The following is a 70,671-nucleotide window of genomic DNA, read 5'->3' as shown; positions in this document are numbered from 1 at the left end:
GGTCTCCCCCAAGTCTGATCATGAAGATGCTCTGGTCCATGCGACACCCCCAGCCGCCTTCCTTGGAGAGGCGGTGAGAGGAGGCCAATGGAGTGTCCAAAGTCCTGAGCCCCATTCCTGTCGCACCTTGTGTGATGAGCCTAAGACCTCGGTTTCTCCTGGAGCGATGGGTCCAGGTGGACTCTATAATTGCCTCTGTTGACCTAGACTGCTCCCATGCTCAAGTTCAAAGAGAGTGGCACAGGCAGCCAGGGCTCCGTGCCCTCTGACCTGGGTCCCCTTGTGGCCTCCACATGGAACTCTGGGTTTCCCCTGACCGAGTGTCCCATTGTGTGAGCTCAGTTTCAATGGAGAAAGAAACCGGGTTGAGCAAAAAGAACATTCACTTTTCCCACCAAGCTGACGCCCAAGTAAATAGTGTGGTCCCATCGGTGGAGCCCAGGCCTTGCCCTCTTCCTTCCCTCCAAGTACAGCCTGGATTATTTAAGAAGGCACCCCGGTTGAGCACACCTCACACGAGACCATCGGACCCAGAGACAGGCCAGCGCCTCACTCACCAGCCTCCTGACCACCATGAAGCTCGCCATGACTCTTGCCCTGGTCACCCTGGCTCTCTGCTGTAGTCTTGGTGAGTGCCCAGAGCCCCTCTTCCCCAAGCCCGGCTCAGGAACCCTCGCTGCCACCCGGTTGTGCTCAGGAGAGGGGACACCTATTTCACTGGAAGGATGACTCCCAGCCAGGAGTCTTGGCCTGTGAACAAGCCCATCTTGGGAACTTGGGGAGCACCCTGAGCCTGTGGGGAAACCAGGAAAGGATCCCATCTTCTATACCCAACAACCTCAGAATTCCAGAGTCAGAACAGACTGGAGGCAGGGCTGGAGGAGATCCAGTATGGATGTGTGTTTAATGACCAACAGAATAGGAATAATGAGCTTCTCAGAGCCCAGTCTTGGAGAACCCCCAAGACGCCAAGAGACCTTGGTACAGTGAAGCCTTCAGGTTTGGGGTCTCCACACTACTCTGGGAGCCAAAGAGGCTGGAAAGAGCTATAGAGCCCCATGTCTCCAAAAGAAACCCAAGCAAAGGCAAGGTCTCCCATTCTGGGCAGAGAGGAATATTCTAGAAAGGGATCTTCCCTTTGGGAAACTGCCAACCCAGAGTGGAGTTTTCTAAACATTTTTGTCCTCCTCCAGAAGGATAAGGAGTCTCTGAATAGTTGCAGCTGTCACTAAGAGGAAAGGAATGAGAGAGAGCGAGAGAGAGGGAAGAGGGAAGCAGGAAGGGAGGGACAGAAGGAAGGGAGGAAGGGGGATCCTACTTCTCTTGAAGCCTCCTGATCTTTTGGGAATTGAGTTACCTGTTTTTTACTCTGTATCAACCTCTTCTACTCCTTTTCATAAGCAAAGAAGCAAAAAGATTTTTATTTTTTAATTTTTTTAATGTTTATTTTTGAGAGAGAGAAAGACAGAGTGTGAGGGGGGGAGAGGCAGAAAGAGGGGAAGACACAGAATCCGAAGCAGGCTCCAGGCCCTGAGCTGTCAGCACAGAGCTCGACGCGGGGCTGGAACCCATGAACCATGAGATCATGACCTGAGCTGAAGTCAGACGTTTAACCAACTGAGGTACCCAGGCGCCCCCCGCTTTTCATTCTTACAATAATCCTATGAAATAGGGGTATGATTCCCATTTTACAGATGCCACACAAAGATAAAGATACTTGCCAGATGACACAGTAAGTTGCAAAGCAGGGCTCAAAGTTCTGGAGAGGGTTTGACTTGGAGCGGCCACTTGGGGGTGCCAGGATTCCAGGCGGGGAAGCCGAATTTGCACACAGGCATAAAATTCAAGGACGGGGACTGAGACTCCAGGGGAAGAAGGGCCAAGTAGGGTGTAGGAAACGGTGACCCTCCCCCACATTCCTGGGAGCAGGAGCCTAAAGGGGGAGCACAACTGGGGAGCACTCTGGGTGAAGGGAATATAGTGGGGCCAGGAAGGGAAGCAAGAGGCTTGTGGGCAGGTGAGTGCACCCCACAGGGCCCAGCGCCTCTTCCAGGCCAAGTTCAGGGGCTTGCACTTGGCTAGAGCCTGACTCCGCCAGAGCCTGACTCTGCCACGCCCCTCCCCCTCCCAGGAGCAAGCGGCTGAGACCATCACTCACCCTTGGTAAGAGGCACGTTTCTGGTGGGACAACCGAAGCCCTCAGTAGCCTCTCCCCAGACCCCACGTTGGATAAAAGATCAGATCGGCATCTTCTCTCATCAGCCCTCTGCCTAGAACTCACAGAAAGAACACATGGCACCTCGCCCCGCCCCAGCCCAGGAGGTGCCAGGAAGGCTCAGACAAGCCGCAGAAGGCTGCAATCCGGGAAGAACCCCGGCGGCGCCAAAGAGCCAGCTCCTTGGAGCACCACCAGATCTCCCATTCAATGCATCCCTTCGACGAAAAGGCTGCTATCTCTTGCTGACAGGCCCGGCCACTTACATCTGGGGACTGGCCCGGCCAGGGGCCCTGCCAGCTTGGAAAAGGGCCAGGACACATGTGCTCTCTCTTTTCTGTGCTTCGGCTTCCGCAGAGGTCTGCCAGAGCTTTCTAAACGTCACGGAAACCCTCTTCACGGGCACGCTTTCCAGTTACGAGGCCGCCGTTGAACCCTTCTTGCCAGACGCGGACGTGAAAGACGCGGGGATCCAGCTGAAGAGGCTGGTGACACGCTTCCTCAGAAGGCCAAGGAGAGCATCTTAAAGCTCACGGTACCCAGCTTCCTTGACTCACGCAGTCTGCGAGCGGATCTCCCCCCTCGCTTGGGTGCAGCCTGGGCCCATTTTTTGGAGCCTTTTCTGACCCAGTGCAAATATCCCTGGGGAAGCAGGCTCAGTCACCTCCCCCTTTTTAAGAGGCTTCTGCGGGGGCGCCTGGGTGGCTCAGTCAGTTAAGCGTCCGGCTCTTGATTTTGGCTCAGGTCCCGATCTCACCGTCCCTCAGATCATGGGAGCACGGAGCCTGCTTGGGATTCTCTCCCTGCCTCTCTCACTCTCTCTCTGCCCCTTCCCTGCTCTCTCTCTCCCCCTCGCTTTCTCAAAATAAATAAAACAGTCAAAACGCTCACAAGCTCAGCTCTTCCCAGACCCACTGAACCTCTTCGTTGACATTGAAGTTCCTGCGTCTCGTCATCCTGGTCGACCTCTGAGGTTCATTCGCCACTGTCTTGGGGGGTTTTTTGGTGTGTGTTTTAGGACAAAATCATAAGAAGCCCACTGTGTGCTTAGGATTCAGAAGCTGAAGGTCTCCAGCCGCCGAAGTCCCTGCTGCTCCCCAGACGCTTCCCTCACTGTGTCCCCAGCCTGGCTTCCTTCAATAAAGCACAAGCATCTCACCTTTGTGTCCCGAACCCCCCCCCCTCTTTTTTGTTCCCCTGCTCCAGTGGGAAAGTTGTCACTGCTAGGGCAAGGGTAGCAAGTGCAAAGGGACAAAGGGAAAGTCACTGGCTGTGCAAACATATCTCCAAGGAGCCCGGGAGTCTCACTTCCTGTTCCCCACACGCACCAGGCTCCTCACAGTTGGCAGGAGTGGGGACCGGCACAGAGTCCCTTGCCGGGGCAGAGAGCCACCCAGGGCCCTGCTCAAACTTAACCTACGGTGGAAGAAGGGAGGGTCCAACCAACGGGGTGGTGGCTGCCCTCAGAAAGACGCCCCAACCCGCATCCATTTAGTGATGGAATCCACTGTTCTGTTTCTTCCAGTCTCTTTGGAATCCCGCTCTTGGGTGAAAAAGTAAACAGTTAAGGTGATTATGCTACCCAGACATGCCTGCAAGTAAATATGGCGCTTTCCAGAGAGTTCTGTCTCCCGTAGACAAATGGTGGACGTTTTAAGCATGCGGATAGAGCAGTTGGGATCTGTTAGGGGTTGGGTGGCCCTGTGTCAGAGGCGCCTCAAGTTACACACAGCACACAACCATGCGTGGAAGGATTCAGTTTCCTGTAAGGCCCTTAGGCAACAAAGGCCGGAGTGGGGAATAGGCTCAATTCCTCCATTAGGGACCCAGGGTGTTTGGGGTGCCTTCGAGAATGACGGACCCTGACTCCTCAGGGTCAGCAGTGGGTTTCACTTGGAGTCCCGAAAGAGGGAGGGTTAGATTTTTTTCTTCGCTTCACATTTGTCAGATGGAATTATTTATCAAACTATTTTCTTTTTTGTTTTAATTCACATCCAAGTTAGCACGTGGTGCAACACTGATTTCAGGAGTAGATTCCTTAGTGCCCCTCCCCCATTTAGCCCATGCCCCCTCCCACAACCCCTCCAGCAACCCTCTGTTTGTTCTCCATATTTAAGAGTCTCTTAATGTCTTGTCCCCTTCCCTGGTTTTATACTCTTTTTGCTTCCCTTCCCTTATGTTCACCTGTTTTATGTCTTAAAGTCCTCATATGAGTGAAGTTATATGATATTTGTCTTTCTCTCACTGACTAATTTCGCTTAGCATAATACCCTCCAGTTCCATCCACATAGTTGAAAATGGCAAGATTTCATTCTTTTTGATTGCTGAGTAATACTCCATTGTGTGTGTATGTATTATATATACATATGTATATATATACATACATATATATACATATGATATATAGATAGATAGATAGATAGATAGATAGATAGATATAGATAGATATAGATATAGATATATATCTTCTTTATCCATTCATCCATCGATGGACATTTGGGCTCTTTCCATACTTTGACTATTGTTGATAGTGCTGCTATAAACATTGGGGTGCATGTGTCCCTTCAAAACAGCACACCTATATCCCTTGGATAAATACCTAGTAGTGAAATTGCTGGATCATAGGGTAGTTCTTTTTTTAGTTTTTTAAGGAACCTCCATACTGTTTTCCAGAGTGGTTGCACCGGTTTGCATTCCCACCAGCAGTGCAAAAGAGATCCAACACCAGCAGTGTTGGCTGGCCATCTGGATGTCTTCTTTGGAGAAGCGTCTATTCATGTTTTTGGCCCATTTCTTCACTGGATGATTTGTTTTTTGGGTGTTGAGTTTGAGAAGTTCTTTATAGACTTTGGATATGAACCCTTTGTCTGATATGTCGTTTGCAAGTATCTTCTCCCATTCTGTCGGTTGCCTTTTGGTTTTGCTGATTGTTTCCTTCACTGTGCAGAAGCTTTTTATTTTGATGAGGTCCCGGTAGTTCATTTTTGCTTTTGTTTCCCTTGCCTCCGGAGATGTGTTGAGTAAGAAGTTGCTGCGGCCGAGGTCAAAGAGGCTTTCTCCTCTAGGATTTTGATGGCTTCCTGTCTTATGTTTAGGTGTTTCATCCATTTTGAGATTATTTTTTTGTCTGGTGTAAGAAAGTGGTCCAGGTTCATTCTTCTGCATGTCGCTGTCCAGTTTTCCCAGCACCACTTGCTGAAGAGACGGTCTTTTTTCCATTGGATATTCTTTCCTGCTTTGTCAAAGATTAGTTGGCCATACTTTTGTGGGTCCATTTCTGGGTTCTCTATTCTGTTCCATGGATCTGTTTTTGTGCCAGTACCATACTGTCTTGATGATTACAGCTTTGTAGTATAGCTTGAAGTCTGGGATTGTGATGCCTCCTGCTTTGGTTTTCTTTTTCAAGATCGCTTTGGCTATTTGGGGTCTTTTCTGGTTCCATACAAATTTTAAGATTATTTGTTCTAGCTCTGTGAAGAATGCTGGTGTTCTTTTGATAGGTATTGCTTTATCGATCTATTCTTAAAGGGGGTGGAGAACAGGAAAAAAAAAAAAAAACAGCCCCTGCTTATACATTTTCTAGATCCTTCAGCTGTCACCATTGTTAGGACATCCTATTTCCAGGTCTAAATCGTAAAAGCATCCGACTCTTGATCTCGGCCCAGGTCATGATCTCACAGCTCATGAGGTCAAGCCCCTCATCGGGCTCTGTGCTGACGGCATGGAGCCTGCTTGGGATTCTGACTCTCCTTCTCTCTGCCCCTCTCCCGTGTGCACTAAATAAATATATAAATAAAATGTAAAAATAAAATAAAACACATCGCAAAAGCCTACAAGTCAAACTGTTCACATCAGTCTTGCCTTTAAAGACATCTCTGCTCAGAAGAGGATCTGGGGGTGGGGCGGGGTGTCACAGACACAGGGCTGTTCAGCACCGGGTCACTGCTGTCTATGGTCCTGATGCTCTTGCGCCCTGACTTGGGCCGCTGCCCCCTCCCTGAGTCCCTGTCCAGCCCACTTTCCTGCAGAAAGAGAATCAGTCATCCTTTTCTTCTGTGGCCAAGGAGTCTTCAGGCATGAAATTAATCCCTAGGTATTTACGGGCCCTTCCAATGTGTTCATAGTGGCGCTGGGCACTCTAAGGAACCCAGGAGCAGATTTCATAATCCAAGTCTGTGTGAAGTGCCTGCTCTGGGCCAGAACTGCACTAAGGCTCAAGCACGGCAGTGAAGAAAGCAGGGCCTTCTGCTCTCTTGGAGCTGGCAATCAAGCGAGGAAGCTCCCACAAAAGAAACGTTAAGTCAACAGACAGGTAGATGAAACTGTGATAAAAGCCATAAAAGAAATCCATGGAGTGATGTGAGCCAGAGAAGCTTAGGCCAAAGCTCTGGAGTCCCCCTTGTCAGGATTTGAGCAGAGACTTAAAGGGATGGCAGGAACCAGCCACCCGGGGGCCAGCGGGGGACAGGGCCTTCCAAGCAGACGGTATAGCAAGAAGGACGATCAGACAGATACACAGAGAACGGAGTGGAGGCTGCCTGGGGCCCCCCCACTCCCTTCCAGAGGCCCCACTGAACCCAGTGCTCGGACCCCAGGGGAAAATTCAGAACCTTGCAAAAGAACCTTTCCTCAGGGCACCCAGGTGGCTCAGTCGGTTAAGTGTCTGACTGTTGATCTCAGCTCAGGTCATTATCTCACGTCTCATGAGTTCGAGCCCCACACTGGGCTCTGCACTGACAGCAGAACCTGCTTGAGATTCTCTGTCTCTCTCTCTCTCTCTCCACCCCCTTCTCTCTCTAAAATAAATAAACGAAAGAGAAAGAAAGAAGAAAGAAAGAAAGAAAGAAAGAAAGAGAAAGAAAGAAGAAAGAAAGAAAGAAAGAAAGAAAGAAAGAAAGAAAGAAAGAAAGAAGAAAGAACCCTTCCTCTAGGTTCTGTTACCTGTCGCCAAAAGAGCCCGGACCTCCTCCCCTTATGTCCTACCATCAAACTCCACTCGTCCGACGGAACTCACGGTCCAAGCCCCCCTCCCCTGCCAGGCGGTTTCTAATCTTAGTGAATCCTCCCAGCTGCTCAGAAGGAAGGACAGTCCTAACCCTACTGTGGATGCAGTCAAGCAAGTCCGTCTCCAAAGCATCTGGGAACTCCCTCCAAGTCCACAGGGCTGCCCCCCCCCCACCCCTCCATCCACCTCTCACCCACACAACCCGGGGACCCCTGATGGGCTCCCAGCTCACACTTAGCCCTCCCGCAGCCCATCTTTCCCCCAACCACCAAAGTCATTGTCATCACCTGAAAACCCCCTTTCACTGCCACCAGCCTCCACCAGGCAAAAACCTTCAAGGCTTTCTAGTACCGTGATAAAATTCAAAATGCAGGGGCGCCTTGGTGGCTCAGTTGGTTAAGCATCCAACTCCTGATCTTGGCTCAGGTCATGAACTCAGTCCAAGCCCCCTTTCAGGGCTCGGTGCTGACAGCATGAAGCCTGCTTGGGATTCTGGCTCCCTTTCTCTCTGTCCCTCCCCTGCTCATGCTCTCTCTCATGCTCTGTCTCACTCGGAATAAACACTAATAAATATTTTGAAAATAAAAAGTAAAAATTACATTCAAAATTGCAGAATCTGCCCATCACTGGCTTTCACCTCCCACCCTCCTTCCCGTTGCTTATTTCCTGTGTTCATTCCACCACGCAGTTTCTCTCCCTCCCCCCACCGTCTTCAGGTCAGTGTTTTTTTTAAAGAGCCAAGTCCTTCCCACCTCAGGACCTTTGTACAGGCCACACAGCATCAACCGCTCAAAAGTATTGTTGATTTAGAAAGTCTCCCCAGAACAAAATGGGCAAAGACTAGAGTTTGTCATAAAGATGTGTCCCGCGTGCATGTAAAAAAAAAAAAAAAACAAACAAACCTCGAAACCCCCCTGTTCCTTGGCAATGGGTCCCCAGCCAGGCCACGCCATCCGCAGCCACTGAATGAAAGCAGAGGACGTGCAGAGGGGAGGCGGGAATAAAAAAGGCATCGGCAGAGGGCAAGGAAGGAGACAGCTAAAGAGAGAGAAGCCTCTGCAGGCGGAATTTTCCGTCTAGCTGCGCGGGTCTGTGAGGACGCGCCTTCCGCAGCCTCAGCGCCCTGTGCTGCCGCGGCCACTAGGGGGCGGTGTCGGCCAAGGTGTCCGCGAACGGACGCGGTGGGTCGGTCCTGGGGCTCCGACGCCCTGCGCAGCACAGCTGGGTGCGCTCCGCGGGACAGTTGATGAAACACAGTTCCTTCCTGGGGATCTTTTATCGTCTGTATGATTGCTTTAATTTGATTTCTGAGATCTTTTTTTTTTTAATCCGAATTCTGAGAAAACACAGGGACAGTCGTACAAACAAAAGTGCCTCTCGCTGAAGGCTGCCGGTGATGCGTCAACCCTTTTGGAATTAGGAATAATTCCATTCCCAGACGATCCCAACGGCGAGCCCAGCTGAATCGACAGACCGAGAGGACCGAGGGGCGCTGGTAGAGCTGACCTTTAACCTCCATCGGCCCCATTTTTAAAGTCTGGAAGCAGAAACGCAACCTCGTAATTATCTTTATAGATTGCTTACTTGCTGGGGGCAGTTTTGCAATTAGTCTTCACACAACCCGGATTCCAGAGCCCAGGCCCCAACCGTTGCTCTACAGAGAATGCGATTCCAGACGCAGGAATCTCCTGAGCCAATAAATGAGATTGATGAGCACTGTCCCCGCACCCCCACGCAGGTACAAGCACACCACGCCCCACCCTTCATTGTCCACCACAAAGGCGGGACTTCCTGATGGTAAAAATTCCAGAGCAGGTCATGAGGATTGGCAATTTCAAACGAGATTGTTGGCCGAAGGTGGGACCTTGGTGGGGGGCCTCCTGGCTCTCTCCCACCTCCTCCGCTCCCTCACTGCTGGGCCAGGGTTCTTCTGTATCCGGGTCATTAACTCACATACCTTTGCCTCCCATGAGCCATCCACCTAGGTGAGTATTGTTCAAACGGATAAGGATCCAGGGCCAAACAAGGTTCAGAATTTTAATGACTTCTTCACAGCAAGGGAAGTATTTACCCAGGGCAAATTCAACACAGGTATCTGGAGATAAAAGCAAGTACAATTATAACGTAGAGAGTGTCCGCCTCAAGGGGGCTGGAGATGTAGGGGATCCACAAGCATTGTGAGCAGTGGACACAGAAAGGCGCCTTCGGTTTTAAAAGAACAGAATGCGGGGCGCCTGGGTGGCTCAGTCGGTTAAGCGTCCGACTTCAGCTCAGGTCACGATCTCACGGTTCATGGGTTCAAGCCCCGCGTCGGGCTCTGTGCTGACAGCTCAGAGCCTGGAGCCTGCTTCGGATTCTGTGTCTCCCTCTCTCTCTGCCCCTGCCCTGCTTGTGCTCTCTCTCCCTCTCAAAAATAAATAAACATTAAAAAAAAAAAAAACAGAATGGAAGATGAACTGATCCAAACCACAGAAAGAGCACGTATCTGTGGGATGCCTGTTGCCAGAAAGCAGAAGGTAATTAGAGGACTGGAGGAGTGTTCATTGGGTTCTTTTCTGTCTGCATATGCTCACCCGTAAGTTATAGCACAGGTCCAGGAACTATGACCAACGGCCCACATTCAAGACTCGGCCTATTCTTGAATGGACCTCAAGCTAAGAATGGCTCCTGCATTTGAAGAAGGAAGAGGACAGGAGGAGAAAGGGGTTGTCCATCACTGTATCACATAAATATATAATTCTATAATCGGCTCTTTTCACTACGAAGACGCCAAACTAAAACACAGAGAGGCCAGTGTTTGAACATAAGCTTCCTGCATTCGAGAAGCGTTACACACACTATGTAAAGACAAAGAAAAAACTTAAAAATGCATCTCAACAAAGCAAAATAAAAAAAATATCTGTATCTATATTATCTGTTCTTAGCACTGCATTAGTTTTGGTGTTCATGCCTCTGAGAAGCCTAGGGAAAGACCACACTTATTTTTTTCTTTTTAATTTTTTTTTAATGTTTATTTATTTTTGGAAGAGAGACAGTGAGAGAGTGTGAGCAGGGGAGAGGCAGCGAGAGAGAGAGAGAGAGAGAGAGAGAGAGAGGGAGACACAGAATCCAAAGCAGGCTGCAGGCTCCAAGCTGGCAGCACAGAGCCCGATGCAGGGCTTGAACCCACAAACCATGAGATCATGACCTGAGCCAAAGTCCGCTACTTAACTGACTGAGCCACCCAGGCGCCCCAAGACCATACTTCTTGATCACGTTGTCAACTGAAGTGTGAATCTGGGTGAAAATGGTCTTTGAAAGACAGTCTTGGGGAGCCTGGGTGGCTCAGCTGATTAAACATCCGGCTCTTGATCTCAGCTCAGGTCATGATCTCACCGTTTGTGAGATGAAGTCCCGCATCGATCCCACATCTGGCAGTGCGGAACCTGCTTGGGATCCTCTCTCCCTCTCTCTCTGCTCCTCCCCTGCTCATATTCTTTCTGTCTCTCTTTCTCAAAATAAATAAACATTAAAAAGAAAAAAGAGGAGAAAAGACAAACACCCTGTCGCCCGCACAATCTGAAAACAAAGGAACAATTACTCTGGAAGAAAAGAGGAGCGGTAATTAACAAACCCCAGGGTCCGGTCACACTGTAAAACCCGAGGGCTCGCCCTTATCCTAGGTCGATGTATACCCTGAACTGACAGATGGACAGGAAGACTGAAGTGTTCACCCTCAACACATGAGAGAGTTGAGGTTAGCCTGGCAGAAAAATCTATAAATGACTCACAAGGCAGGAAAGAGGAAGCAAAACCAGCTCTCGTCGACTTGATCAAGATGATGTGGATAAAATTCTGTCTAGTTTACGGCTGATGCAAGGCATGCTGTTGGTGAAGGCCAGGGATCGGTGGGTAGTAATTCACCGTAAGGCGGTTGCCACTGAAAATGGCTTCAGCTAGACGATAAAACAAATAACGCGTTCTGAAACGTGTAATTAGGGAATGACCCTCCCAAGCACGTACAGAACACACTGACGGGCACATGGGACAATGTGAGGATGAGTCATCGGGAGGAAGCCACCCAACATATTTCCATGGGCCAACTAAAATGATAAAACTGCAGGACGTGCAAAAAAAAAAAACAAAAACAAAAATCGGAAAACAGATTCAACTCAACACATGCAGCCGCCATTGTCGGGGTTTGGAACTCAGATTTGTTCCCCACCCAGTGAACAGATTCCTAGCCTATCACGGAAGTCTAGTTAACTCATAAAATATCTCAGGTTGTGAGACCTTGGAGCCTGCTTCGGATTCCGTGTCTCCCTCTCTCTGCCCCTCCCCTGCTCGGGCTCTCCCAAACATAAATAAATATTTTTAAAAGTTTGTTATCTCATAGGTCGAGGGATCAGAAGTCCAAAAAGGTTTCACTGTGCGAAACATCAAGGCGGCAACGGGCTGTGTTCCTTCCGAAGACTCTAGGGCAGGATCGGTTCCTTGCTTTCCCCCTTTATCCAGAGGCTGCCTTCACTCCTAGGCCTGGGGTCCTTCCCTCCCCTTCAAACCCAGCAGTACAGCCTCTCCGATGCTCTCTCTGGCTCCAGTCTCCTCCTCTGCCTCCCTCTGCCACCATCCTGGTGGTTGCACTGGGCCCACCCTGTCATCCAGGCCGTTCTCCCCGTCTTACTGTCATCTGATCAGTAGTCCTCATCCCCCGTGCAACCTTCACTCCCCTCTGCCGTGTAACCTAACATATTCACACGTTCTGGGGACTCGGACGTGGGCATCTTTGGAAATCGTTATTCGGCCCCCAAAGAGTCTCTAAGATTTCAGTCTTGCCCCTTCCACAACATTCTCTTCAGGACCGTCAGTGAACGGAAATGCCATGCTTTTGTTTAAAATCCTTCTCTGCTACCGGTCACCTGTGGGATAAAGCCCAGACTCCTCACCAGGCCCGGGGGGCCCTCCTTGGAGACTGGTGCTGCCCGTGGCTCTGACCTCAAGTCCCGCTGCTTCCCCCTTCTACACTGGGGGTGCGGCAACAGACCAGGCCTGGAAATAAGGCGGCCCTTCCAGTCAGGCTGGCAGATTCACACACAGTGGCTGCGGAGGGACCAAGAGATTGTCTCTAACCACGAGAAAAGATTCTGCCACATCCTGTACTCCACCAAGGTGATGAGGGAGTCACGTGAGGGGGCAGGGCTAGAATGTGGGTGTCGTCTAGGACGTGCAAACCTAACCCGAGGTACTGTGCCCCGCTGGGTGAACAGAAAGGGCTGGCGTGCCAAAGAGGAGGGATAGGCAACGGAGCCAGAGAGACAGGTGGGTCCTGAGCAGGAAGAAGGGGCAACGGAGGAATATTCCGGCTTCTGCCGGCGACGAGCTTTGACTGGGTCACGGTCCCTTCGGCCGGGCCCTTCGTACACTCTCTGCTCACCACCCAGCCTTTGTAACTTGTCCACAGGGGGGAGAATATGCTTGTCTAGTCTACTAGACCTTTCTCCCAGCAAATTAATGAATATGCCTCTGGTTGCAGCTGTGGGTCGGGAGGCTGAGGGTGCAGCCTCTTCTGAGAGACGGGACCCTTTTCGTGTTGTCCCCTCAAACAGGTTCTAAGGCCACAAAGCCATGAGAAAGACCCAGGTTCCCCTCCTCATCTGTTCCCCGGCCAGCCTCTAGGGTGTGATGGATGGAAGACAGACAAATGGAAGGAAGGGAGAGCAAAAGGGGAATCGGATGCCGCCAGCCCAGAACAGAGGACCTTCCTGGCGGGCAGACCTCCTTCCTCAGGGGGCACTTACCTGCGTTACTGCGTTCCTGTTTCTATCTGAAACAGGCAACCCACTCCACACTGTTCACATCTCCACACCTTTGCAGGCAGTTCTCACTGACCGAAGTCACCTCTTCCTCTCCCCCAAAGCCACCTGCAGACCCACACTCCTCCCTTCATGACCTAGGCAATATCTGAGCCATAGGATACTTAAATTCCAGTTTAACTGGGCATCCTGTATTTTTATCTGTTACATCTAGCACATGTACACTTCCTTCAAGACTCAGCTCTTGGGGGGTGCCTGGGTGGCCCAGTCGGTTAAGCGTCCAACTTGGGCTCAGGTCATGATCTCACGATTCGTGGGTTCTAGCCCCCTGTCGGGATCTGTGCTGACAGCTCAGAGCCTGAAGCCTGCTTGGGACTCTGTGTCTCCCTCTCTGCCCCTCCTCCACTCACACTCTGCCTGCCTCTCTCTCTCTCTCTCTCTCTCTCTCTCTCGCTCTTGCTCTCTCAATCTCTCAAAAATAAATAAACGTTAAAAAAATTAAAAACAAAAACAAAAAAGAGGGGCACCTGGGTGGTTCCGTCAGTTGAGCATCCGACTTTGACTCAGGTCACGATCTCACGGTCCGTGAGTTCGAGCCCCGCGTCGGGCTCTGTGCTGACAGCTCAGAGCCCGGAGCCTGCTTCCGATTCTGTGTCTCCCTCTCTCTCTGCCCCTCCCCAATTCGTGCTCTCTCTCCGTCTCAAAAATAAACATTAAAAAATAAAAAAAATAAAAAAGACTCACTTTTGGACTCTTCCCACCCTGCCCCTGATGCTCCCAGGCCCAGGGGCTCTCTCCGCCACCGTCACATCTCATCTAGACTCTGTCATACGCATATCGCACTAGAGCACGTTCCCTTGTATCTGCTTTCCTCTCTGCAACATGAGCCCCAGGAGGGCATGATCCAAATGTGTGTTCTCTTGCCAGGCATGGACGAAATGAGAAAACCCAGGTAAATAAAAGGGAAATAAATTCACTCAAATAGGAATCTGCATCCTGTAATCCAGTATAGCGGGGCCCTACTTTTGAGCCTCTAGTGAAACAGTTGAAACGAATGTGGAAGCGGAGACAGTAGGTGAAGCACGTTATAGGCGGAGAGACCCTTTTTATCCCCACCTCTCTTCTTCCAGGTGGGACCACATCAGTAACCAAGTGGTCCCTGAGAGATAACCCTGATTCCCAAAGAAGGTCTGCCATCACTCTTTGGCCAACCCGTTGGAAGAATGCACACGTTCGTGGGCAGCCAGCTCTAACCAAAGTCTATGCATCCCAAAAAGTTTGAGATTCATTGTTTCCCCTTGCTCCCATCTTTCTTGCTTCCAGCAGAGATGAGGTCAGCTTATGGAACTGGAATCTCTCTAAACCACAAATCTATCCGAAATGGATTCATTTCACACGTGATGGAATTTCAAGACCTGATTATTTTGCAGTTATATCAATGTTGATAAATGTCAACTATTAACCAGATAACCAAAAATATTAGTTTTTGAGTTTTTTTTTTTAACACTTATTTATTGCTGAGAGAGAGAGTGTGAGCAGGGAAGGGGCACAGAATGCGGAGCGGGCTCCAGGCTCTGAGCTGTTAGCACAGAGCCCGACGTGGGGCTTGAACCCACGAACCGTGAGATCGTGACCTGAGCCAAAGTCGGACACTCAACCAACCAAGCCACCCAGGTGCCCCCCAAAAATTACCTTTTGACGTCTCACACCTAGAACAAGAATTTCTGTATGTAGTCCCATAACTGGAAAGTTTGAAAAATCATATGTGTAAAGAAATGTATTGACTGACATGTTAAGAATAGCGTTTTTTATTTTTGTAGATCAATAGAGTAGAATGAGAAAGGAGGGAGAGGGGGAGAGGAGAAAGAAGAGGAAGGAGAGAATGCGCTGGGGGGTTCTCGCTAGCTGCCCATCATTTAGAGGCGGAAGTCGTGCACTGACTCTGAAAATTGACAAAAAGTAACCAGAAAGCCGTCTGCCTGCGGCCAATTCTCTGGGTGATTTTTAACAAGGCCAGAGAAGGGAGTAGTGAAATCCATCAACACTGACCCAACGGAGATGCTCGATAGATGTTTATTGAGTGAATGAGTAAAAGACAAAGCCCCCGGAGCCCCGTAGTCGCCAAAGCCCACCCTGGTTACGAATGGAGAAGCACCCGATCCCCTTAAAAGTGAAGAAAGCACCAAGTGAAACTTGTGTAACAGCCCCGCGTCCAGAACTGGCTGGGGCTCTGAGAGCCACCTCGTGGAAGGTATTCCTTTAAGTGCAGGTGTTTGTTTCCTTTGGCACGGCAATATGTAATTTCCCATTTTTAGAACAATGCTCCAAAGAACAGTCACCAAAACAACTTTCAGAGGGGGCGGTTTTCTTCCTGGCCACTGCTACAGCCCTGTAAAACAACAATAACCAAGGGATATTTATTCCAAACACGGTTTGCGTCTCTCCATAAAATCAGGAGGCCGTTCCTTAGCTTTGCACAGGCGGCCGAAAGACCCTTCCGACCCCTCGGCAGAGCATCCAGCCAAACTCTTGTGTCTCTGGGAGGGGGAGACTGGGAAACGGTTCTGCTGTTGGCGCAGTTTTGGTCTTGACACACCTCCCTCCGTGTGGTTCCCAGGCGGCGAGGGTGGAAAGGAAGTTTGTAGAAAGGCTGTGTCCGTTCTTTGGGTGTCCCGTACTAAGCCTGAACCCGGAAGAGGGCAGTGTGTTCTTGGGGACGTGCAAATAGCAGACTTTGAAGGTGAGGGCCCGGGAAGGGATGAGATGCATCCCCCCCCCCCCCCCCCCGGTGGTGGAACCGTTGAGAAATCCCTTTCATTGGCATCCCCGCCCCGACCTTCTCTCTGCTTCATATACTCAAGAAACTGGCTCCAAGACTTCAGGAGTCCATCCCCGCTCCTCCCCATCTGCTTACCCTTTCATTTCCATCCCGCTGCTTCTGCCCAGATCACATATAACTCCTTCCCACCTGAACCTGCATGTTTCCCCTCCTCCATGGCCTCCTGGCCCAGGTCACGTTGACCTCTCCTGTGGGTCTACACATCCTGGCTTCATCTTGTACCTTCCCTGCTCAGCAATGGTCAGCGACTCCTCTTCCTGTAGAAAACGTCTGGGTTCCCTGGCAGTGGGGGAATCTCACCTGAGCCAGTCTTCCTTTCCAACCTTATCTTCCACTAGATCCTCCATAAATCTTAGGCATCATCTCAGAATGGCCTGCTCACCATTCCCAGACTCCACCTTTGCCCTCCGGTACCACCTCCCTCCCCCAACCCCCAAATTTGAATGACCTTCCTGGTCCTCTCTCTGTGACAAAAATCTTACCCATTGCTGACAGTCCCACCAGCTTTAACACCTCTCTCTGCCCAGTCCAGCTGAAAATGACCTCCCTCCCCCACACCTTACTGAAGCACTGAGACTCCGCTCCATCCACAAAATGGCTCTACTTTGCGGAGATAACATTAGCGTAACTTTTTTTCAAACGTGTGCTAAATCGTTTCGAGGAGAAAGGTGCTGAGCCTCTTTAAGAGACCTAGGTAGAATCAGTTCAGTGTCGGCTCTGCCATTGCTACCCAGTCCTTTACTGGGCACTTGCTATGACCCAGGTGCTGAGCTGAGTGCTTCTTAGGTATGACCTCATTCAACCCTCGCGATGAAACTCTAAGGTAAGTACCACAGTCGCCTTTTTACAGACAAGGAAACAAAGGCTTTGAGAGTTAAATAACTTCCCGAGAGCCTCCCAATTTCAGAGGAGCAGGGATGGGGCCCAGGCTTGGCTCACGATATTCACTGCTGTGGCCAATGCTCAGTATTTCCTTCTCAGAGAACTTACAACCCAGAACAGTCAGGATGAACAGGTGAATGGGAAACCACAGGTCGTCTCCCAACTAGAACAAATTCATGGTAAGTTTCCCCATTCGATGTTTCGTTTTGTTTTGTTCTTTAGAGAGAGAGAGAGGGAACAAGCGTACGTGCACACAAGCAGGGGGGAGGGGCAGAGAGAGAAAAGGAAAGAGAGAATCTCAAGCAGGCCCCGGGCTCAGCCGGGAGCCCGACTCCAGGGCTCAACCCCACAACCGTGAGATCATGACCTGAGCCAAAATCAAGAGTTTGGACGCTCAACCGACGGAGCCACCCAGGTCGTCCTTTTCATTTTTTTAAAATCAATGTGACCATCATCACATTGTGATGGTGATAGTTTGTTTGGTCACCTGGATATACTATCTTATGAGTGTCTGTTAAGCCTCTTGCCCAATTTGTATGGGGTCATTGTCTTTTTCTTACTGATTTACAGTTGTTCTTTATATATCCTGAAAACAAATACTTGGCTGGATATATGTGTTACAGATTTCTTCTTCTGGGTCTGAGGCTCGCCTTTTCGTGGTTTTGTTTTTTTTTTTTAACGGTTTATTTATTTATTTTGAGAAAGAGAGCAAGAGAGAGAACACGGGTGGGGGGCGGGGGCAGAGAAAGAGGGAGAGAGAGAATCTTAAGCAGGCTCCATGCTCAGTCCGGAGCCGGACTCAGGGCTCGATGCCACGAACTGGGAGATCACGACCTGAGCCAAAGCCAAGAGTCGGATGCTGAACTGACTGAGCCACCCAGGCATCCTGCCTTTCCATGTTTTTAACTGTACTTCTTGACGAAGAGAGGTGGTAATTTTTCATAAAATGCTATCAATTTTCTTCTGTGGTTAGTGCTCTGGGTGTTCTGTTTTAGACATCTTTGCCCACCCCAAGGTCATGAAGACACCCTCTCTATGTTAATTTCTTTTACTCTCGCTTTCTAAGTATCTTCCCCTAGACTTGGAGACAACCAGTTGGCTGCTATTTCAATAAGGAGCACAGGTCGCCTGGAAAAACGCACCACGACTGGCTCACGTATCGTTACTCACAGGATAATGTCCACCTGTCTTCGGGCCATCTAGCCCGTTATCCTAAGGCCACCTTAGAGCATCCACAGACGCCATTACGCACTGACTGCATTGCTGTAATTCCAGAGGAGGCACCCCTAATGAGGGGAAGGGGCATCTTCCAAAATGACCTGGAAAGGAGAAGGCAGGCCATCTGTCCCCCCAACCCTGTTGACACTCTCCAGCCGGCAGCCTACTCCCACAACCCGAGCTGTGATCACTGTGCAACACATTCTTCCCATCCTAGCAACTCTCGCGGTCCCTCTTTATAAACCCTTCCCCTGAGCGTGTTCTTTTCTCCCCGGATTTGCCCTTTTATCATCATTTATTTGCCTAGCCACTTGCCATCTCTAGGGCACTTACTGTGACACCTTTGCTTTCTCCTCCCTTCGCCCCTTCCTCCCCTCACGCAGGCTTATCCCAGCCTCAGTGCCTTGGATTTGGGGGCTGGAAAAGCCTGTGCGGTGGGCCCATCCAGTATGCTGGAGGCTCTTTAGCTTCCTGGCTCTTCTGGTTCCTCCTGTTTCCTTCCCACCTTCCTTCTGTCAATCAAGAGGCCTGAGGGAACAGTGAGGGAGTGGGAGGCAAATCATAGCTTTTTCAAGCTTAAAGGAGCCTTAGATACGATCTAGTGCAACCCCCTCATTTTACAGATGAGGAAACGGATCCCAAGAGGGGAGGGAGAGGATGTGCCAGAGCCAAATATGTGGGGGAACAAAGCCAGGCCAAACAGGAAGTCCAAATTCCAGGGCTTGAGGCAGAATTTCCAGTCCCACCAGGGAACCTGGGACTGCTTCCCACAGCAACGTTCTCCCTCCAAGCCACACATCCCATTCCAGAAACAACCAGGGCTGCTCAGACAGAGCAGCAGACGCAGATCCGACAAGCCCCCAGCGTGTGCACACCAGCGGTCGTCCCTGAGAGTCCATTCCGGAGCCTCCAGGGGACACAGACGACCACCCATCCCAACAGGGGAGTTTCGCGATGACTAATGCCATGACCACATCTTCGTTTTAATTCTCTAATCATGAGGGAACTGATGGGCATCCCGCCTGGCCGCACCTGTTCCAACGGGGGAGTTGGAGAGCAAGAGAGATGGGTGGAGAGTGGGAGGGGCCTGGAGATCATGTCTGTCCCCGCCCCTGTCACCAAGCCTGCGGCCGAGGGGACCCCCCCACCCAGGGCAGCCCCCAGCTGGGATCTCCCAAGTCATGGCGGCTGTTAGCACTTAACTGAGCGCTTACTATGCACTAGGCACTGTTCACACCACCTTAGATGAATTCAGTCCAACCTCGCCCAGCCTCTGAAGGAGACCCTGCGTTTCCCCCACGTTGAAGATGCTGACACGTTGCCGGGGGGCCTCTGGTCGAGGAGCAGGGATGCCTTCCCGAAACGTCTTTGATGGGGTCACCAGTCGGCACGAATCACCTCACTCGTTACATCTTGCCAACGTCAAGCTCACCCCCAACATCACCACCAGACACCCACGGAGACCACCAGGAACATACACAAAGCCCAAGATTTTAGCAGCTCCGTGATGAATATTTGCATTTTCACCGTGACGAACTTGTGTCGACAATTACTAGACATTTTGTGGGATTTCATTTATGGTAGTGACCATAATTAAAAAGATTTCTTTTTAATTAAATGTGAGGATTTTTTTTTTTTTTTTAATACATCTACTTCAAGAGGATGATGAAATGAACAGGGCACGGAGGGCATGTGGATGTGCAGCGAGGGTGACGGTGGCACCGGATGGACTTAAGCGTGGGCGACCCACCCGGTCTGGTCCCAGCTCAGAGGCGACCTCGCTGCTAGAGCCCTTGTGCCTCCGATTCCCACCTGCCGCCCCCACAGCACCTCCCGCAGCGAAGCCCTGCGGATCGGGAGAACGTAGTCAGCCCTCCGGCCTCCTCTGGCCCCATTCCACATGAAGGCCACTCAATTCTGGGTTCTCTCCACTTTCCGGAGAAACCCGGTGAGGCCGATAAACGTACTGAGACCCACAAACAAGAGGCCAAGTATGAAGACAGAAAGGAATGAGGAAACCCCGCCCTTTCTTTGGACCCAGTCCTGGGTCTTCTGCCTCCACAAAATTTGCAAATCACTGGCTGGTGGGGGGGCAGGGAATGTCCGCCCAGGACCCTCTGCTGAGGATCCCTCCCAGGCGCCGGGCTGTGAGCTGGCCCTGGCCAGGGCAATGCTGTCAAGGACCCAACACCACCCCCTCCTGCTGGGGTACATGGCCCAGCCTGTTGGCCCCGGAAGGTGATACAGGGAGGACTGTCCTTCCTTGGCAAATAGGGACAGTTTAAAAACAATACTCATAAATGAGATGGGGTGGGGGGGGGGTGTCTAGGGGAGGGCAGAGGACTCGCTCAAAGCCCCAGGGATCTAACAGCAAACCAGAGGCTGGGATTCGCCATCCCCAGCACTCTCAGAGGACAGGAGTCAAAGGCCCTCTGCCCTTGGAGTGCCCGCCATCGCATTCTCTTGGGCGCCGCCTCCCCCACAGCAGGGCGGGTGCCTGGCCAAGGAAGCCGGAGCCTTGTTCAGGGCATTGTTCTCCGTCAGAAGAGGATCTCGAAAGCAGAAGGAAATTAGAAACAACCACACAATGAATACCAGATTCTCCTTTCTCCTGGCTTTGGCTGCCAGGAGAGTAAGCAGGGCTGGGCCGACAGCACACCCCACCCAGCAGTTGCTGGCCCTCCAGGACGTCCAGGCCGCGGGGAAAGGCAGGGCTTGGAGGCTGCACTGGTTCTCCACTGATTCCCACCAGGTCCGTGTTCTTTCTCCAGCTAGATGCTGATTCCTAGACACAGAGCCGCCCTCTGGGCCTTCCTTTCCCACGAGGCACAGCCGACAAGCTACGGGCACTCTGTGTTTGTCGGTTGACTAACTGATACCATCTGGGCGCTTTCCTAGACGTTTTACAGGTGTAGACTCATGGAACCCCCACAGCCACCCCACGAGGGAGACGCCACCGCTAGTCACGTTTTAGTCGTGACGAAGGGGGGGTCCAGGCGACCGAGCGCCGGGCCGGACTGATCTGACTGGGGCAGTTTTGACGGGACTAAAATGATCCCGCTCCGCGCTTCTTACGAACATCAGCCTCCCCTACGACACCGTGAGACACGCGCAGAGCCCTCCTGGAGTCACCCCCACGTGTCAGATAAAAAGAGTGACCCGAGAGACGATGTGTCCCCTTCAGAACTTGCACCCCGAGACACAGGACACCATGGGGACGGACGCTAACGCGCTGTCGGAGGGGAGACACGCAGAGCCGATGTCAATCTTACCAACTTAGCATCTGAATGTTCCCGCTGAGATTTTTTTCTTAAAAATGCACTTTTTTTCTCCCCCCTGTTGGGGCTATTCTTCATTTTAACATAATGTTGTGTTTTATGCCGCCTACGTAAGTAGGCACCAGCTTCAAATGTTGTGGAATATTGAGCTCATATATCTAGTCAAACTTCTGCTTGCTTTTTGCTGCCTCCATGGCTACCATGAGGATAAATAGAGGAGAAAGGTTTGGCTCTCAATCGTCCTAGCTGGGCCCTCTGCCATCATTCCCAAAAACAAAGGGGAAAAGATGCCAGCAGTGAGGGACCAGGGTGAGTGGTGAAAGAAAACACCGTCCTGTTCCAACGGGTACTGAGCAGAGTCAAAACTCCCCAGCGAGGGCTGGTGGAGGGGGCAGGAAGGCATTCCCCTAATTCCCTGTAAGGAGCATGCGCGTTGTAAACCTGCGGGCAGAGGAGGGAGAAGACGAGCTGTCACCCTCCAACCCTCTGCAGATGGGGTTGCAGGCTTGGAGGACACCAGTGAACCCCAGCTTGTAAGTGGTCCGCCTGGACCTGGGACCCAAGCCCTCTGTGCCCTACTCCGTGTGCCCCACCCCCTCCACCCTGCTGCCCATCCGCTGAAGGATCTGGAAGCTCTGCGTGGTCTGTTAAGTGACCCGCAGTCTCTGGACGGCATGATGGAATGACCACTCCCCTGACCGTGTGCTGTGAGGCTGTCTGAACAAGAAAACCCAAGGATCAGCCTTTGTCCTTGGACTTCCCAGTGGAGGACCACACAAATGGATCGGGTTTTGGGGGTGGAGGTTGTTTCTGTTTTTGTTTTTGTTTAGTCTGTTATGTCCGATTGTCAAAATAAAAGTGCTGGAAAGGTCAAGTTCACAGGTTCATTCTCTAAATGAACCCGTTGTCCCACAAAGGAGAGTGAAGGGAATCTTCATCCCTCCTGGGCATCTTCACCATCCTGCCACCCTTCTCCCATCTCAGAAGGCCTCTGAGTCTCCAGAAAAGCCTCTCTGCTCTGCCCAGTAACAGCTACCGCCTCCTGTGCACTTGACCCCATCCCTGTGCCTCTTTCGGGGACAAGGGAATCAACTACGCCATCTTGCTTCCCCCTCTCTCCCACTGGCTTCCTTGGCTCGTCCAATAAACATCTTCAAGTTTGCCCCAAACTGGGAAAACCTCGTTGTGTTTGCCTCCCGTGGCCAGAGACCGTCCCATCCCTCCTCTTACCTTGAACACCAAACTTCCCGGTGGTCTACCTTGCTCTCTGCAACTTCTCCCGCTAATTCCTAAGCCCCCACAGAGGGCAGCCCAAACCAGTGGGAGATGCTCTCTCAAGGGCCACACATAGTCTTTAAGCATCAACTCCAGCAGCCACTGCTCAATACCCATCCTATCTGACCTCCCTGCATCAGTTACACCAACAGAAAAAAACCCCTCCTTGTGAAATGTGCTTAGGGCAAGCGCTTTGCATTGTTTTCTCAAAAGCCATTCCCCTTCTCCTTAGCTGGCACGAGCCCAACTTTGTTCAAGGACAGGAAAGAGATTCTTTTATTTCAGCAAGATGGGCACCGGCCCTGGTCCAAGGGCAGGCAGGCCTGCGTCCTTTCTGACCAGTGGAATATAGAGGGACGTCGGTTGGGATCTTCTGGGGACAGCCCCTCCGCCACCCCCACCCCCCACCAATAAGAGAGAGACATGTACAACAATAAGACAGAAGATGTCTGTCCCATGCTGCTCCTTGTTTCCTGTCTTTGAACTCAGCTGTGTGAGGATGTGATGTTGGAGGCTGACGGAAGGCCAGGAACACCTCAGCAACACCGACCCAGAGCTTGGCCGCTGAACATTCCGACCGTGAAAAAGTTCATCTGTGTCTATACCACTGGACACGTTTGCCGTTACCTGCAGCCAAAAGCATCCCCAGCCGAGCTGTCACTCTTTTCTTGGTTATTGACGTTTCCCTCCTGGCTCTCATTCTCAAGTCTCCTTGACTCCTTGGCAGGCACTCTGCCCACCCCTTGAATATCCCTGTCCTCCATATCCATGGAGGGCCATGCTCCTGGGTGGGTGTGCCCTCTTCATCTACCTGTTGGCTAACTCCACAAATACCCACTGGCAACTTCTATGTGCGTGGCTGGCCTCCTAGATTTGACACTCTAGCAGGGGACACAATGAACAAATAGAAAGTTACAAGTTATGGGGGTGCCTGGGCGGCTCGGTCGGTTGAGTGCCTGACTCTTGATTTCAGCTCAGGTCATGATCTCACGGTTCGTGAGTTTGAGCCCTGTATCGGGCTCCATGCTGACAGCTCAGAACCTGTTTGGGGTTCTCTCTCTCTCTCTCTCTCTCTAAGTTTATTTATTTCATGGAATTTGTGTTCCTTAAAGATCACTGAGGCTGGAATTTGGAGCCAGAGTGGAAGGGGGGAGGCAGTGTGGACTCGCAGTCACCCCGTTGAGAGATGGGGGTGGCCTGGAGATGGAGCCAGTGCAGATGGAGAGAGGGGACGTAGCAGAAAGCCTCAGAGAAGCAGTCGTGGCACGATCCCAGGTGGGAACGGGGTCACCCGGACCTGAGCTGGAGAGGCACCCGCGACAGAGAGAACGAGATGCCCAGGTCGGTGACCACAGCAACGGGGGTGGGTGCAGGCAGACTGCGGCCTTGAACCCCGGTCAGCACCCTGCTCTGGAAGGAGTGGCTTTATTAGCTCAGTTTACTCACGCCAGCCCATGTGGTTTCCAACCCAAAGGTACCACCCAGCACCTGGCATGCCCGCGGCCACTCTCTGCAACAGATAATAGCAACAATAACAAAAACAAGAGTGACCAACGTTTCCTGAGCACTTACAACATGCCAGGCACTGTGGCAAGTGCCAACCATCCTCCCCAAGTTACGAAGACAACTCTGTGCGGGAGGTATTATAGATGAGGACTCCGAGGTTCAAGAAGGTTGAGGAGCAGTTAATAGCAAGGCCTTTGGTGTTGGATAGACATGGGTTTGTCTGCTGCTACGTGACTGGGCTTTGTGGACCTTCCCAGCCTCGTCTGCAAAGGGGGCTTAAACGAGAGAATTTGGCAAAGCACTTAGCTAATGCCTATCCCAAGACAGTGCTCAATACCGATCGTTGTGATGGCTGTTGTAATTATAAGAAAACCAAAAGCCAGCTCCTGTCATTTCCCCGTATTAACACCTCCAGTGGCTCCCCCCTCCCCAAAGATTAGGACTCCCTGGCCCACCCACGCCACCCACTCCTCCCAACTGGGGCCACCCATTTCCTGAAGGCCACCCATTTCCTGAAGGCACCTTGCTGTCCGCACGAGCAGAGCACCCTCCTCGCCCTTGTCCACCAGGGAGGAGACCGGAAGTTGTCAGCAGAGAGGCCCAGAACCGCCAGCCAGCCCTAGCTAGGCTCCCTGGACTTACAGACCGGGACATCTCTCCCCTATTTGCATTCCGGGCACTTAGCGCAGCAGCGGCCACCCGGCGACACTGACTGAAGTAAATATCAAAAGCTCATCACATTTCCAAAAAGCAGTCATGGGGAAGGTTGGTGGAGAGGTCAGTTCGGATTCCAGGAAGAGCCAACGTCTCAGCCAGCCCTTCTAGCTGTGGGCCAGCGCTACCACCTCCATGTTCTAAGGACGGGTCTCAACCCATCTCTCCTCCACCGAAACTCAGAACAATCCTGGAGGCGAGACAATCCTGGGGGCGAGACTTCGGTTTAAATAACTTGCGTGGTTTGGGGAACACAGCCCAGGGCAAAATGTCGGGTCAGAGAAAGGTTGTTCTCTGGTCCACTGTCTCTTCCAGGGCCCTCCACAGCCCCAGACCCTCACCCTGGGCCCACCCCAGGTCCTTGCCCAGCCAACCACCTGGCAGGACAGTTGCTAGATGGCTTAGAACAATTGCTTATTTATAAGACTCTCTAGGGGATGCCTGGCTGGCTCAGTTGGGGGCCTGTACAGCTTTTGATCTCAGGGTTGTGAGTTCCAGCCCCACGTTGGGTGTAGAGATTACTTAAAAATAAAATCTTAAAAAAAAATAAATAAGGCTCTAGGGGCACCTGGGTGGTTCAGTCGGTTAAGCATCTAACTTCAGCTCAGGTCATGATCTCGAGGTTCCTGAGTTCGAGCCCCAAGTCAGGGTCTGTACTAACAGGTACAGAGCCTGCTTGGGATTCTCTCTCTCCCTCTCTCTCTCTGTTCCCCCCTCACAACTTGAGCTCTCTCTCTCTCTCTCTCAAAATAAAGAATAAAGAATAAAGAATAAATAAACTTAAAAAAAAATAAGGCTCTCTAGAAGACTAAAAGCCTTTAGTCTCAAAAATAATAATAATAATCACCTCATAGGATGGCTGTGGGCAGATCGCAAATCCCACCCCAAAGAGAGTAAGAACAGTAACAGATAACATTTCTTCCTACTTGCCCAGTATTTCACATTTATAATCTCATCTCTCTTTTTTTAAGTTTATTGATTTATTTGGAGAGAGAGAGAAAGTGTGCATGCACACGCAAGATGGGGAGAGGCAGAGACAGAGAGAGGATCCCAAGTAGGCTCCACGCTGTCAGCACAGAGCCTGACGTGGGGCTAGGACTCAGGAACTGTGAGATCGTGACCTGAGCCGAAGTCAGATGCGTAACCAACTGAGCCACCCAGGCGCCCCTCTACTCTCATCTTATCCATATGACAGTGCTATGATGTGCATGGTTTTATTGTCCCCCTTTCTAGGAGGGGGAAACAGAGATTAATTAAGAATGGCGTGGGGCGCCTGGGTGGCTCAGTCGGTTAAGCGTCCGACTTCAGCTCAGGTCACGATCCGTGAGTTCTCGAACGGTCCGTGAGTTCGAGCCCCGCGTCGGGCTCTGGGCTGATGGCTCGGAGCCTGGAGCCTGCTTCCGATTCTGTGTCTCCCTCTCTCTCTGCCCCTCCCCCGTTCATGCTCTGTCTCTCTCTGTCTCAAAAATAAATAAACGTTAAAAAAAAATTAAAAAAAGAAAAAAAAGAATGGCTTGTAAGGTGGGGAGCCGGATTTGGAAGCAACCCCCCTTGGAGCCTGCAGTTCTGCCTACCACGCCTGTTCCAGAGGGGGCTCCGATCCCACGTGATGGTGGATTGGGGAGGTCGGTTGGAATCCTGTCGTTTCCTACCGGCTGCTTTTATTTGGAAGGTGGGGAAGGCAGGCAGGCAGTGTCAGAGCGGTCACCAGTGCCTTCACAGTCGGTCCCTGCCATGGTGCTATTTGACCTCCACCTAAGACTTCCCACGCTGAGGGGTGACAGAGATCAAAGACAGCAGGTGACTTGGACAACCCCCATCCCCGGAGTCTGAGCTCTCCCCAGGGCTCACATGATGGGACGTGTGAAGTCGTAAAAGGGGTTTCAGCAAATTTTGCAAGAATAGTAGGAAAACCCTAGGCCCATCAGTGACCCAAAACAAAGTCAGATGTCCCAGGAGCATCCCGTCTCCAAACCCCATCCATATCTAGGTACTGCATCCAGAAGAGCGAACAGCGTCATCCTGACATGTCAGAAGGAGTGCTTAAGATATATTACACCTGTCTCCACTTTCTCCCACGGTTCAGATCGCTCTTTCATCAAGTGATGCCTCAGAGCTGGCTGTTATCGCTCTTGTCCAGCTCGTCACTCGGCTTCCCTGATGACCAGCGTGGCCCCAGGGCAGTTACTTATCCTCCTTCCAGGGAAAACCGCTGTATTCAATGCCATTTGGGCTGAGGACGTTGAACGGGTGATAACAATAATAAAAATAAAATCAGCCATGATTTCTGAGCACTTAATGTGTGTCAGGAACAAAGAAACAGACTCAGAAACACCCCAGGAGACCCCGCCCATCAACGGCAGAGCCGGGATTCAAACCCAGGACTTGCACCTGGCATCGCACCGCTGCCTTCCAAGAAGGTTACAAGCTGGTGTTCCAGGGTGTCTCTGCTCCCCCAGAGGAGGGGGTGGCTTGAGAAGACCCTTTAAGTAGGCGATACAGTCTGAATTCCAGACTGGATTCAGGAGCTCTGCCCCAGGAACACATCTCTGTAAGAAGACTGCATCCAGAGACCCTCTGCCATGCACACGGTCAGAAACTCTAAGCCAGTTCCGAGGCAGCCAAATGTTTGGAAAGAATGCCATCTTCAACCTCCAGCCCGCTCAGGACGACTATGAGCAGAGAGACTATCAAAACCCAAGCCATTTAAATAATACAAGACGTGAGTAAGAGGATCAAGGTGAGAGAGCTGGGATGTTGGTCGTGACAGCAGGAACTGCCCACCCTCGCTCCAGCAACAGGCTGCTCCATCCTGGGGGGGGGGGGGGGGGGTGCCTCTGGCCAAAATCAAATCCCGATGGCAGGCAAAGGGATGCTGAGTCCAGGAATCCGGGCTTTCGTGATCCACAGGGACAGAGCTGCCAGGATGATGGGGATGTCCACAGAATAGCTCGGGGGGGGGTGGGGGGGAACCCTTGTGGCAGAGAAATGTGGGAGGGGAGAGGTGGGGGCTTGACAAGTGACCCTCACAAGCTCATCCTGGGGTTGAAATTTAGTGGACTGACACCTGCCCGCATGCTGGGCTCTAGGCCTGTCCTTAAAAAGGCTCCGAGAAACTAAAGACCTACACCTGGTTCTCTGCTGAAGCTCAAATTTGCACTTCAGAAGAAAATGCATGGATGCCTATACTGGACCACTTATCACATTGGCTTCTTTAAAAGGGTTTCCTGACCCCACTGAAAGCAAGCAAGAGTCTTATGAACCCTAAAGAGCTGGGCCGGGGGCCCAGGGCCCCCAACCTTGGCTTTGTTTTGTCTCCCAATTCCCAAGGATGTGATTTCCTGTTTCTTCGAGAGCCACTCTCCGCTCTCCCTTCCTTATCCCCACACTCACCTCCTCACTCCACCCATGGAGCTGACCTCAACCACACCTGCCAGGCTGGAGCCCAGGCAAACCCAGCCATCCACCATAATCCTAAATACGTTGCACTCAGCAGCATGGCCCGATAGGATGGGTTGTCTGGGCGACCACAGCGCGGGCCCCCAGACAAGCTTGGGCCTCACTCTCAAGTCTGGCTCCCAGAGGGGGCCTTTTGTGTCTGACCCTCAGATATCCTGGCCCTGAGACTGGCCCTTGTTATGGGCTGAATTGTGTCCCTAAATCCGTATGTTGAAGCCCTAACCCCCATCACCTCAAAATGTGACTCTGTTTGGAGACAAGGCCTTTAAAGAGGTGATTAAGTTACAATAAGCCCATTAGGGTGGGCCCTAATCCAGCCTGACCCGTGTCTTCGTAAGAGGAGGAAACTTGCACCCACAAAGAGACACACAGGACAACCGTGCATGGAGGAAAGACCGTGTGAGGACGGGGCGGGAAGGCGGCCATCGGCGAGCCAAAGAAAGAGAGCTCAGAAGCACTCAGACCTGCCGACACCAACATCTTGGGCTTCCAGCCTCCAGAACTGTGAGACGATGATTTTCTGTTGTTTAAACCATACAACCTATGGTATTTGGTTATGGGAACCTGAGCAAATGAATACAGACCTCATTCCGGGTCTTTGCCACTTTCTGTCACTAATTACAAGAAAGCTTAGCTTTCATTGTGCGTCAGGCACCGCGCTAAGCCGTCTGCAGGCTTCTCTCATTCCAGCCTCTCAACAGCACAGGGAACCTTACTCCATTTTACAAATAGGAAAACTGCCACCCAGAGAGGTCAGTGACTTCCCCAAGGTCATCCCAGCTGATAAGTGACCGACTGATACGGGATTCGACCCAAGGAGGGCAACTCCAGAGCTGGCGCTCACAGCCATCACACCCCACAACTAGGGATGCCCAGGCCACCAGCCCCTGGAAGGATGCTGCAAAGGACTGAATGTTTGTGTCCCCCGCGCCCAAATTCATCTGTTGAAACCCTACCTGCCCCCCACCACAGCATGATGATATTAGGAGGTGGGGCCTTTGGGAAGTGATTAGGAATGAGGGTGGGATCCTTGTGACGGAATTAGCCCTCTTATGTAAGGGACCTCCGAGAATTCCCTCACCTTTTTCCAATGCGTAAGGGCACAGGGAGAAGTGGGCAGGCTACAACCCAGAAGAGGGCTCTCGCCAGAACCCAATTGTGCTGGTGCCCTGACCTCAGGCTTCCAGAGCTACAAAGAATACATTTCTGTGGCTAATAAGCTGCCCGGTCCATACTATCCTCTCATAGCCGCCCAAACAGACTAAGACAGCTGCCCTCACCTCAGCTCCCAGACCAGCTTGATGAGTCAGCATGGCCAGTGGTGACCCTCGGCCCCACAGCTCCAGGCTGCCGTGGACGCTGGCCTTCCTGGAGCCCCAGCGGTGACATGTCCTTCCAAGACCCCAAGAACCTTGTGTCCCTCATCTGAAGGCCTGTGGAGCTGTCGCTCTGTTCCTCTCCCCTCTGAGGGACGCCTCCGCCATTTTGTTCTGTGGCAGCAGGGACTGAGGGAACCCACCGGAACCCAGAGAATAAGCTTGCCCTTTACAGGCCATCTCGGGTCCTCTTCAAATCATCCCCATGACTAAGTGCCCTGGGGGACTCTAGCTCATCAGTTCACCTTAGAAAAAGGGGCAGCTCATAAGCAACAGAAATGACAGCTGCCCTACCAAGAACAAGAACGAGGCTGCTTTTCCTCACCCGCCCTCCATGCCGGAAGGTCAGGGCCACAGTGGGCCGTGGAGACGGTCCCCTTTAGAGGTGGTCCCCTCGCGCTTTCGCCAGAGGGTCACGCGGTGCAGCGGACAGAGCAGGGGTAGTTCTGGGACGGGAGAGTCTGCCATCAACTGCAGGGAATGGTCATCTCTGGCAACTCACTCAAACTCCCTGCGGGCCCCCTGCCGAAAAATGCCAAGTCAACCCTCTTAATGAACAAAGCCGAGCTTTGTAAGCACTGGATTACTTGGGAGGGTGGGAGGAGGAATAAGAATCTTGGTCCTCGTGCTACTCATGTTACAGTGTCCATTATATTCTACCACACGGGAGCTGAGTTCCCTGCTGGGGCTTCTGCCCATGTCACAAGCAACATGAGGGCAGGAGCCAACCCTGTTCCCCGCATTACCCCAAGCACCGTGTGTGTCCCAGGGTGCGGTACTGATCCACCTGTACCAGACTCACCTGGAAGCCTTTAAATGCCAATTCGCAGTCCCCCGCCCCAGATCTACCGGAAGAGGCTCTCCAGAGTGGGGCCCAGGAATCCGCATCCACCAAGCCTTCCGGCTGATTCTGAGTCTCCCTGCCCCGCTGGGTCCTTTACTTACCCCGCTCAGGAAGTGAGCCAGGCCCTGACAGGGCAGAGCAGTAGGGGAACCGACCGTCCCCGGTGTGCCCTGTGGGGGTTCCTGGGACACGGGACAGTCCAGGGCAAGCCGGGATGGCTAGTCATTCTAGCCCCCCTTCAAAGTCACACACAAGGACAAGGAGCAGGGGTTTCCAAGGTCATCTCCAAATGGCTCTTACTTGGTGTTGGAATGCGCCCCAAATGTACTCAGGGTTGAGAGAGGGCGTGGGCGATGTTCTGGGATTTCACAACACTCCCAATGAAAAAATGAAGTCAGACCAAGAGGAGCTGACTCAGGGACTCTAGAGAAGGGTCCAGCTTCCCTGGTTTGTCCCCTGCCCCAAACCTACTATCACCACCCTGTGCTAAAAGCAGCAAATGCCCAGAGCTCACGGTTCCCTTACGATCAGAGGGGTCACCCCTAGGTAGGAGGAGGTCAGGAGAATCATGGGGTGTCAGAACCGGAAAGTCTCCTGGAGATCAAAGAGTCCTGGTCCTTCATTTCTTGCATGAAAAAACAGGTCCAGAAAGGCCACGTGATTGGCAGGGTCACACAGCTAGCCAGCCCAAAGGTGACCCTAGCTCTCTGATGTCTTGATGTCTGCACCTCGACATTTTTCTGCTGGACAAAAAAAAAAAAAAAAAAAAAAAAAAGACAACAGCAGGAAAAGAAACAAGAAATATGAATTGAGGAAGAGGAGGCTAGACACAGAGATGAGTTAGAGGAAAGAGTGCTTGAGGCCCATGGTGTCCTAACTCCCCAAGTTACAGATGAGGAAACTGAGGAACACAGAGCTCAAATATATTTCCCAGGGCTACACACAGGAAACCTCTCTTGCAGGTCACTTAAATCCTATCCGCAGGGGGTCCCGCCAACAACTCTGAAAACGTGCTGTGTCTGAAACGAGAGACCCTCATGACAATGTCCAACAGAAAGGAGGGACCAGCGCTCCCAGGGCTAGAATTGGAGCCCTGGATCCACGGACACAGTCCTGAAGCCTTCAGCCTGGGGAGTTTCCCCAGAGAGGGTAGGGGCCACTCTGGAAAAGCAGTGGGGGGGACTTTTACTTTTCATTTTAAGCAGTTTTGAGTTATTTGGGGCTCTGGGTGGCTCAGTCGATTAAGCGTTCAACTCTCGGCTTCGACTCAGGGCACGATCTCACAGTTTGTGAATTCGAGCCCTGCATCCGTCTCTGCACTGAAAGCACGGAGCCTGCTTGGGATTGTCTCTCCCTCTCTCTGCCCCTCCTCCTCTTGTTCTCTATTTCTCTCTCAGAAGAAAACAAAACGAAACAAAAAAACAAACCAAAAAAACACCTATAGACGGTTTTGAGTTATTTGAAATAACTGGTAAGAATTTGCTTTTGTGGTATCTTTTTAAAAAGATTAAAGGAGGGGTGCATCTGGCTGGCTCGGTTGGTGGAGTGTGTGACTCTTGATCTTTGGGTTATGAGTTCGAGCCCCATGCCCGGGGTAGAGTTTACTTTAAAAATAGATAGATAGATAGATAGATAGATAGATAGATAAAATTAAAGAAGGGAAATAAATAAAATTAAAGAGGGGATAAAAGTTCTTTAGTGGCTGGTGAGAGAGGAGCAGGAGACCAAGCCCTGAGCTTGGGAAAGCAGAGAGATGAAAATAATGGGATTTTGAAGACAGAGGCTGAGATCAAGGAAAGAAGACCAAAGGACCCCCTCAGTAACTGGAGGTAAGTTGGATTTCCTGGAGAGGAGGTGTCTGTATGGTGGTAGAATTGGACGTGAACTTGCTTTTTTAAGCACATTAAAAGTAACTAATTTAGGGGCTGGCTGGCTCAGTTGATTAAGCGTCTGACTCTCGATTTTGGCTCAGGTCATGATCTCATGGTTTGTGAGTTTGAATCCCACATCAGGCCCATAGCAGAGTCCGGAGCCTGCTTGAGGTTCTCTCTCTCTCTTCCTCTCTCTCTCTCTCTCTCTCTCTCTCTGCCCCTCCCCTGCTCATGCTCACTCTCTTTCTCTATCTCTCTCTCAAAATAAATAAATAAACATTAAAAAAATTTTTAGGGGCACCTGGGTGGTTCAGTCGGTTAAGCAGCTAATTTCGGCTCAGGTCATGATCTCACAGCTTGTGAGTTGGAGCCCCGTTCCTGGCTCTGTGCTGACAGCTCAGAGCCTGGAGCCTGCTTTGGATTCTGTCTCTCTCTCTCTCTCTCTCTCTCTCTGCCCCTCCGCCGCTCACACTCTGCCTCTCTCTCTCTCAAAAATAAACATTTAAAAAATTTTTTTTAATTTTTAAATAACAAGTAACAAATCTAGAGATGATAAAGCATTTCTAGTTGCCATAGTCATAGGACACAGCACCTAAGGATTTAAGAGCCAATTTCTAAAAAGTATTTCGAGTTCTCCGTAATTGGGTGTTCAAAAATATTACCTCCAAGTTATAGTCCATGACAAAATGGAAACAATCTTCCAGGAATTGATGTCTCTGCGGTTGACCCAGTAAAACCCTGGCTGTGCAGAATCCTTAGGGAATGAATGAGTCACTTTATAGAGTAGAATTTCCTGAATAGCTGAAGGCGAAAACTTTAAGTGACAGGCATGTAAACTTTTAAATACAACTCTTTCCAAACCGGCCTCATCGCAGCCTGCATTCTGAAACAGAGGACCCGGAACACTATTTCTATAATCCCATTTTAAGGCGGCCCCTAGGGCTTACCAACGCCTGGAAGGACTCCACACCCAGTATCTTACAACCAGAAGTTTCCCTCTTGCCACAATCCCCACCCCACACCCGTGCCTCACTCCCTCCGCCCCTACTCTACACTCACTTCATCCCTGGTCCCTAGTCCAGCGCCTCATTCCTGACGGTCATCAGGAGCTTAGCCACCACGCCCAGGGGATCGGCAGTTTTCTCTGTCCCTATTATTAAAGCTGCAGAATTGAAATCTACCAAAGAAAGGCACAGAACCACACCGCAAACAATCAGAGCAATAGCCAACCTATGTGTGACACACGACACTTTCCTTCACAGAGTTTATGAAGCAGCCGGCACAGGTAGGTTTAGCCACATTTTTATGACGAAACTGAGGCTGGCAGGTTAGAGGCGCTTCAGAAGGTCACCTGCCCAAAATCCAGTACGTGGATAACTCAAATCCAGGTGTTGTAACTCCAAATCCTTATGCTTTGCTACTTTCTGAATTACCCGCGTTGATTAAATGCCTAAAATCTGCCAAAAGAAGAGGCAGCACAAACCAAAACCGGCAATCCGGCCGGACTCCTTTAACACGAAGATCGGTGAAATCACGCCAGGCAGTAACTTTTTATTTCCGTTCGTGTTAAGCTGTTGCTTCTGCAGATCATCGTAATTGCAAACTGCAAAGAAGTATTTGGTATGAGCAAGCCACTGGGGTGTTTCGGCAGGAGAGGAGAGGAAGGGTGCCATGCTTACAAAGGGTGTGGACAACGTGACCGGGTCTGCACTACAATTATGAACAGCCCCTATGGGAAGAAATCAAAGGTCTGAGTGAAAGTGTTGCTAATCTACTCTCAGGAGAGTTGGCTGCGGCTCTGTTTTCATCTGGAAGTCCTACAGACCAGGAATGTGTTTCTGCTGACGTACCCCTTTCCACCATGTTCCAGGACAACGCAATTAGCGTCCCGTGTTCCAACAAATCGCTTGTGACAGAACGTTAGCCATTTGGAGTTTTCCAGTGTATACACCCCACTGCCGCTCTGCCTGCTGTCACGTGACGTGGGTGACCACAGATCACAAGTTGCCACCCAGCACTGCCCAGAAGTGCTACCCTATTTCTTAGCGAGCTCCCTTTCCCCCCCTCCCAAGATGGCTGTCCTACCACTTTTCCTCTCCCTTCCAGCCTCCCTCCCTGTCTTTGCTCTCAGTTCATGATCTCAGCCCTTATGTCACCCAGAAAATAGAAGCCAACGATTAAAGACTACCTCATCTTCCCTCCAACAAGCCCCTTGGCCTCCCAGCATCCAACTCTCCCTTCAAACCTGACCTGGTTTGCCTGGGACTGGGAGAGGGGAGTGGCCCTGGGACATGGAACTTTCTGTTTTAAAGCTTTCCCAGGACAGGGGACTTTCAGCTAAAACTGGGGAAGTCGCTCCAAATACAGATGTGCTCCCCCTGCTCCTTCCCATCAGGAGCCCACCCTCCAGGGGACACCGGATGCCATCTCCTCTCACCAGCCTACGGGCTCCAGTCCTGACCACCCTCTCTTCTGCCTCATCCCCCTCTCCCTTCCGCTGAGCATGCAGACGAGGTCTGAGATCCCTCATCTTAAAGAATAAGAAATATCTCCCTTGATCCCACTTTTCCCTCCTCCTGCCAACCCAATTCGCTGCCCTCCAGAGCGAAGTTCTATCCATACTCACCAAATCCTTTCACACCTGCTATTCTTTTATTTTTATGTTTATTTATTTATTTTTGAGAGAGAAAGAGAGAGCGCAGGGGAGGGACAGAGAGAGAGGGAGAGAGAGAATCCCAAGCAGGCTCCGTGCTGTCAGTGCACAGCCTGAAGCAGGGCTCCATCTTACGAACTGTGAGATCGTGACCTGAGCCAAAATCAAGGCCACGCAGGCGCCCCTCACACCTGCCATTCTTGGCGAACCACTTCCACTCAGGCTCCCTCCCCTTCAGTCCAACAAAACCTCCATGGTCAAGGCCACCCATACTTGCCAAATCCAAGGTGAAGTCTGAGCTCCTATCTTACTCAACCGGTGGCGAGGGAGGGAGGTTTTTAATTTTTTATTTCCTATTGATTACAGACCAATACTGTTGAGAAAGAGAAAACAGATGGATAGCTGCAAGAATGAACCTGTGCTTGGGGGATTCGGCTATAAAAGTTGCTGAATGCCTACTCGGGAGTTTCTGTAATACATCTCCCCATGAGCCAGGCACTGCTCCGGATCCCATACTCTCCTGGTTTAGGGTGGGCCCTCATCCAACAATTGGGGTTCTTCTAAGAGGGCAGTTTGGACAAAGAGACACAGACAGGTACAGAGGAAAGATGGCCATGTGTGTGACGAGGCAGAAATGGAATAGTACAGCTGTAAACCAAGGAATGCCAAGCCTTGTCAGCAACCACCAGAAGCCAGGAAGAGGCAAGGAAAGAGTCCTCCCTAGAACCTTCCGAGGGCACGTGGCCCGGACGACACTTTGATTCTGGGCTTCCAGCCTCTAGAACCGGGAGGCAATAAATTTCTGTTATTTTAAGGCAGCCTGAGAAAGCCCCCAATTTGTATCTCCAGCCCAGACTGCTCCCCTGAACACCAGACCTCTGCACGACCATCTGCGCCCCTGACATCCCCCCTGATGTCTGAACTTTGGGGTTTTCTTTCCCAGATCCGTTTCTCCCTGCCTCCCCCAGCTCAGTGCATGGCGGGGGCATTCTGCCAGTTGTTCAGGCCAAAAATTTAGGAGTCATCCTTGATCCCTCTCTCACCACCTCCCCCACATATCCAATCCATCAGCAGTTTCTGTCAGCTCTACATAGCAGATATTTCCTCCTTTTCTGCCAACCATCCTCACGCCTGGCCTCACTAGAATGTTCCAAGAGGGCAAGGATTCGGTTTGTTCATTGCTATCCGTGGTGCCTGGAACATAATAGGCATTCAGTGAATACTTGTGAGATCAGTGAATGAAACAAAACTGTATTAATTCAAACACTCCCCTGATTGAGGATTTGTGATCATGTAAACAGAGGCTACTAAGCGCACTCACAGTACAAGGAAGGTAAGGAAGCATTTTAACTATGCGGTACAATAAGCAATAAGTCTACAAGCAACATGCCTGTTAATTAGGAATCATTTGCATACTCATGATGGCCCTCAGGTTTCTCTTTTAAACGACCTGTTCATGGGCCACTAGGGTGGCTCAGTCGGTTGAGCGTCCAACTCTTGCTGGCAGCTCAGGTCATGATCTCACGGTTCGTAGGTTCAAGCCCTGCATCGGGCTCTGTGCTGGCAGCATGGAGCCTGCTTGGGATTCTCTCTCTCTCTCTCTCTCTCTCTCCCTCTCTCTCTCTCTCCCTCTCTCTGCCCCTCCCCTGTTCTCTCTCTCTCTCTCTCAAAATAAATAAACATTTTTTTAAATGACCTGGTTTACTTGGTGGTTATACAAAGCCTAGGTCCTTCTTCACAGTCTAGTTCAATACATTTAAGTATGGCCTTCCAACTAGTATCATTGCATTTCCTTAAAAGAAAATGCATATTCTCCAATTCAAAATCTGCAGAATGTCAGAGAGCACACGCATCCTAGAAATACCCTAGCTTCTTGATGTTTCCACCATGGCTCGCCCAGCATTCCAAAAATGCATCTTGAAATACTCAAGCCTTTTGATACTGAGCAAAGCATGTTAGAAGCTGTAATTGCTTTGAAAAAGAGAGACGGCCACTCTCAGGCAACTTCCCAACACACCCTGCTAAACTTCCAGCAGTGCCTTCCTTCTGTGCGCGATGTATTCAGTGACCCACGTTTGCCGTTTTAAACCGTGAAACTGACGCAAACAGTTCACTCTTTTGAAGTTCAGCTCAGCTCAGCAAACACTTCCTGAAGCCCGATCTTGGGTCAGACACAGTGCCAGTGTCAAGGGCTCAAAGATGAGTAAACAACATGTGGTCCCTACCCTCCAGAATCTTCCACTGTGGGATAATTATATTAGCTATATTAATTACCTTGGGATTATATTCACATAACCAGACTGTAGTAAAAGCTCGGTCGAGGGCTGTTTAAGGTGCTGTGTAGGTACAAGGGGTAACTCCATGAGGGTGAGAGATATCAGGCGCAGAGTAGGTGGCTTGAGAGATGGCCTGAGTTCACAAAGTGGACAACGCAGGGAAAGCAGGAAGCACACCTCACTCATGTATGAGCGCCAGATCACGAACCAAAATTACATGGAAAAATCTCCTAGAATTTAAAGAATGACTCCTGTAACTAGAACTCTGGTTCCCAGCCACCAAAACCACCAAAGTTAAGAGGTTCAAAACTCAGCTAATTGTCCAAATGCTTTGTCACACAGCCGCTGGATGAGGCTTGGGTGTTGATTAAAGGGTCCAATGGGTGGTCATCCCAGGTGGGCAAGGTCAATAGTTTTGTGAATGACCGCTGACTTCAGATCATCACCTCCCATAAACCTTCATCTCTCATCTCTTTATTTGCAAGAATCCTATGCCCAGATCCTTTCAATAGACGCAGAAAATACATTTGAGAAAATACAGCATCTTTCTTGATAAAAACCCTCAAGAAAGTAGGGATAGAGACAACATACCTCAAGATCATAAAGGCCATCTATGAAAGACCCACAGCTAATATGGGTCCTCAATGGGGAAAAACTGAGAGCTTTTCCCCTAAGGTCGGGAACACGACAGGGATGTTCACTCTCACCACTGTTGTTCAACATAGTGTTGGAAGTCCTGCCTCAGCAATCAGGCAACAAAAAGAAATAAAAGAGATCCAAACTGGCAAGAAAGAAGTCAAACTTCCACGCTTCACAGACGACATGATACTATACGTGGAAAACCTGAAAGACTCCACCAAAAAACTGCTGGAACTGATCCATGAATTCAGCAAAGTCACAGGACACAAAATTAATGTACAGAAATAGGTTGCATTTCTATACATCAATAATGAAGCAGCAGAAGGAGAAATCAAGGAATTGATCCCATTCCCAGTTGTACCAAAAACCATAAAATACCTTGGAATAAACCTAACCAAAGAGGTGAAAAATCTATACACTGAAAACTATAGAAAGCTTATGAAAGAAATTGAAGACGACACACAAGAAAATGGAAAAATATTCCATGCTCAATGAGTTGGAAGAACAAATACTGTTAAAATGTCGATACTACGAAAGCAATCTACATATTCAATGCAATCTCTATCAAAATAACACCAGCATTCTTCACAGAGCTAGAACAAGCAATCCTAAAATTTGATTGGAAACAGAAAAGACCCCCAAATAGCCAAAGCAATGTTGAAAAAAGAAAACCAGGGGCACCTGGGTGGCTCAGTCGGTTAGGCATCCGACTTTGGCTCAGGTTATGATCTCACGGTTCATGAGTTCAAGCCCCGCGTCGGGCTCTGTGCTGACAGCTTGGAGCCTGGAGCCTGCTTTGGATTCTGTGTCTCCTTCACTCACTCTCTCTCTCTCTCTCTCTCAAAAATAAATAAAAATTAAAAAAAAAAAAAAGAAAGAAAACCAGAGCTGGAGGCATCACAATTCAAGCTGTAATCATCAAAACAGTATGGTACTGGCACAAAAACAGACACACAAATCAATGGAACAGAACAGAGAACCCAGAAATGGACCTACCAATGTATGGCCAACTAATCTTCAACAAAGCAGGAAAGAATATACAATGGAAAAAGACAGTCTCTTCAGCAAACGGTTCTGGGAAAACTGGACAGCAACGTGCAGAAAACTGGACCACTTTCTTACACCAGACACAAAAACAAACTCAAAATGGATGAAAAGACCTAAAAGTAAGACAGGAAACCACCAAAATCCTAGAGGATAAAACAGGCAGCAACCTCTTTGACCTCAGCCTCAGCAACTTCTTATTAGACATGTCTCCCAAGTCAAGGAAAACAAAAGCAAAAATGAACTCATCAAGATAAAAAGCTTCTGATGGTGAAGAAAACCATCAGCAAAACTAAAGGACAGTCTGAAGAATGGGAGAAGATATTTGCAAATGACATATCAGGTAAAGGGTTAGTATCCAAAATCTATAAAGAACTTATCAAACTCAACACCCAAAAAAACAAATAATCCAGTGAAGAAATGGGCAAAAGATATGAACAGACACTTTTCCAAAGACACCCAGATCGCTAACAGACACATGAAAAGATGCTCAACATCACTCATCATCCTGGAGATACAAATCAAAACCACAATGAGATACCACCCTGAAATCTGTCAGTATGGCTAAAATTAACAAGCAACTCCGGAAATAACAGATGTTGGTGAGGATGAGGAGAAAAGGGAACTGTTTTGCACTGTTGGTGGGAGTGCAAACTGGTGCAGCCACTCTGGAAAACAATATGGAGGTTCCTCAAAAAAATTAAAAATAGGGGTGCCTGGGTGGCTCATTCAGTTAAGCATCTAACTCTTGATTTCGGCTTAGGTCCTGATCTCATGATTCATGAGTTCAAGCCCTGCGGTGGGCTCCTCACTGTCTGTGTGGAGCCTGCTTGGGATTCTCTCTCTCTCTGCCCATCTCCTGCTTGCTCTTTCTCTCTCTCTCAAAATAAATAAATAAACTTAAAATATATATATGTGAAAAAAGAAAAATTATTTAAAAAAATTAAAATACGACCTAGCAATTGCACTACTAGGTATTTATCCAAAGGATACAAAAATAGTGATTTGAAGGGGCACATGCACTTCAATGTTGATAGCAGCACTATCATGGAAACAGCAATGTCCATCGAGTGACGAACGAATAAAGAAGATGTGGTATACATACACAATGGAATATTACTCAGTGATCGAAAAGAATGAAATCTTGCCATTTGCAACAATGTGGATGGAACTAAAGTGTATTATGCTAAGCAAAATAAGTCAGTCAGAGAAAGGTAAATATCGTGTGATTTCACCCATCTGTGGAGTTTGAGAAATAAAACAGATGAACATAATGGAAGGGAAGGAAAAATAAGATGAAAACAGAGAGGAAGACAAACCGTAAGAGACTCTTAAATACAAAGAACAAACTGAGGGGTGATGGAGGGGAGGTGGGTGGGGGGATGGGCTAGATGGGTGATGGGCATTAAGGAGGGCACTTGCTGGGATGAGCACTGGGTGTTATATGTAAGTGATGAATCACTAAATCCTACTCCTAAAACCATTACTACGCTATATGTTAACTAGCTTGGATTCAAATAAAATCTTTAAAAAATAATTAATTAAAAAAAAAAAAAAAAAGAATCTCATGCCCTCCCAGCTGGTACATTTCAATGGAATAAATAAAAATACAAGTTGCTGGGCTAATCCAGATCGCTCCAGAGCTAACCCTTCCTGCTGTTCAACCCAGATGCCTCCTCCACCTGTGATCACCCCTGCAAGTTAAGAGACCTTCTGATTTTATTTATACCAATATGGGAAAAGGCTCTGGGAGGGACTTTTGTCGGACAAGAGCTTCCGCCTCCTGCAGCCCCAGGGATAAAGACACAGAGGTGTGGTTCTTGGGGGGTGGGGGGGTGGGACGTGTTTGCTGATTGCAAACACAGTTCAAGCAGCCCAGAGCAGAGTTTCTTTCTCAGCAGCAACACTTGAAACATTTTGCACTGGATAATTCTTTGTTGTGGGAGGCTGTTCTGTGCACCACAGGATGCTTAGCTCTGGGCTGCAAGGACGAAGATACTCCAGCTGGGTGGCTCAAGCTATAGAAATTTATCTCAGAGTTCTGGAAGCTGGAAGTCTGCCATCAGAGCGCCAGCAGGGTGGGTTCTAGGAGAGTCCTCTTCCTGGCTTGCCCATGGCCACTGTTTTGCTGTATCTTTATTATTCTTATTATTCTTATTCTTATTCTTATTATTATTATTGAGTTTTTTCTTTTAATTCCAGTATAGTTAACATACACTTGCTATATCCTCACAAGGCAGAGGCAAAGATCTCTGCAGCTCTTCTTATAAAGCACTAATCTCATCATGAGGGCCCCACCCTCGTGACCTCATTACCTCCCAAAGGCCCTACCTGCAAAAACCATCACATTGTCACATTGGGCTTTAGGGTTTCAACCATAATCCCAATGAACCTGGGAGAGACACACACATTCAGTCCATGACACCTATTTCTACCCACTACAGCCAGTAGGACCCCCGCCCCCAGCAAGCTGCGACAACCCAAGCTGTGTCTGAAAATCATCGCATGGCCCTTGGGAGGCAATTCTCCCCCCCCTCCCATTTGAGAACTACTGCCTTAGAGGACAGAGCAGGGACAAAGGCAGGAAGAAGCCCAGTGGGAATTGGACACGGGAATATAGAGTTGGGACAGGGTGGGGACGAGGGGTGGGGCCAGGGTGCCCGTGGTATACACCACGCAGGGTGCTAGAAAGCCCTGCGATGACCCAGCCAGGGAGAGGGATTAAGGGAAGGAGGCTTCCTCCAAGCCCCTCCTTGAGAGAGGGTCACTGCACTCAGCCCGGAGGAAAAAACATTAATAAAATCAAGCTCCACACCCGCAGGGAAGAAAGGAAAGGTCTCGTGAAGTTCAAAAGCAGCTTACACCTCCCGTGTTGACAAGAGAGAGAAACAGTTTTCAGTAGGAAGGGGAACATTATCCTTTATTAATAAATGTGTGACCTGTGTTTGCCTGGGCCACCCCACATGGACTTAAGGTTGGGGCTGTTTTGACAGTGATGATGTGGGTGTCACTGACTCTTCCTCCAACAGTTATGGTGGGGTCTCGGCCTCCTCCAACACCTACCATCGTTTACACACACACACACACACACACACACAATTACTCTGGGAAATCCTCGCACAGCTGCTTACATGTCCTCCTAAGCAGACCCAGTCTGCTCCCACGAAGGGTCTGCCACGAATTCTACCTCAGCGTCTCCCTCCACGGAGGGCCACACCCCCACTCTTTGCCAAGTTGACCCTAGGGTCCCCACACCGGCCACCGGCCACCCTAGCCGGGCACCTCCTCCACCTGCAAAGGGGCCACCACACCGCTGGGCACTGTGCTGTCGCCCCAAGGCACTGTGCTGCTGTGACCGGGCGTGAAGGCCCAAGGCCACACTGTATTTCCTGGGTCCTCAGTGCAACAAAGACACCCCATCCTTCGTGCCCATTTGGGCAAAATGCCTCTTCCTTCTGCCTCAGACTGATGAGCACGAAGGCATCATCCTTCCATGTTCTGACTCAGCCCCCTTGTCTCCACAGGACTCAAGGGTGAGACACAGGAAGACCTATTCGAGGGTCCCACCTCAGGCCGCACGTCGAACCATCTGGCAACCTCCAACAGCTGAGGCCTAAATCTTTCTTCCCTTAAAGGAATTTGTTTATCAGAAAACCCCTGCATCCCTCAAGCAAGCCGACTTCCAGCGGCTTCCCCGCTCCCCGCAAGATATGGCAGAAATCCTGCAGAGCGGGGGAGCCCGGCTCAAGCTGTCTCAGCCACCACTCACCCACTGCCCGCTGCCCACGCTGTCCACGTCCGTACACGCGGCGCCTGGAGGTCCCGGGCCTCCTCTCGAAGTCTCTGTTGCATTACGTGGGAAAAATAATAATAAGTCAGGGAAAGTCACACCCTACCAGAAACTTCTGTGAGTTCTGACGGATATTTATTAACTGCCAGCTGCGCCAAGCACGGCTCTGAGCCCGTTACCTGAGTTCTCCCATCTAATCCCTAAGACCGACCTCTGCCGTCGGTGCTGTTTCCGTGCACGTCCTAAGAGGGGAAAGTGAGGTGCCGAGCAGACGTAGGAGGCAAAGCGGTGCGCCAGCTCTGTGCAGGGCCCTCAGGACAAGGAGGAATTAAGAGGAAAGGGGGGAGCGGAGGCAGATGGGGTGGGAGAGGGTGGAAAGGCGGAGAAAGACACCCCTGAGCGAGCTGTCTGCGGTGGAGCGTGGGGGGGGGGCCAACCTTGCCGCTCCCACGCCCTGGGCGCGCACTCAGGGTCACACTGCCCCGAACCCCGGCACCTCCTCAGCAGGAAGTCTGTGCAATCTCCTGACTGAGGCAAAGGGTTGGCCCCATGTCAAACCTCTCTCTTGTGCCCACAGGCCCGCTTGCCCAGACCTGATGACCCTACTTTTTTGCCTCTAGGCCTAGGGTGGGATCTGGGCCCTGCTTCTCAAGGGCGCCCCCGCTTGGGTTGACCTGCATGGCTCTGACACCACCACCCGCCCCTCCGGTTTTTCTCATGGCCCCACACCCCCCCCACACCCCACCCCAGCCTTATTGGCACCTCGCCCTGGCCTGTGACCCACAGCCTCTGGACCCTCCCTGACCTGACCGGTCCACACACCTCTCCTTCCACGGGCCCTCTGCCCTGAGTTCCTTGGTCAACACCCTGCCCTGAGCACTACCTGCCAAAAACCAGCCGCTGCCCACCCCAGGGCCCCTCTGTCACCATCCCCCTCACCGCTCTCCCTTTCTGACTCTCAGCCCACACCCCCTGACCCCTTCCTGCCTCACCCCATGTAAATTCAGCCCTCCAAGCCTGTGCCAGGACGCTTCTCCCACCCCTCCTCCCTGCCGCGACCAGAATTTCTCGGAGCAGTCCAGACCCCTAGGCGAGCATTACCAGGGGCCCTTGTTTAAAACGCTGCTGACAGTGACATAAGCCAGACACAAGAGGACACATGCTGTATGATTCCACTTATCGGAGGTCCCTAGTCAATCCATAGAGACAGAAAAAAAGATGGGTGGGTGGCTGCCAAGGGCTGGGGGAAGGGGAGCAGGGAGTTAGTGTTTCATGGGGACAGTTTCTGTCTGGAAAGATGAAAAAGTGCTGGAGATGGATGGTGGCGATGGTTGCATGACCGTGTCAATGTCCTTAATGCCACCAAACTGTGCACTTTAAAAATGATTCAAGGGGGGCGCCTGGGTGGCTCAGTCGGTTGAGCGTCCGACTTCGGCTCAGGTCATGAGCTCACAGCTCGTGAGTTCGAGCCCCGTGTCAGGCTCTGTGCTGACAGCCCAGAGCCTGGAGCCTGCTTCTGCTTCTGTGTCTCCCTCTCTCTCTGCCCCTAACCCACTCACATTCTGTCTCTGTCTCTCTCAAAAATAAATAAACATTAAAAAAAATAAAAATTAAAAATTAAAAAAAATAAATAAATAAAAATGATTCCAGGGCCGCCTGGGTGGCTCAGGTGGTTAAGCATCCGACCCTTGGTTTTGGCTCAGGTCATGATCTCACGGTTTGTGGGTTCGAGACCCGCATCGGGCTCTGAGCTGACAGCTCAGAGCCTGGAACCTGCTTCAGATTCTGTGTCTCTTTCTCTTTCCTCCTCCCCTGCTCCCTCTCTCTCTCTCTCTCAAAAATAAATAAACATTAAAAAAAAATTTGTTTAGTAATAATAATAATAAATAAGGGGTGCCTGGGTGGCTCAGTCGGTTAAGCATCTAGCTCTTGGTTTCGGCTCAGGTCGTGATCTCACGGTTTGTGAGGCCGAGCCCCTCATCGGGCTCCGTCCTAACGGTGCGGAGCCTGCTTGGGATTCTCTCTCTCCCTCTCTCTCTCTCTGCCCCACCCCGCTCACTCTATCTCTCTCAGAAGTAAATAAATAAACTTTAAAAAAAAAAAAAACACAAAATTTTTTAATTAAAAATTAAAAAAAAAAAAAAAAAAAAAGCCGTGACACAGAATCTTGAGAGCCAGGCAAGGAAGCTATGTTTTTAACCAGCTCCCCAGAGGGTCTCGGGCACCCTAAGCGTGAGAACTGGGTACCATGACCCCTTCTGAGTGTAGCCCGAGTCCAGTCACGGGGCCTGCTGAGCCCCACCTTCCTCATCCGGAAGTGGATGCTACACCCTCCCCTCACGGGGGAGACGGCAGGGGTCTCCCTTCTTCCACCCTCACACCCCCAAAGGACTACCTCCAGGCACAGACACGTGGCAACACGCAAGGGACTCGCTGACTTCTTGGAGGCTGGGGTTATAACGTGGCGAAGGAGAGGAAGAGTCACAGAGCCCAGGGGCAGGGAGCTGGGACAACACGTACCAGGGGACCTCAGGCTTTCCTGAGGGGTGAAGGCTGTCAACATCCGGAGGGATAATTGGCCCAGGGAGCGGCCCGGGGCACTCCTGGCCGAAGGAATTACACGCGCAAAGGCCCTGAGGCCTCCAGTACGTGTGAAAAGAGCAGGAAGGCCGGCTGGGGAATGTATACAAGAGCAAAGGAAAACCTGGTCAGAGGGTTTCACTCAGTCTGGGTCCCCCAGAAGCAGCCTGGAATCTCAGTTGCTCTGCTCCGAGGACCTCCCCCTCTACAGGAGAGGGTGTTATCTTAAGAGCACAAAGCACTTGGTCTCTTTATCTCCTCACACTGTTCCCTGTGGTTTCTGGGGATGGCCTCTTGCCTCCCACAGCCTCGGCCAGGCGGGTCTGGTCAGCACGGCATTCCATTCTCCCGGCTGCATCTGGGGCTGGGTGGGGCTTGGCCCTGAGGCCTCCCCAGACTCAAACTGGACCCCTCCGGTCCCTGCCGGTGCTCCCCACAGACGCTGCAGGGAGTTAGCGGCCCTCGCTGGGGCCACTGTAACCCTTTTCCAGACCCCAGGAGAGCACTGGTGGAAGACAGCCTCTTCTTTTTTCCTTTTTTTTCCTCCTCCTTTGCTTTTCCCAAATTGGCCACCCCTGGCCGTGGTTAGAAAGCAGGAAAGTTCACACCACACAAAATCACTTGAAAAAATACACTTGAAAAAAATATGTAAATTATATTCTGCTATATATAAATTCTACTATATATAAATTATATATATATATATATATATATATATATTAGACCTGCCAGGCCTTGGTGCACAAGAGTTTCACTAAGGTAGACAGTGAAGATTAGAAAATATACCTACTTCACGGGTGCCTGGGTGGCTCAGCGGGTTAAGCATCCGACTTCGGCTCAGGTTATGATTTCACAGTTTGTGAGTTCAAGCCCGACCAGTTCAGAGCCTGGAGCCTGCTTCGGATTCTGTGTCTCCCTCTCTCTCTCTCTCTCTCTCTCTCTCTCTCTCTCTGCTCCTCCCCCACTCACACCTTGTCTGTCTCTCTCTTTCTGAAAAATAAATAAACATAAAAAAATAAACTGCACCTACTTCAGCACTTACTGTAATAAGATAGTTGGACAAATTTTAGATGGCTTTATTTCTTTTCAAGACCCCCATTCTCGGGTAGCGTGGGGTCTGTGAAGTGGTAAATGCACTAGGAAATTACCTAAATAGTTTTGCCAGGCCTGCCTTTTTGTCTCAGGTACAAGGAGGGTTGGAAGGCTGCCAGACCGCTCATGACCCGTTTACTAAGCTGTCCCCCTGACAGCCTGTCACTGTGCACAGGGGGACCTCCTGGACAGGTAGCAGGCCTCTGTCCCCTCCGCCCCAACGCTGCCCACTCCCTTCTTCCTCTGCGCGTGAAGGCCCTCGCGCGAAATCAAAGTCCTCTTTCTAGAACCGGCTCTCCAAGTGGGTGATCCAGCCCTTTGTGCAATCTTGTCCTTTTGCCTGTTTCGCTGTGAAACTATTCTTGAACGTATTCCAAAGTGGCTCCAGGGAATATTCATATCTCCACTGTTTTTCACTTCAGCAAAAAGTGATGGCGAACTTGGCTGGGGCCAGGGAGCTGGAAACCCGAGGAGAGAGCAGTAAGATGCCAGGTACCTTTCTGGTTTGATTCCAGATTTGCAGAAGGGTATCACACCCCGCTCTCCCTATTTCTAGCAGGACAGCAGTAGGCAGGACTCGGGAAGCCTCGCCCAGACCCTGCTTCCCGCCAGGGGGCTCAGGCAAGCCCCAGTGGCCAGCTGTCCTGGGAAGCGAGAGCCACCGAACCCTCTCCTTGCTATGCCTGCCCCAGCCCCTTTCTAAATCCCCCAGGAGTCTGATGGTTTAGGGACGAGAGAAAATAAAGCTCAAGGGTTAAATTACATTCTTGGGTTGTGTCAAAGTTCATTCTAGGTACATCAGTTCAGAGGCTAATCAAGCAGACTTGGGATTAGCAGAGGAGGGCCTGACCCTTTCTGAAGGGCCCCTGACCTCTGTCCCCAAACAGGGCCTTCCTTCCTGAGCTCTCTGCTATGCAAGGGATTCTGCAGACAGTTAAAAAAAAAAAAAAAAAAAAAAAAAAAAAATTCCCCCTGGATTTGCTGCTTTCTGATCTGACCAAGTCGGAATGTGTGGCGTGGAGGAGGAACACCCCTTGCCTGGGCAAAGACAGCCTCGCACAGGAAAACAGGCCTCAGAAAATAACGTCCCTGACCTTCCCAAAAAAGCCCAGAGGCTGCCTTCCATGAGTAGCCAGAGGTAAGAGCTGGAGCCGTCGGTATAGCTGTGGGGCTGATCCTTCACCATGAGATTAAGTAGGATGAGAAAGAAAGTGTGAGGGGCGCCTGGGTGGCTCAGTCAGTTGAGCGTCCGACTTCGGCTCAGGTCATGATCTCACGGTCCGTGAGTTCGAGCCCCGCGTCGGGCTCTGTGCTGACTGCTCAGAGCCTGGAGCCTGTTTCAGATTCTGTGTCTCCCTCTCTCTCTGACCCTCCCCCGTTCGTGCTCTATCTCTCTCTATCTCAAAAATAAATAAACATTAAAAAAAATTAAAAAAAAAAAGTGTGAGAGGCTGTACCGTACCCTCAAAAAATTCATATGGAGAAATCCTAATTTCCGCCACCTCAGAATGGGACTGTATTTCAAGACGGGTCCTTAAAGAAGAGATGAAAGTAAGGTCATCAGAGGGGGCCGAATCCAATATGGCTGGTGTCCTTACTCGCAAGAGGACCTAAGCACACGGGCAGTTATAGAAGGAAGACCCCGTGGAGACCCAGGGAGAAGACCAGCATCTACCAGCCGAGGAGAGAGGCCTCAAGACACCAACCCTGCCGAGACCTTGATCTTGGACTTGAGCCTCCAGAACCGTGAGACAAGAAGTCTCTGCGGTTCGAGCCACCTGGTCAGTGGCACCTCGTTCCAGAGGCCCTAGGAGGCGAATGCAGAAGACGCGGCTGCAGGAAACCTCCCGCCACCGGTGTACGTGATGAGGCCAACAGAAAGATTAAAGAAAAGTGAATCTGCCTTGTATGTGGACAAGGACAGTGTGGCTACATTTCCCAGAAGGCGCAAGTGAAGCACCGCCATTTTGTTCTGCTCTAAAGGTGGTGGAGGGCAGACGCACCCCCACGCACCCCCACGCTGGCGGTTCCAGTCTATCCCTTTGCTTCCATCGTCCCTCCCTGAGCCGGCCCAGATAAGACAGAAGGACAACACCTTATATAGACCTCAGACCCACCTCCCACCAGCCCCGGGAGCTCTGCCCCGCATGATAAAGCCCCTCTTCTCTATAGCTCACAGGGGTTCTACTTCTCTGATCAAATCCTGACTGACACAATCAATAGGAAAAATTCTCAGTAGCTTTTAAGACCAATAACCTGATTATGTCCTATCTGTTTAATTCTCTGTGATAGCACTTTGGGTGAGTAAGCAGTGAGCTCTCAGCCCATGGAGTCAACACTGTGCCTCCTGCCAGACTCAGAACCTCAAAGCCAGCAGAACGTGGAGCTTCTTTTCCCACCTCTGTTCCCGTCCGTGAATTCTCTCACACTGCGCTCCCTTGCTTCCAGGCCTCTTGCATCATCCTAGGCTAGACCCTCAACGCTTCATTCCTGCCTCCACACCTCCTACCCTCAGACCTGTCGCTGCCACCCAAACCTCTGCTTCTAGAAAGCCACCTTGTAACACACTTCAAAGGAGATCTCAAGACCAAACCCTCTCTGCCTAGATGTTGAGACCTTTTATCATCTGTCCCCACTCTACTGCCTCGCCATCCTCCCCACTGCTCTTCAGCACGTGCCCTCTCCCAAGTGAGGTCAGTCTCTCCTTCCCTGTTGGGGCCTGCCATGCCTACTCCATCCCTGGGCCACCTCTCAGATTGTCCCCATGCTGCAGGACCTCTCGTGCTTCAAGGCTCCAGGCCCACCTCCTTCACAAAGCCATCAGCAAGACCATCAGGTGTAGCATTCTAGAGAAAGGACTCTGGAGCTGGCCAGTCTGGATCCAAACCTTGGCTCTGCCCCTCCCAGCTCTCTATCACTTTGGGCAAATTACTCGATCTTTCTGTGTCTCACACTCCTCCACTGTAAAATAGGGATACGAGTGCACCTGCGTCTTAGGGTTTTCGTGGGGATTTTTAAGTCACATAAAGCATTTGCGTCACGCCTGGCACCTAGAAAGTGCTTGATAAAGGTCAGTTCTTGTGTTATTTTTGTTTTTATTATTACCTGACCATTCTGACCATCTCCAATACTCTTTTCCCCTGAATTTCTGCACCTAGTATCATAGAGACCACATCACTCAAGCACATAATTATAGTCGATCTTGCACCGTTCGCCGCCGTTTCACGGGTAACAAAGAGGAACAAGGACATTTTCTCTGTAATCGGAACATCAATAGGCAATAGCTTACTCATGAACGTCAAATATTCCTCATTCCTCATGTGCAGAGTAAGCAGGGGAACTTGCCCTGCTTCTTCCTGATAGCATTTAACCCCTAGGAGGCCTAGGAGGAAAAAGATGAAGACAGCTAACGGTCAGGAGCATGAAGATACAAAGATGCCCACGTCATGGTCCTGAAGCTCATCCTGGTGCATCTGACCCCCCAAAAAGTGACATTTTGAAAGACGTGGTTTTCAGATGAAGAAGAAATGCCTGGAGGGCGGCCTGCTCAGAGGCAGGGACCTCAGCCAGCATCTGCTTCTACAGAAACTGAACAGCACCCAAGTTAGGGGAGACCCGAGCGGGCCACTAGATGGCGACAGACCAGGTGGGGTGGGTCGTGGCACTCCCTCCACGGGCCTTCTGGTTTACCGGTCAGACTGCTGAAGGCTCACGAATTTGCCAGTTTGTAGTTCAAGACATTATGGGAGTTGGGGCACCCGGGTGGCTCGGTCGGTTAGGCGTCTGCCTTTGGCTCAGGTCATGATCTCGAGGTTAGCGAGATCAAGCCCCACATCCGGCTGGCATCAGAGCACAGCCTACCTCAGATCTTCTGTCTCCCGCTCTAAGCCCCTTCCCTACTTGCACTCTCTCTCAAAACTTAATAAACATTTTCAAAAAATAATAATAAAGTAAAATAAAATGAAAGGATGGGTGGAACCAGAGGAAAGCTAACGAGCCACCCCGTTCTGGAATGTTCTGCCCAGTGTTTTCTGTACAGCCAGAGCAAACAAAGGCAGTCAGGGAGGGCTCTGAGAGTTTGATTTTTGCCAACACTCCCCCAAACAACCTACAGAGAGGATGCCATCTCTATCAAAATCCCAATGACATTTTTCAGAGAAATAGAAAAAACAATCGAACACTTGTATGGAACCACAAAGCAGCCAAAGCAATCCTGAGAGAGGCGAGCAAGGCTGGAGGCATCACACTTCCTGATTTCAAACTATATTACGAAGCTACAATAATCAAAACAGTATGGTATTGGCATAACAACAGATATACGGGTCAATGGAACAGAGTAGAGAGCCCAGAAATAAACCCATGCATTTATGGTCAATTAATTTATAACAAAGGAGCCAGGGATATACACAATGGGGAAAGTATAGTCTCTTCAATAAATGAGAGTTTGATTTTCCCTTTCCCCATGAACAGAGCAATATTAGAAAGAAGAGAGGGAAAACAGAGCCCTACCTGTGCCTTGATGCATTTGGTACTGGAGCCCTCCCATAGAGGTCCCAAAGCTAGGGGTGAATACTGCAAGGTGAACAACTTACCTGGGTTCAAGTCCCAGCTCTGACCCTTAGAGGTAAGTCATGAGACCCCAGTTTTCTCAGCCACTGCGTAAGGCTAATAATAATTCTTCCTTAATGCACGTACTGATTGAAGGGTAAAGCACTTGGGACAGTACCCAAACCAAAGGAGGTGCTCAAATCATTAAGCTTTTCAGCAAATGTTGACTGGTGTGTCCAAAATGACAGGCAGTGTCCCAAGGTTCTGGGGCACAGTCTTAGGAAAGACTCCACCTTATAGAGTCGACCTTTAGAAGGAAAAGAGATAATAAGAAATGACCAAATAATAATGATAATAAGAGTCAGATTTCGGGGCACCTGGGTGGCTCAGTCAGTTGAGCAACCGACTTCGGCTCAGGTCGTGATCTCACGGTCCGGGAGGTCGAGCCCCGCATCGGGCTGTGTGCCGACAGCTCGGAGCCTGGAGCCTGCTTCGGATTCTGTGTCTCCCTCTCTCCCTGCCCCTTCCCCACTCATGCTTTGTCTCTCTCTGTCTCAGAAATAAATAAACATTAAAAAATAAAAAAAAAAGAGTCAGATTTCCTCAAAAACATAGGAAAAGAATATGAAGAGAAATCGAACAGGATAAATGGGACAGAAATCAGGGTGTGATTTTAGGTAAAGTCCTTAGAAAAGGCCATTTGGAGAAAGCAAGACTTGAATAGACACCTGTCAAATGTAGTCATTGTTAATCCTCGTTGCCAGTGCCCTGGGCTCGGTACCAACAAAGTATTTCTCTTGGTGTTCAAATGGACATTGCTGCTCGACAGACCTCACAAAACCAAATGTCTGAGCTGGAAGAGAATTTAAAGATGACGGACTGAGACCCAGAAAGGTGAGTTGACAAACCCAGGGCTGACAAACCTCAGAGTTGACAAACCCCAGAGACAGAGGCTGTTCCAGACTCTACAGCCAAGGTTCCTGCCTCTGTTTTTGTACCCCGTTGTCTCCGGCTGACTCAGACCCTTGTGAAACAACCACCTGGAGCCTGGAAGATTCCTATCCTGGTATCGTATCTCAGCCTTCACTCTAGCTCGTGGTTAATGGCGGTGTAGTCCGAATACTTCTCATTCAGACACCTTTTACAGGAAAAAAAAAAAATGATCACAGATTTGCAGGAAGACCTCCACGAACCAACGACCCCAGTTTAAATAATTAAGAATTAGTGGCCATTGCCTCAGGTGGTCACTGGGTACCCAGAGTACCATCCACAGACAAAAGCGAACACCTCCCGCGAACCACTTATGTGGCACTCCTTGGCGGGAAGACAGTCATCAACGAACAAAAACACAAAAGTAAGTACGCCTCCATTCTTTCTCTTTTCACAGAGGGTCATCAAAATGTGAAAACAAAATTTCAAATTGTGGCGAATCCTCGGGCCCCTGAGAAGATACCCACAAGAGCCCCGTGTGAGGAACATCACGTGTGGGACACGTCTTTGAAGGGCTGTGTATTTTAGGAGAAATCCTTGCAGCCATCAGGGACATGCATGTTAAGAACCCACTGAGGCCAAAGGGAGCGGCAAATGCTGATCAACCAGTTTCACTTCATTTTGAAGCTGCCCTGGGCCAGAAGGATGACACTGAGGCCTTGACAGCAGCAGGATCTTGTCGCCTCTGCCCCATGGTCAGAGGCACAGAAACATCAGGGGTCCGTTAAGGTGGGGACCTCAAAGCACCGCCCATTCATTCAACAGATACGAACTGAGCACACTATGTGCTAGGCACTGAGGACACCACAGGAAACCAAATAGAGCCCCCGACAACATGAAGCTTACCTTCTAGTGAGGAAGAAGGAAGCGAGCAAATTAGGGTGTTAATCTACTCCAGGGAGCGATAGGGAAATGGGTAAATGGCGGTGCTTGAGGTCAGGGGAAGGGAGAGCTTGTTACTTTATGTATCAAAGAAGGCTCTCCGGTCAAGTGACACTGGAGGGCAAAGAGCCGATCGAGGGAAGAACGTTCCAGGCATAGTTCATGGCAAATGCAGGAGCCCTGAGGTGAAGGAGCAAGGAAACCCTTGTGGCCGGAGCTCAATAAAAGACGAGAGCTGAGGTCAGAAGAGTGGTGAGGGCCAGCAGACCTTCGCAAGCCCTTGAGATCCGCCTTAAGTCAGAGGGAGAGCAAGGGAAGGCTGTGAGTGAGGAATGACGTTATTTGACTCACGTTTTTAAAGGCTCCAACCTGTTGCTGGGCTAAGAGGAGACCAGAGGGTTCCCAGGCAGAGCGGGTTGGAAACAGGTGCCATACTGTTTCTGGCAGCGTTATTCACAATAGCCAAGATGTGGAAACAACCTGAATGTCCATAATGGATGGACGAATGGATAAACAAAATGCGGCATGCATATATACACGTACAAATGGAACATTATTCAGCCTTAAAAAGAAATGAAATTCTGACACCTGCTACAACCTGGCTGAACCATGAAGACAGTATGCTGAGTGAAATGAAGCCAGGCACAAAAGGACAAATATTGTATGGTTCCACTGATACGAGTGACCTAAGTAGTTAATTCATAGAGGCAAAAAACGAAATGGTGGGGCACCTGGGTGGCTCTGTCAGTCGAGCGTCCGACTCTTGAGTTCAGTTCAGGTCAGGATCTCACGGTTGGTGGGTTCAAGCCTGGGATCAGGCTCTGCACTGACAGTGCGGAGCCTGCTTGGGATTCCCTCTCTCCCTCTCTCTCTACCCCCTCCCCTACTCACACACTCTGTCTCTCCTTCCAAATAAGTAAATAAACAAGAAGAGAAGGAAAGGGAAAGGGAGGGGAGGGGAGGGGAGGGAAAGAAAAGGGGAGGGGAGGGAAGGGAAAGAAAAGGGGAGGGGAGGGGAAGGGAGGGGAGGGGAAGGGAGGGGAGGGGAAGGGAGGGGAGGGGAAGGGAGGGGAGGGGAGGGGAGGAAAGAAAAGGAGAGAAGAGGAGGGGAGGAGAGGGGAGGGGAGGGAAGGGAAGGGGAGGGGAGGGAAGGGAAGGGGAGGGGAGGGAAGGGAAGGGAAGGGAAGGGAAGGGAAGGGAAGGGAAGGGAAAGAAAGGGAAGGGAAGGGAAGAAAAGGAGACGAGAGGGGAGGGGAGGGGAGGGAAGGGGAGGGGAGGGGAGGGAAGGGAAGGGGAGGGGAGGGGAGGGGAGGGGAGGGAAGGGGAGGGGAGGGGAGGGAAGGGAAGGGAAGGGGAGGGGAAGGGAGGGGAAGGGAGGGGAGGGGAGGGGAGGGGAGGGGAGGAAAGGGGAGGGGAGGGGAGGGGAGGCGAGGGGAGGAGAGGGGAGGGGAAGGGAGGCGAGGGGAGGCGAGGGGAGGGGAGGGGAGGGGAGGAAAGGGAAAGAGAACTTTTAGAAAATAGATGATCTCACGGGTTAGTCCACCGGCAAGGGTTCTATAAGATTTACAAACAAAAAGGCAAATGAAAAATTATCCTAGAGTTGTCCCACGGTTAGCCATGGGCACAGGAATGTCTGCATCCATTCCATCCAGAGGCTTCGGAATTGGGAGAGGGAGAGAACTGCGGGGGGCGGGGGGGCAGGCAGGGGCAAAACAGAAGCTTGTTGCAGGCAGCAAGGACAATACGGAAAAGGACAGGACTACAATAAGATGCTCAGAGAGCAAAGGGGACTCGAACGCCAGGCACAGGGACAGTGAGGTACGCAAACGGTGGGGGACAGCTGATGACAGCTTTGTTGACCTAGAGCAAGTGCCCACGGTGAAGAGTCCCAGGCGAGGCCGATGAAAGGGCATAATGGCAACAGCTCACACTTACTATGTGTCTAAGCACCATCTAGGGACCAAGGGGCTCAAGCCACACGGTCACCACGTAAGAGGAGTCGCCCAATCATCCCACCAGGATTTCACAAATGAGGACACTGGAACTTCCCAAGCTCAGAGTTTGGGCAGGAGCAAGGATTCGACCCCAAGCAGTGCAGTCCCAGAGCAGGGCTGCACGGCTCCTGGTGCCAGGCAGCGTGACCTGCGACACTGTGGCCAATTTCCCAGGCTTCCACTTGAGCCCTTAGGACACTGTGTGACCGGGGAGATGCCTCGACTGAAAAGCCCCCTGGCTGAAACCTCACAGTCGTATCTCAAAGCGCAGCAGTGGCTTTCTGGCCACACCCACTGATCTGCTTCCCGAAACGCCTTTATGACAACAGTTGACAGCCGTGTTGCCGTGAGGAAGCAAACACAAGTTGTGTGCCGTTCAAACGTGTTTTTAACCATTAAGGGAAAGGGCAGAATCCTCCGGAGGAGTTGATTTAGGGAGAGCCGGAGGCTCCTGGCAGGGGCAGAAAAGGTTCATTTCCGGCATCCCAGTGAAGTCATGTTGACACAAAACTCAGCTTCAAAGTCCATGAAAGTGCAGGACATAGAAGTTGGTTTCTTTCCACCACCACCCCCCCCCCCTTTTTTTTTAAGTAGACTTCACACTCAGCATGGAGCCCAACGCGGGGCTTGAACTCACGACGCTGAGATCAAGACCTGAGCTGAGATCAAGAGTCAGATGCTCAACCAACTCAGCCACCCAGGATCGTGATCCGGGGAAAGCCTGTGACACGGTCTGTCGATGAGTCCCCGACAAATATAATTGTAATCTCTCCCTCTAGTTTAGACTAAGCCACAAGAAGACAAAAAGCCACAGCAAGTTCCTCTAAGCTGCACACACTTGATCTGAATCCCTGTTCTTGGCTGCTTTAATTCCGCCTCCTTCCGCACCGGCTCTCGATAAATGCTCATCGAACTGAATAGATATTATGCATCAGAGTTTAACAAGTCCTTTGAGGAAGGATCCCGAACACCTTTTTTTTTTTTTTTTTTTTTTTTTTTAATTTTTTTTTCAACGTTTTTTATTTATTTTTGGGACAGAGAGAGACAGAGCATGAACGGGGGAGGGGCAGAGAGAGAGGGAGACACAGAATCGGAAACAGGCTCCAGGCTCCGAGCCATCAGCCCAGAGCCTGACGCGGGGCTCGAACTCACGGACCGCGAGATCGTGACCTGGCTGAAGTTGGACGCTTAACCGACTGCGCCACCCAGGCGCCCCCCGAACACCTTTAAATCTCAAGACACTTCATAAATGTCGACGAAGTACACCGTACAAGCAAAAAGTGCCGCGTGGGCAAGGCAAACACTGTGAGAAGCTAGAATTCGCTCCCAAAGGGGCAAGAGAGGACTATCCGGCCATGTGCGGCCGGGAAGCCAGCCCGAAGCTCTTGCAATCATCTCTTTTATGCGCCTGGCACGCTGTGCCGGGGACCTTCCTGGTCCCCACTGGATGTGAAGTCTGGTGGAAGCCCCGTACTGTGGGAGCCGAAACAGGGATGCCCGGGCACCATGGGAGAACACAGAGAAGGGACACCGAGCCCAGAGGCTCAGGTGCGCCTGGGTTCGTGACTCAAATGCCCAGCAAAAACAGGAAGCAGAAGGCGTGTGGAAGGGCATCGTGAACACACAGGAGCTGGCACCGGCGCAGTGACTTTGGGCACCTGTGAGCACTTTGTTCAGCTGGCGTGAAAGATGTTAGGCTGGCCTCTACTTAAAGCTCACTCCAGCCGCGGAGGGGACAGATCTGTGACAGGCAGACCAGTTAGGAGGCGACTGCAGTAAGCAATGAAAATCTAAGACGTCAGGCCTGGCGCTCGGAAAAGCAGGCTTGAACCAGCAGGCCCCACGAGGTGACCCAGAGAGAGTCTAGAGTCAGTAAAATAAAGACCCCAGGCCAGGTCCCCGGGAAGTTCTGCCATTTGCAAGCTTGCGAGAAGAGAGCCCCCAGAGGGCCTGGGAAGGGAGGGGAGAGTCCCCCCTAACCACACAGACCTCAAGACAAGAGATGTGGGTCACCTGGAGGGCTCAGTCGGTTGACTGTTTCAGGCTCTTGGTCTCCGCTCAGGTCTTGATCTCGCGATTCGTGGGTTCGAGCCCTGCACTGCTTGGGACTCTCTCTCTGCCTCTCTCTCCCTGCCCTTCCCCAGCTCGCACTCGCTCGCTCACTCTCAAAATAAATCAATCAACTTAAAAAAAAAAAATCAAGGGGCGCCTGGGTGGCGTAGTCGGTTGAGCGTCCGACTTCAGCCAGGTCACGATCTCGCGGTCCGTGAGTTCGAGCCCCGTGTCAGGCTCTGGGCTGATGGCTCGGAGCCTGGAGGCTGTTTCCGATTCTGCGTCTCCCTCTCTCTCTGCCCCTCCCCCGTTCATGCTCTGTCTCTCTCTGTCCCAAAAATAAATAAAAAACGTTGAAAAAAAAATTAAAAAAAAAAAAATCAAGAGATGTCACTAAGCAGAGGGAGGAGAAGCCTTCCAGGAGGGGGGGGACACACGGCACCAAGTGCCCAGGGACTGAGCTGCACAGAGTATAAGGATAAGCAAGAACAACTTTAGTTGGGGGGAGGGGGGAGGGCAGGGGGGCGGTGGAGGGGGGGCACTAGGGTGAGTAGGAGGCAAGGAAGAGGCACCCTTTCTAGCAGGTTGGCTCCACAGGGACAGCGCCATAGCTAGCCGGAGGGGACTGTCTTTAAACAGGGAAGGGGGCACACTCTGCTCCAGCTGACAGGTTCCATGAAGATGTTCACATTTCAAGGAAAGTCATACAGTCCCTATTTCATTCCCTATGAAATCTCCAGATTTTTTTTTTTTAATGTTTATTTATTTTTGAGAGAGAGAGAGACAGAGCATAAACGGGGGAGGGGCAGAGAGAGAGGGAGACACAGAATCCGAAGCAGGCTCCAGGCTCCGAGCCATCAGCCCAGAGCCCGACGCGGGGCTCGAACTCACGGACCGCGAGATCGTGACCTGAGCTGAAGTCGGACGCTTAGCCGACTGAGCCACCCAGGCGTGCCATCCAGATTTTTAAATGTGCCCAATTACCTCAAAAAAAAAAAAAGAAAAAAAGTGCAATTGTGGGGCGCCTGGGTGGCTCAGTCAGTTAGGCGTCCGACTCTTGGTTTCAGCTCAGGTCATGATCTCACAGTTTGTGAGTTCAAGCCCTGTATTAGGTTCTGTGCTGGCAGCATGGAGCCTGCTTGGGATTCTCTCTCTCTGCCTCTCCTCCCTCTCTCTCTCAAAATAAGTAAGTAAACTTAAAAAAAAAAAAAAAAAAGTTTAATTGTTGTGCAGGCCCAAATCATGGCTACGGCCTGGACTGAGCCAACAGCCCTTGGTCGGTCCCCTATGATCCAGGACTTCCACTCTGCAGTCACTTGTTCCTCCGTCTCGCCCTTCACGTGGGTGCCTCCCCTCCAGGAGGCCTGAGAAAATATTTCCTTTATAGTTTTTCCTTAAACCCTGGTTGATCTTCAACTAGACCTGGATAGGAACCCTTTAATCGTAAATCTCTGGCCTCGGCCCCACCCCGAACTCTTCATTTAATAGACACTGTCCTATAGGGGGCGCCAGGGTGGCTCAGCAGTTTAAGCGTCCCACTCTTGATTTCAGCTCAGGTCACCATCTCATGGTCTGTGAGTTCGAGCCCCGAGTCGACCTCTGCGCGGACAGCGTGGAGCCTGCCTGGGATTCTCTCTCCCTCTCTCTCTGCCCCTCCCCACCCCCGAAAAATAGACACTGTCCTATAAGCATGTAAACAATCCCCAGCAGCCCTCCTTTCAAAGGAAGCCCTCACTGTATGTAAACTAACTGGGGGGGGGAAAAAGGGGGGGGGGCGCAGAGCAAGCCTTGAGAATCCTTCTGTAGCAAGTGCATTCTCCACACGCTTTTCCAGAAGCCGAAGGGGGAGGAAGACTTGAATTCCTAGCCCCCCGGGGAGGGAGAGACTTCTGCACCGCCGGGGAAGGCATGGTCCTCTGCAGGCACTCCCATGAGCCCTCTGCTGGATGGAGGGTACCCTTCCCACAGCCATTCTTTCAGGCCCCCCTCCTTCTCTCACCCGCATTGGGGCTGGAGATCGAAACTGCCCTGCTCGGTTGCCAGTTTCCTCGGGCTTAGTCTGGTCCTTGCATCCCAGTGCTGAAGGCTGTGGTGTGTTCTAACAAAGGATAAGGATTATCACAGGCCACTCTTCGGATCGTCCAACCGATTAACATGTCTCAACGGGTGCCTGAAAAACCCCGAGGCCCCAACTCTGCCCCCCACCACATCCCAGCCCGGCCTCCTCCTCCCTCACTTGGACGCTCTGCCTGTCGGAGAGATGACAGAATCTTAAGGGAGTTGGCAAAAACTGAAAGACATCCTTCTGTGAAAGTCCAGTGAACCTCCTACAAGGGGGGCAGTGTTATCTAGGGTTCATCAGCTCAGCAGACCGGGTCCCCGTCCACGGGGATTTAAGGTACCATGTAACTCTGAGAACAAGTTGCTGTCGAGCGAAGGGGTGGAAAGGAGGGTTGCGAGCCACCGTCCGCTGAGCATCTTCTCTCTGTCCAGCACCGAGCTTGATGCTGTGGCACAGGAGTTCCAACCAGTGGACTCCACCAGAGGACTTCCTGAAACTTTCCGTGGGAGAGCTCCAACCCTGGGTAACCATCCTGGATGGGGGCTCCCATCAGGAAGGCAGGCCCACCTGGCCACGGGATTCCCTGGCCGATGCCAGGATTCCGTCTGGCAGCAACATGGAAACCAGTCCATGGAGAACACGATTGCTATCAGCAACTTCAACGGAATGTTCTTTCCATGGGTTTGCACAAGTTGAACATCATCTCAAGAAATTACTCTTCTCCTGGGAGAAAGCAACCCAGAGCCTGATGAATGGAATTCAATTTCAAACTGGTGAATCTTCTTATTCGTGCTTCCTTTTCACAGATGGTTTATCTCCCTTGCCCCAAGCTTTCAGAGGGATGTTGGGGGCACTTAAATTTTTCCTCACCATGAGTAATAAGAAGATCCCCCACTAGACTTTCCTAAGGGCTGGAACCATGGATTATTTGTCTTTGTGTCCCTGTTTGTAGAGCCTAGGACAGTGTCGCAGGTGCTCTGGAAATGTTTGTGGCTTAGAGAGAGGAAGGAAGGAAGGAAGGAAGGAAGGAAGGAAGGAAGGAAGGGAGGAAGGAAGGGAGGGAGGGAGGGAGGGAGGAAGGAAGGCAGGGAGGGAGGGAGGGAGGGAGGGAGGGAGGGAGGGAGGGAGGAAGAAAAGAAGGAAGGAAGGGAGGGAGGAAGAAAGGAAGGAAGAAAGGGAGGGAGGGAGAAAGGGAGGGAGGGAGGAAGGAATGAAGGGAGGAAGAAAAGAAGGAAGGAATGAAGGAAGGAATGAGGGAGGAAGGAAGGAAGGAAGGAAGGCAGGCAGGAAGAAAGAAAAGAAGGAAGGAATGAAGGAAGGGAGGGAGGAAGGAAGAAAGGAAGGGAGGGAGGGAGGGAGGGAGGAAGGGAGGAAGGAAGGTTGTAATCATTCAATAGGAAGGAAGGAAGGAAGGAAGGGAGGGAGGGAGGGAGGGAGGAAGGGAGGGAAGAAGGGAGGGAGGGAAGAACAAAGGAAGGGAGGGAGGGAGGAAGGGAGGGAAGAAGGGAGGGAGGGAGGGAAGAAGGGAGGGAGGGAGGAAGGAAGGAAAGAAAGAAGGAAAGAAAGAAGGAAAGAAAGAAGGAAGGAAGAAATATTCTTTCTGCTGAATAACACCAGTGGCATGAAAACTTCCAAGGCTCCTAAAACCTACACATAGATTAATCCGATTACACCGATTCTTCTTAGGCCACAAATTTTCAAAAATTCTAATAGATTAATCAGGTGTGAATTATGTTAGAGAAACAATCTTGCCTTTTCCATATAGGGTTTGGCTGAGCATGGAGTGATTCTTTCTTCTATTTGAATTTGTTCAGTTCTCAATATAAAATGAGACTCAGAAGCAGTCCAAAGAACCACAGAAGAAAGGAATGTTTTTTCTTTCAGAAAGGACTGCATAGTAATGGCAAACACATCAGCCCTTACCACGTGCCAACCACAATTTAAATTGTGTGTTAACCCCTTGTGGCCGCGGTGGAGACAGTAGCTACTCTTAACTTCGTTTTACACAAGAGAAAACAGGCTCAGAGAGCGTGAGTAACTTGCCCAAGATCACACAGTTCGGAAGTGGCAGAGGTAGGGGGAAAATGTCCAAGCCAAAGTTATTAGAATATCCAAAATAAGGAGTGATCCCTGAAGAAAGTATGGTTCTTAGCTAAATATATAGATCACCTAGCAGCGTCCTGTTGGTGTACCTTGTGGCCAAAACTTGTGCGCTTTAGAAATAACAGAGTAAGGGGCACTTGGGTGGCTCGGTGGGTTAAGCGGCCGACTTTGGCTCAGGTCATGATCTCACGGTCTGTGAGTTCGAGCCCCATGTTGGGCTCTGTGCTGACAGCTCAGAGCCCGGAGTCTGCTTTGGATTCTGTTTTTGTCTCTCAAAAATGAATGAATATTTTTTTTAAAAAAGAAAGAACAAAGTAATATTACTAAAACCAGCAAAATAAAGATCCTGTAGTAGCTGGACTGGATGAAAGGGCAGAAAAGGAATTCCGTTCCAATGCACTTTAGAAAATGGAGCAATCGAGGCGCCTGGGTGGCTTAGTCGGTTAAGCGTCCGACTTCGGCTCAGGTCATGATCTCGCGGTCTGTGAGTTCGAGCCCCGCATTGTGCTCTGTGCTGACCGCTCAGAGCCTTGAGCCTGTTTCAGATTCTGAGTCTCCCTCTCTCTCTGACCCTCCCCCGTTCATGCTCTGTCTCTCTCTGTCTCAAAAATAAATAAACGTTAAAAAAAAAAAAAAAATTGGGGGGCGCCTGGGTGGCTCAGTCGGTTGGGCGTCCGACTTCGGCTCAGGTCACAATCTCACGGTATGTGAGTTCGAGCCCCGCGTCGGGCTCTGTGCTGACTGCTCAGAGCCCGGAGCCTGTTTCAGATTCTGTGTCTCCCTCTCTCTCTGACCCTCCCCCGTTCATGCTCTGTCTCTCTCTGTCTCAAAAATAAATAAACGTTTAAAAAAAAAAAAAAAGAAAAAGAAAATGGAACAATCAAATTTTCAAGTAAATGGCTTTCTGACACAAACTTGCAAGATTAATCTGAAACCATCAAAACAAGTCACAACCCTTAAAATCCTAATAAACCAAAGGAGGGAGCCATTATTCAATCCAGCCTTATTGGAGGCTGGTTCCAACTTGGTTGAAGAGTAATAGAAAAGTCAGTAAATGATTCTTTTTTTTTTTTAATGTTTCTTTTTGAGAGAGAGAGAGAAAGAGCGTGAGGTGGGCAGAGGAGCAGAGTGAGAGGGAAACACAGAATCCGAACCATGCTCCAGGCTCCAAGCTGTCAGCACAGAAGCCGACGCAGGGCTCAAACCCACCAACCATGAGATCATGACCTGAGCCAAAGTCAGACGCTTAACCGACTGAGCCACCCAGGTGCCCCAGAGTCACTAAATGATTCCAAGCTAGATGTTGTCAGTAACAAAGAACCAGGCCTAGAGAAAACTTACAGGGGGAAGAATCATTTATAGCTGCCATTTTTATATTATCCTGAATACAGAGGTTGAGAAGAATAGAGCAAAGAACACATGGAGTCAAGGTGGGAGTAAGGGAGGGAAATAGACACGAAATTTAAATAGTGTAAAATCGCAAATGCTCTCACAGCTTTTCCTCCTTTTAAAACGCACTTCTCACGATTCGTGGGTTCGAGCCCCGCATCGGGCTCTGTGCTGACAGCTCAGAGCCTAGAGCCTGCTTCGGATTCTCTCTCTCTGCCCCTCCCCTGCTCTCTCTCTCTCTCTCTCTCTCAAAAATAAGTAAACATTAATAAAAATGCACTTCTCTGTGGCAAACATTGTCCGAGGTGATGTGTGAGCTTGGACAAGATTAAGGTGGGATCCAGCCCATGACATAGCTTCTGATGTACCCGAAGATGGCCCTGATGATAACCTCAAAGTCAAGCAAAGGACAAAACCAGCTGACGTGTTCCGAACTGATTAAAGGAGAAACCCAGAGGCAGAGAACGTACTGCCGCTTGAGACTGGACCATTTGACATGTCATTCCGGGACACAGCCGCTGTGCGGCAGGAAGGGACATGAAGGAAGGCGAGGCTGTGGCACCAAAGAACCCCCTGGAGCCGCTTTGAAGACAGATTAAGCAGGGAGAAGTGGAGGTCTGCACCCTCCAAGACCCCAGATTCTTGTGTTTTACATCTAAAAGTCATGGGGCAGGGTGGGTACCTGAACGGCTCAGTTGGTTAAGCGTCTGACTTTTGATTTTGGTTCATCGTGATCTCGCAGTCCATAGGATTGAGCCCCATCTCAGGCTCTGCGCTGACCGCACAAAGCTTGCTTGGGATTCTCTCTCCCTCTCTCCCTACGCCTCCCCCACTCACGCTTGCACTCTCTTTCCAAATAAATAAATATATTTTTTAATTTTCTTAATAAATTTTTTTATGTTTATTTATTTTTGAGAGAGAGAGAGAGAGAGAGAGAGAGAAGTGAGCAGGGAAGGGACAGAGAGAGAGGGAGACACAGAATCAGAAGCAGGCTCCAGGCTCCAACCTGTCAGCGCAGAGTCCGACGCGGGACTTGAACTCACGGACCGCAAGGTCATGATATGAGCCGAAGTCAGCCGCTTAACCTACTGAGCCATCAAGGTGCCCCGAAAATTTTTTCAAAAATGGAAATAAATAAAGGTCATGGTGGAATATGGGGAGAAAACTGATCTGTACCTATTCCTGATTATTACTCACTCCATGTAAAATAGTTACTAAGTAACAGAATACATAGCAATTAAATAGTATTATTACTATACATGTGGTTATGTTACTAATGTGAATCACTCACAATTTCCTGGCCAAGAGGATTGAACCGAACATTTTTATTCTAACAATGAGATAATGGCTTTTGGCCAACAGATTGGGAAAAAATAAGAGATCTCTGAAAACCAATAAGAGTATTGCGACACCTGGGTGGCTCAATCGGTTAAGCGTCTGACTCTCGGTTTCAGCTCAGGTCATAATCTCACAGTTTGTGAGTTCAAGCTCTGTATCAGGTTCTGTGCTGGCAGCATGGAGCCTGCTTGGGATTCTGTCTCCCTCTCTCTCTGCCCTCCCCTGCTTGCTCTCTACCTCTTCTCTCTCTCTCTCAAATAAATAAATTAAATTAAAAACCAGTAAGGGTATGGAGTGGGAATGTATGTGGATACAGCCTTTTGGGAGGGCAATTTTGAGTAGCTATTAACATGGGAGGGGCACCTGGGTGGCTCAGTTGAGCGTCCGCCTCCTGATTCTGGCTCAGGTCATGATCTCACAGTTCATGGGATCGAGCCCTGCATCGGGCTCCACAATGAGTATGGTGCTTGCTTAGGATTTTCTCTCTCCCTCTGCCCCTCTCCCCTGCTCATAAACTCTAGCGTGCATGCGCTCGCTCTCTCTCAAAACAAACAAACAAAAAAAGATAGAAAAAAGTTAAATTTTTGTGGGGAGATGGGCAAAATAGGGAAAAAAAATTAAATCTTTGGAAATGTTCTTCGAGCCCCGCGTCGGGCTCTGGGCTGATGGCTCAGAGCCCGGAGCCTGCCTCGGATTCTGTGTCTCCTTCTCTCTCTGCCCCTCCCCTGCTCGTGTTCTGTCTCTCTCTGTCTCTCAAGACTAAATAAATGTAAAAAAAAAAAAAAAAAAGTTTTTTTTTTTAAATACCTGCCTTGATGGAGCTTGCATTCCAGTGGAATTTAGGGCATATCCACTTTGCAGGGAGGGAGGTGACTCTGGGAGAGAGGCACGGGCCTCGTGGCAGGGCCATGGCATCGATAGGCTCCAGTCATCTCTTCCAGGCCCGGGAAAGAGGAAGAGGACAGAATGGTTTAAGGCCTCAGTGCAGACCCGCAGCCCCTGGCTGGCCCCTCACTGAGCACCCTCCACGCCCGCTTCAGCCAGCTGCCCAACTTGGGGTGTCTGTAGTTGGCAGCTGTGGGGCCCCTGCCTGGAGCCTCGTGGAGGGACTGAGACCCAAGTGCGGAAAGAGGAAAGGGTGCCCCCCACCCCGCTCTGGTCTGGCTCAGGAGCTTGTAGCGCCTCGGGGTAGCAGTGAGAGGCCCTCTTCTTCAGGGGGCCCCCTTACCGTGAGGATGGCTGCCTGCGAGAGAGTGCTTGGAAGGAGGGATAGCCCGGGTGCGGAGAGTGAGGGAAAGGAAGCCAGAGTAGCGAGGGAAGGAGCCCTGAAGGACTGACAGGGCTCCACCACGGCCAAAAGCAGAGAGGACATTTCCCTTCGTGCGCCATCTGGAACCAGAGCACTGCGGCCGGCAGCCCTTATGGGGCCAGGAAGCTACGTGAGAGCCTGCTGGTCCTCAGCGCCCTGAGTCGCCTTCCTCCTCCCCTCTGTCCCCACACCAGGCCCCCTGGCTTCCAGCTCTGCTTCCTGTCTACACCGAACAACACAGGGAACAGCGTAGGTGAGGTGACTCGAGAGAGGCCTAACATTTAGAAAGTGGAACTAAGCTGATTGTGGGGATCACTTTGCAATGTAAAGAAATATCAAGTCATTGAGTGGCACACCTAAAACTAACACAAGGCTATATGTCAATTATATCTCAATAAAGCTAGAAAGAGAAAAAATGGAACTGAGGTGGTGGTTTATCCAAGAGATTAACAGTAGAATTTAAGGGGGGAAGGTTAAGAATGTAAGGTCTATACCCCAGAGCAACCTGCATTTCAGAGGGACAGCAAGGAGAATGTCCATGGTAAACACAAAGGAATGACTCGCTAACAGTGAAATTGCAGACATCCTTGATGAGCCAGTGGGAAGACATTTCAGGCCAGGGTGGGTCTTTCCTGAGGCCTTCAAATCACACCTTATAGACACTAGGCTGCCCCACCTGAACCCTGGCCCAGCCAGCTTCTCTGTCAAGCCAGTTCACACGGGCGCTGGAAGGCTGAGATAATCTGATTGGCCAGGAGATTCATGTTTGCTGTGGAAGCCTGGCTTTGTTAATGATCAAAGTCAGGTTTCAACCTGTTCCTCCCAAACCTACGTGCAGTCCCTCATAGAGCCCGACACAGGGCGTGGTGAGCAGCTTTGCAGAGCCCTCATGGTTTATAAAATCCAAGTGAGTTTTAAACTGCTCAGTAGTGGATACTGGAAATCAGGCTGGCTCAAGAACCACCTCCATCTCGTCTATTTTCCACTTAAAATTTTTGTTTAATGTTTATTTATTTTTGAGAGAGAGAGAGAGAGAGAGAGAACAAGTAGGGGAGGGGCACAGAGAGAGGGAGACACAGAATCCGAAGCAGGCTCCAGGCTCTGAGCTGTCGGCACAGAGCCCGACGTGGGGCTCGAACCCACAAACTGAGATCATGACCTGAGCCACCCAGGCCCCCCTCTTTTCCACTTTAAATTAGGAGAATCAGCTGGAGGGTTCCTAACCCACCAATTCACATATCCTCTCGCCCTCAGCTGGGGAGTCCTTCCTCCCTCCAGGGCCCTGCTGTCCGTAGGTAAGGAGCCAGCACAAACACCCAGTCAGCTGCCAAAGGACAAGTCTGTGTTGGGCTGGAAATGGGATCTCTTTCTTGACAAATGGCCATCGCTCAAACACGCTGCACCACACGAAAACACACAATTGCATACCACTTCCCCAGGAGGTTTCTGATCTCAATGCCTCAAAATCTACTTCCTAGAAGGGCTTTGCCCAAACCTGAGAAAGATAAACACGTTTACCACACTCCGGCCCCGCTGTCCTCGAAGGAGGCTCCGGAAGGCGTGCGTGTGAGCGCCGTGTGCAGGGGCACCGCAAACGCTTTTGTGCGCTCACATGCCTGGACGTCACAGCCAAGTGCTTCCCGGCAAAATACACAAGGGCTTTGTCTCATTCTGCAAAGGTCTGCACTGGCAACGGGGCCACTGCCGCTGTGTTTGTCCAGCTCAAAGAGGAGAACGGCAGGGTGGGGGTGACGCAGTTTGTCCCCACAAAGAGAAGGGCAGCCCCACCTTGCTTCAGGTGGAAAACACAACTCTCCACATCCTGGCTAGGCTTTCCGGTCAAAAATTTCACTAGGAAGGAAGGGAGGGAGGGACCAGAAGGAGGAGGGGGGGGGGTGTGCAAAAGAAGGCGCTTTCTTTGTATTACTCTCTGAGTAAAACAATGCCTGGTCGGAACGCTCAGAATCTCATCAGAAAGACATTTTTTTCTTTTTAATTAATAAAAACAGGAGCGCCTGGGTGGCTCAGGCAGTTAAGCATCTGACTTCAGCTCCGGTCATGATCTCACTGTCGGTGGGTTCGAGCCCCGCGTCGGGCTCTGTGCTGACAGCTCGGAGCCTGGAGCCTGCTTCGGATTCTGTGCCTCCCTCCCTCTCTCTCTGCCCCGCCCTGTCCTGTCCCCCGCCTCTCAAAAATAAAATAAATATTATAAAAATAAATTAAATTTTTAAAAATAATCATTGGGAACAGAAAAATCAAAAGTCAATTCCCAGACTCAGGCAATGAGTCACGTTTCAGATGCCAGCCACCGGTTTTGGAGCAAAGTGATCAGATTTAGGGAGCCCCCTCCTCCTCGCTTCAATTCTTGGTCATCAGATCCCCGCTGCCATTCTGGTGGGGGCCATCTGGAACCTCCCCCCAGCCCCACTCCTCCTCTCCAACCAACCCCCTGCAGGCCTCACCCGCATTCAGCATCCCCCTCTGCCCTCTGCAACCACCATCTCACCTCCTGGGTCTCCAGGCTTTTCTTTTACGTCCTTTCCCACCAGGCTTTTCTTTTACGTCCTTTCCCACCCCAAAGAGGCAGTCCCGCACACGGGCAAGGTGTGGATTTTGAAGTTTGCTGACTGACGGGCTCCACGCTTCCCATCCTTGCTGAAGTCAAATCAGACTCATCAACAGCTCAAGGAGAACAGCTGATTTGCAAAACCCCTTAGCAGTAACTTACCAGAGAACCAGTTCTGGTGTGTGTTTCTTCTGTTGATTTTCTAGGTTTTGTTTTGTTTGTTTTTGTTACCCAAGTAGAGGCTGGCGGGTTGGAGATAGGGTGGAGATCGGGGAAATACACAAGAGTGGGCAGCCGAACAGCTGCAGTTCATGTTGCTAAGGGGAAGTGTATGAAGTGACAAAATAGCGATAGAAGGGCTTACTGAGTTTCTGCCGTGTGTTGTGTGCCTGGCACTGTGCCGGAGCTGTGATGCTGAACAAGCAGGCTGCATCCCTCCCTCACAGAGCTGACAGTCTGACGGGGGAGGCAGACAGACAAGCAACTTGTCACCGGTAATTTAGTATGAATAATGCTGAGAACAGGAAGCTACAGACCAGCACGAATGCACAGGCACGTGGGGGGTGTGGGGTGGGGGTGGGGGGTAGGGAAGAAGAATCCCAGGAAGAAATGCCGCCTAAACTGAAATCCAACGGATGGGGAAGAGAAACCTGCTTAAAAGTCAGGGGGCTGGAGACAGCAGGGAATGTTAAAGAGCACTGGAAGCAGCTGCGTGTGGCTCAGAGGCCAGCTTGAGGCTGCCGGGGTTGACAATGGCCAGAGTGAAAAGCAGGGGAGGGCTTGGGAGACCACGGAGCCAGAACACGGAAAGGCTGAGACAGACACAGTGCTCAGAGCCACCTCCAAGACCTTTTCCTACCTGCGTGAACCTGCCTGTGGCTCAGGCCGTCTCAATAAAGCATTCCTATTCACTCTTATTTAGTGAGAGCTCATCAGATACCCGTGAACACAGAGCAAGAGTCCAGTCCATGTCTGAACAGAGTAAGCAGGAGACACGCCCCGTTCCCCATGTTTTTTCCTGTACTTGCTTCTGCAACCAGAAAAAGACTAGCAAAGGTCCTCCGTGATGACGTAACAAGGACACGGCAAGCAAGCTTCATGGGACACACAGGATCCAACCATTTCCCCTGCAGAAATGGTCAAACACCGAAAGTGAATGTGTTTGCAGGATGTAGTGTGCAGGCTTCCCACCCAGCTTGCAGGCAAGGTCGGGGATCGCTCTCTGGGGGCAAGAACCCTAGTCATCCAAGGTGTTTATTTCCTTTCGGTAAACAGTAATGTGTAATTTCCCATTTCTAGGGACAATGATTACTTCAAACAAAGGGCAGTCACCAAAAGCAGTATTTAGCAGGGAGCGGTTTTCCTCCATAAGAGGGACTGAAATTCAGTGGGGATTAAAAAAAAAAAAAGCCCTTGGCTAAAAAAAGTATTAATTTGTCTCTTAGATCTGATTCAAATACAAGTGATTTTTGGAAACTCAGGGTGTCCAAATACAGAAAGAAGAGCAAAAAGCCACCTCCAACCCCGCCTGGGGCCTCCTGGATTACCAGCTCTGACCCCCTGCCCCGAGTGGGGTGTGCTCACCTTGGCACTCCTCCTTCCCCACAGCTAAATTCCTAGAATTTATTTTCTAGGAATTTAGACAATCCGCAACGGCTGCCTCCACTCTCTCACTTGACCTCCCTAATCTGCCTGAAGGGCCCACTTGAAATTCAAGTTGTGAACTGAGCTTGCACTGTTACAAGGAGAAAATGCCCGGTCATTATTCCATCCTGTCTGTTCTCATTCCAACCCTCCCCACCGCCTGGCCACTGGACACAGAGGATAGAGGCCAGGATGGCTGCCGTGCCCCCTGGGGGAAACCACACACTCAGGTGAGGATACAGAGCCCAGGCCACAGGCTGAAAAGGCCAGAGGTTGTTAAAAGCCGGGCCAGGGGCGCCTGGGTGGCTCAGTCGGTTGAGCGTCCGACTTCGGCTCAGGTCACGATCTCGCGGCCCGTGAGTTCGAGCCCCGCGTCGGGCTCTGGGCTGATGGCTCAGAGCCTGGAGCCTGCTTCCGATTCTGTGTCTCCCTCGCTCTCTGCCCCTCCCCCATTCATGCTCTGTCTCTCTCTGTCTCAAAAATAAATAAATGTTAAAAAAAAAAAAAAAATTAAAAAAAAAAAAAAAAAAGCCGGGCCAGAGTGGAGACCTCAAGACAGGTAGGGGTCAAATGCCCCCCTACGACCCTGAAAGCTGAGCGCTCAGGGCCCCAGTGGGGAAAACAAGACCTACCTCTGCTGCTTGTGAGGCTTTGCTAAAAGGCTCTCCTGTCCCCAAATGCCTGGAGCTGGCCCGCCCATCGGTCTGAAATAAACACCTTAAGGGACCCATCCCTGGAGCCCAAAAGCCCCCTTTAAAAATTTTTTTTAATGTTTATTTGTTTTTTTAAAGAGAGTGCAAGCGGGGGAGGGGCAGAGAGAGAGGGGGACAGAGGATCTGAAGCAGGCTCCTCCCTGACAGCAGCGAGCCTGAGCCCCATGCGGGCGCTCAAACTCATGAACCGTGGTGAGATCACGACCGGAACCTAAGTCGGACGCTCAACCGACAGAGCCACCCAAGCGCCCCAGCCCTCTTTTTTTTTTAATTAAATTAAATTTAATTTAATTTAACTTAATTTTATTTTATTTCATTTTTTAATATAATTTATGGTCAAGTTGGCTAACATAGAGTGTGCTCTTGGCTTGGGGGATAGATTCCCGTGATTCATCACTTACATACAACCCCCAGTGCTGATCCCAACAAGTGCCCTCCTCAATGCCCATCACTCATTTTCCCCGCCCCTCTCGCCCCCACCCAAGCAACGTTCAGTTTGTTCTCTGTGTTTAAAAGTCTCTTATGGTTTGCCTCCCTCCCTCTCTGGAACTATTTTTTCCCCTTCCCTTCCTCCATGGTCTTCTGTTAAGTTGCTCAGGTTGCACGTATGAGTGGAAACATACGATATCTGTCCTTCTCTAACTGACTTCTTTCACTCAGCATAATACCCTCCAGTTCCATCCACGTTGCTGCAAATGGCCAGATTTCATTTTTTCTCATTGCCAAGTAGTAC

General features: G+C 50.6%; 1 protein-coding gene and 2 long non-coding RNA genes across 4 annotated transcripts; 1 reads left to right on the top strand and 2 right to left on the bottom strand.

Moving 5' to 3' along the window:
* Positions 1 to 573: 573 nt before the first annotated feature.
* On the top strand, positions 574 to 3,373 carry SCGB1A1 (secretoglobin family 1A member 1). The gene is given in 4 exon segments (XM_053900606.1): positions 574 to 628; positions 2,468 to 2,701; positions 2,704 to 2,750; positions 3,234 to 3,373. Coding segments are annotated over 4 exon segments (369 nt in total). The 3' UTR covers positions 3,267 to 3,373.
* An 11,696-nt stretch (positions 3,374 to 15,069) lies between these two features.
* Positions 15,070 to 47,716, bottom strand: LOC109246580 (uncharacterized). 2 transcript variants are annotated; one of them, XR_002071409.2, is made up of 4 exons: positions 46,043 to 47,716; positions 45,197 to 45,349; positions 32,937 to 34,003; positions 15,070 to 15,401 (listed from the first exon to the last, which is right to left on the bottom strand). It is a non-coding gene; the product is annotated as an uncharacterized LOC109246580 (long non-coding RNA). The 2 variants fall into 2 exon arrangements; XR_008421113.1 differs by having other exon boundaries at positions 46,047 to 47,716.
* Positions 47,717 to 58,830: 11,114 nt separating this feature from the next.
* LOC128776141 (uncharacterized) lies at positions 58,831 to 69,510 on the bottom strand. The gene is made up of 3 exons (XR_008421114.1): positions 67,744 to 69,510; positions 67,550 to 67,670; positions 58,831 to 58,912 (listed from the first exon to the last, which is right to left on the bottom strand). It is a non-coding gene; the product is annotated as an uncharacterized LOC128776141 (long non-coding RNA).
* Between the last annotated feature and the right edge of the window lie 1,161 nt (positions 69,511 to 70,671).

Source organism: Panthera pardus, unplaced genomic scaffold (genome assembly GCF_024362965.1).
Source record: "Panthera pardus isolate Hobbes unplaced genomic scaffold, ASM2436296v1 HiC_scaffold_12, whole genome shotgun sequence".
In the NCBI taxonomy this organism is placed as follows: domain Eukaryota; kingdom Metazoa; phylum Chordata; class Mammalia; order Carnivora; family Felidae; genus Panthera; species Panthera pardus.
The sequence above is the reverse complement of the archived record's forward strand: the minus strand, read 5'-3'. Positions and strand labels throughout refer to the sequence as shown.